The sequence below is a fragment of the Choloepus didactylus genome, chromosome 26 (assembly GCF_015220235.1).
Source record: "Choloepus didactylus isolate mChoDid1 chromosome 26, mChoDid1.pri, whole genome shotgun sequence".
NCBI classification, from domain to species: Eukaryota; Metazoa; Chordata; class Mammalia; order Pilosa; family Megalonychidae; genus Choloepus; species Choloepus didactylus.
The window spans coordinates 9,625,588-9,686,535 of record NC_051332.1 but is presented as its reverse complement, the minus strand read 5'-3'; the positions used below and the strand labels follow the sequence as shown (position 1 = coordinate 9,686,535).

General features: G+C 35.7%; 1 protein-coding gene and 2 pseudogenes across 1 annotated transcript; 2 read left to right on the top strand and 1 right to left on the bottom strand.

Moving 5' to 3' along the window:
• Positions 1-1,040: 1,040 nt before the first annotated feature.
• On the bottom strand, positions 1,041-37,724 carry LOC119520745 (heterogeneous nuclear ribonucleoprotein D-like). Its single transcript, XM_037818700.1, has 3 exons — positions 37,545-37,724; positions 24,465-24,534; positions 1,041-1,932 (listed from the first exon to the last, which is right to left on the bottom strand). The coding sequence occupies exons 1-3, from the start codon at positions 37,722-37,724 to the stop codon at positions 1,214-1,216; spliced, it is 969 nt and encodes a 322-aa protein (XP_037674628.1). The 3' UTR covers positions 1,041-1,213.
• Positions 37,725-42,721: 4,997 nt separating this feature from the next.
• Positions 42,722-43,672, top strand: LOC119520744 (annotated as a pseudogene).
• Positions 43,673-48,517: 4,845 nt separating this feature from the next.
• LOC119520894 lies at positions 48,518-48,931 on the top strand (annotated as a pseudogene).
• Positions 48,932-60,948: the final 12,017 nt, after the last annotated feature.

Below are 60,948 nucleotides of genomic sequence, written 5' to 3'. Positions count from 1 at the left end.
CCATTCATGTCCCTGCTCTCAGATCTTCCAAGTAAATGCCCCCTAAGGAGGTTGCAGGACCTTATGGCACCCACATACTTAGCTTTTTATGGAACCACAAAACTGTCCTCCAGAAATGCTACATGCACCATTCTGCCTCCTTACCAACAATAAACACATACATCCCTCTTTCCATGTCTTCTCCAGCGCTTTTATCCCTACTTACATTTTTTTCTACAATTTTATAAAGCTGAAGTCACATACCATACAATTATCCATAGTGTACAATCAGTTGTTCATGGTATCATCATATGGTTGCGCATTTATCACCAGTCAGCACTTGAACATATTGATTACTACGAAAAAAAAAGCTTTTTTAAAATGAATAATAAAATAGATAATAAAAAGAAAAATAAAATATCATACAATATAGTAGTAGGGTCAGACAACAATACCACTACCAAGAATCCCATATCCCTCCCTTATATTCCCCTCTCATACACATTTAGCTTTGGTATATTGCCTTTGTACATTTAATGGAAGCATATTACAATGTTACTGTTGACCATAGACTTTTTTCCCCAATACCATCCCTTTTTCAACACTCCATATGGTTGACATTCATTTGTTTTCCCACATGGAAGAACATTTTTATATTTGTACATTTAGTCACAATCATTGACCACTCCAGTTTTTGCTAAGTTAAACAGTCCCAGTCTTTATCTTCTATCTTTACTTCAGGTGTCATATATACTTCTAGCCCACCCCTTTCAGCTTTACTCACGGACATCTTTGTTCAGTGTACTTACAATATTGTGCTACCATCACATAGTATTATGCTAATGATAGTTTTTTAAAATATTGATTACATGTTGAAATGATAATCCTTTGGATTTATTGGGTTAAATGGAATATACGGTTAAAGTTTATTTCATCTATTTCTTCTTTTTTTTTTTTCATATAAGGAAGCATTTATTTGAGGTTTAACATGAAGTCATACAAATAAAATTTGTATAAACACAAATCCACACCAAGGCATAACACAGATAGCAAAGGACAAAGTAAAAACAAAGAAAGGTAATTGGCAGCTATATACAGTTGGACAGTTGTGTCTTGTACACTAGAAAGTCTTTTACAAGATAATCGTCTTAGATCAACAGAAGACCAATCTTCAACACTGTCCTGCAAGATGGGTTACTTTAGTATTTCCTCCTCTTTTCTCCAAGGTCCTCTTTTAGTGTGGCTGGTAATTGTTTTGGTGATTGCCACCCCCTCGAGATGCCTTGCCATATGTGCTCTGTTGGCCGCTGTAGTCTGTATATCCCTGTCCGTATCCATAGTTCCCATAGTTATACCCAGTATAATCATATCCGCCATAGCCACTATAGTTCTGATCATCACCATAGGCACTATTGTAATTTCCGCATCCTTGATCATAATAGTTATTAAATCCTTGGTTCCGGTTTTGGCCCTGACTTCGTCCTCGACTCCTTGTACCACCTCGTCCGGCAGCTGCAGCTCCTCTTCCTCCTTTCTGCTGTTGCTGTTGCTGCCTATATACCTCTTTGGGTTGTGCAACTTTGATTTCACACTTCCCAGAACCAATTTGATGGTATCTGCTTCCTAATAATTTCTTTACTGGCTCTTCATCTGTATCTGTGATAAAACAAAATCCTCTTCTTTCATTTGTTTTTGTATCCTTGGGAAGTTCAATATTTTCAATCTCTCCAAATGCTCCAAAATATTCTTTTATTTGCTCTTCAGAAGTATCTGAGCTCAGTCCACCCACAGAAACTTTTTTAGGGGGTTCTTTCCCTTTTAAAGCCTTCTCCCTTTTGGGGTCTATCAATTTGCCATCCAGTTTGTGTTCTTTCAGTTCCAAAACCTTATCAACACTAGCAGCATCTTTGAAAAGCACAAATCCAAATCCTCTTGATCTTCCAGTGACTGGATCTGTTTTTTTTTTTTTTTTTTTTTTTTTTTTTTTTTTTTTTTTAAATCATTTTATTGAGATATATTCACATACCACGCAGTCATACAAAACAAATTGTACTTTCGATTGTTTACAGTACCATTACATAGTTGTACATTCATCACCTAAATCAATCCCTGACACCTTCATTAGCACACACACAAAAATAACAAGAATAATAATTAGAGTGAAAAAGAGCAATTGAAGTAAAAAAGAACACTGGGTACCTTTGTCTTTCTGTTTCCCTCCCCTACTTTTCTACACATCCATCCATAAACTAGACAAAGTGGTGTTTGGTCCTTATGGCTTTCCCAATCCCATTGTCACCCCTCATAAGCTACATTTTTATACAACTGTCTTCGAGATTCATGGGTTCTGGGTTGTAGTTTGATAGTTTCAGGTATCCACCACCAGCTACCCCAATTCTTTAGAACCTAAAAAGGGTTGTCTAAAGTATGCATAAGAGTGCCCACCAGAGTGACCTCTCGGCTCCTTTTGGAATCTCTCTGCCACTGAAGCTTATTTCATTTCCTTTCACATCCCCCTTTTGGTCAAGAAGATGTTCTCCGTCCCACGGTGCCAGGTCTACATTCCTCCCTGGGAGTCATATTCCACGTTGCCAGGGAGATTCACTTCCCTGGGTGTCTGATCCCACGTAGGGGGGAGGGCAGTGATTTCACCTTTCAAGTTGGCTTAGCCAGAGAGAGAGGGCCACATCTGAGCAACAAAGAGGCATTCAGGAGGAGACTCTTAGGCACAAATACAGGGAGGCCTAGCCTCTCCTTTGCAGCAACCGTCTTCCCAAGGGTAAAACTTATGGTAGAGGGCTCAACCCATCAAACCACCAGTCCCCTATGTCTGTGGTCATGTTAGCAACCATGGAGGTGGGGTAGGCGAATACCCCTGCATTCTCCACAGGCTCCTCAAGGGGGCACTACATCATTTTTTTTTCCTTGTTTTTCTTTCTTTCTTTTTTTTTTTTTTTTTTTTTTTTTTTTTTAACTTTCCCTTCTTTTTTCAAATCACCTGTATGAAAAAAAAAGTTAAAAAGAAAACAAACATACAATAAAAGAGCATTTCAAAGAGACCATAGCAAGGGAGTAAGAAAAAGACAACTAACCTAAGATAACTGCTTAACTTCCAACATGTTCCTACTTTACCCCAAGAAAGTTACATAATATAGCAACATTTCAGTGAACTTGTTCCTACTACAACCATCAGAAATTAACAGATCATAGTCATTTCTGGGCATCCCCAGAACGTTAAATAGCTTATCTGTTCTTCCTGGATTATTGTTCCCCCTTCCTTAATTGCTCTCTACTGCTAGTTCCCCTACATTCTACATTATAAACCATTTGTTTTACATTTTTCAAAGTTCACATTAGTGGTAGCATATAATATTTCTCTTTTTGTGCCTGGCTTATTTCGCTCAGCATTATGTCTTCAAGGTTCATCCATGTTGTCATATGTTTCACCAGATCGTTCCTTCTTACTGCCACGTAGTATTCCATCGTGTGTATATACCACATTTTATTTATCCACTCATCTGTTGAAGGACATTTGGGTTGTTTCCATCTCTTGGCAATTGTGAATAATGCTGCTATGAACATTGGCGTGCAGATATCTGTTCGTGTCACTGCTTTCCGATCTTCCGGGTATATACCGAGGAGTGCAATCGCTGGATCGAATGGTAGCTCTATATCTAGTTTTCTAAGGAACTGCCAGACTGACTTCCAGAGTGGCTGAACCATTATACAGTCCCACCAACAATGAATAAGAGTTCCAATTTCTCCACATCCCCTCCAGCATTTGTAGTTTCCTGTTTGTTTAATGGCAGCCATTCTAACCGGTGTTAGATGGTATCTCATTGTGGTCTTAATTTGCATCTCTCTAATAGCTAGTGAAGCTGAACATTTTTTCATGTGTTTCTTGGTCATTTGTATTTCCTCTTCAGAGAACTGTCTTTTCATATCTTTTGCCCATTTTATAATTGGGCTGTCTGTACTATTGTCATTGAGTTGTAGGATTTCTTTGTATATGCAAGATATCAGTCTTTTGTCAGATACATGGTTTCCAAAAATTTTTTCCCATTGAGTTGGCTGCCTCTTTACCTTTTTGAGAAATTCCTTTGAGGTGCAGAAACTTCTAAGCTTGAGGAGTTCCCATTTATCTATTTTCTCTTTTGTTGCTTGTGCTTTGGGTGTAAAGTCTAGGAAGTGGCCTCCTAATACAAGGTCTTGAAGATGTTTTCCTACATTATCTTCTAGGAGTTTTATGGTACTTTCTTTTATATTGAGATCTTTGGTCCATTTTGAGTTAATTTTTGTGTAGGGGGTGAGGTAGGGGTCCTCTTTCATTCTTTTGGATATGGATATCCAACTCTCCCAGCCCCATTTGTTGAAAAGACCATTATGGCTCAGTTCGGTGACTTTGGGGGCCTTATCAAAGATCAGTCGGCCATAGATCTGAGGGTCTATCTCTGAATTCTCAATTCGATTCCATTGATCTATATGTCTATCTTTGTGCCAGTACCATGCTGTCTTGGCAACTGTGGCTTTATAATAAGCTTCAAAGTCAGGGAGTGTAAGTCCTCCCACTTCGTTTTTCTTTTTTAGAGTGTCTTTAGCAATTCGAGGCATCTTCCCTTTCCAAATAAATTTGATAACTAGCTTTTCCAAGTCTGCAAAGTAGGTTGTTGGAATTTTGATTGGGATTGCATTGAATCTGTAGATGAGTTTGGGTAGAATTGACATCTTAATGACATTTAGCCTTCCTATCCATGAACATGGAATATTTTTCCATCTTTTAAGGTCCCCTTCTATTTCTTTTAGTAGAGTTATGTAGTTTTCTTTGTATAGGTCTTTTACATCTTTGGTTAAGTTGATTCCTAGGTACTTGATTTTTTTAGTTGCTATTGAAAATGGTATCTTTTTCTTGAGTGTCTCTTCAGTTTGTTCATTTCTAGCATATAGAAACATTACTGACTTATGTGCATTAATCTTGTATCCCGCTACTTTGCTAAATTTGTTTATTAGCTCTAGTAGGTGTATCGTTGATTTCTCAGGGTTTTCTAGATATAAGATCATATCATCTGCAAACAATGACAGTTTTACTTCTTCTTTTCCAATTTGGATGCCTTTTATTTCTTTGTCTTGCCGGATTGCCCTGGCTAGCACTTCCAGCACAATGTTGAATAACAGTGGTGACAGCGGGCATCCTTGTCTTGTTCCTGATCTTAGAGGGAAGGCTTTCAGTCTCTCACCATTGAGTACTATGCTGGCTGTGGGTTTTTCATATATGCTCTTTATCATGTTGAGGAAGTTTCCTTCAATTCCTACCTTTTGAAGTGTTTTTATCAAAAAGGGATGTTGGATTTTGTCAAATGCTTTTTCAGCATCTATTGAGATGATCAATTGATTTTTCCCTTTCGAGTTTTTAATGTGTTGTAATACATTGATTGTTTTTCTTATGTTGAACCATCCTTGCATGCCTGGAATGAACCCCACTTGGTCATGGTGTATGATTTTTTTAATGTGTCTTTGGATTCGATTTGCAAGTATTTTGTTGAGGATTTTTGCATCTATATTCATTAGGGAGATTGGCCGGTAGTTTTCCTTTTTTGTAGCATCTTTGCCTGGTTTTGGTATTAGATTGATGTTAGCTTCATAAAATGAGTTAGGTATTGTTCCATTTTTTTCAATGTTTTGAAAGAGTTTGAGTAAGATTGGTGTCAGTTCTTTCTGGAAAGTTTGGTAGAATTCCCCTGTGAAGCCATCTGGCCCTGGGCATTTATTTGTGGGAAGATTTTTGATGACTGATTGGATCTCTTTGCTTGTGATGGGTTGGTTGAGGTCTTCTATTTCTTCTCTGGTCAGTCTAGGTTGTTCATATGTTTCCAGGAAATTGTCCATTTCTTCTACATTATCCAGTTTGTTGCCATACAGTTGTTCATAATATCCTCTTATAATTTTTTTAATTTCTTCAGGATCTGCAGTTATGTCACCTTTTTCATTCATTATTTTGTTTATATGGGTCTTCTCTCTTTTTGATTTTGTCAGTCTAGCTAGGGGCTTGTCAATCTTGTTGATCTTCTCAAAGAACCAACTTTTGGTGATATTTATCCTTTCTATTGTTTTTTTGTTCTCTATGTCATTTATTTCTGCTTTAATCCTTGTTATTTCTTTTCTTCTACTTGGTTTAGGATTGGTTTGCTGTTCATTTTCTAGCTTCTTCAGTTGATCCATTAGTTCTTTGATTTTGGCTCTTTCTTCCTTTTTAATATATGCGTTTAGTGCTATAAATTTCCCCCTTAGCACTGCTTTTGCTGCATCCCATAGGTTTTGGTATGTTGTGTTCTCATTTTCATTCGTCTCTATATATTTAGCAATTTCTCTTGCTATTTCTTCTTTAACCCACTGATTGTTTAGGAGTGTGTTGTTTAACCTCCAGGTATTTGTGAATTTTCTAAGTCTCTGATGGTTATTGACTTCTAATTGTATTCCATTGTGGTCAGAGAATGTGCTTTGAATGATTTCAATCTTTTTAAATTTATTGAGGCTTGTTTTATGTCCCAGCATATGATCTATTCTGGAGAAAGTTCCGTGAGCACTAGAAAAGTATGTGTATCCTGGTGATTTGGGATGTAATGTCCTGTAGATGTCTGTTAAATCTAATTCATTTATCAGATTGTTTAGGTTTTCAATTTCCTTATTGGTCTTCTGTCTGGTTGATCTATCTATAGGAGAGAGTGATGTGTTGAAGTCTCCCACAATTATTGTGGAAACATCAATTGCTTCCTTTAGTTTTGCCAATGTTTCTCTCATGTATTTTGTGGCACCTTGATTGGGTGCATAGACATTTACGATTGTTATTTCTTCTTGCTGAATTGCCCCTTTTATTAGTATGTAGTGGCCTTCTTTGTCTCTCAAAACATCCCTGCATTTGAAGTCTATTTTATCTGAGATTAATATTGCTACACCTGCTTTCTTTTGGCTGTGGCTTGCATGAAATATTTTTTTCCATCCTTTCACTTTCAATTTCTTTGTGTCCCTGTGTCTAAGATGAGTCTCTTGTATGCAACATATTGATGGTTCATTTTTTTTGATCCATTCTGCGAATCTATATCTTTTAATTGGGGAGTTTAATCCATTTACATTCAACGTTAAAACCGTGAAGGCATTTCTTGAATCGGCCATCTTATCCTTTGGATTATGTTTGCCATATTTTTCCCTCTCTCTATTAATATCCTTTATTGTACCCATACCGAATCTCTTTAGTACTGAACCTTTCTCCAAGTCTCTCTGTCCTGTCTTTGTTTCTCTGTCTGTAGGGCTCCCTTTAGTATCTCCAGTAGGGCAGGTCTCTTGTTAGCAAATTCTCTCAGCATTTGTTTGTCTGTGAAAAATTTAAGCTCTCCCTCAAATTTGAAGGAGAGCTTTGCTGGATAAAGTATTCTTGGCTGGAAATTCCTCTCACTCAGAATTTTAAATATATCGTGCCACTGCCTTCTTGCCTCCATGGTGGCTGCTGAGTAGTCACTACTTAGTCTTATGCTGTTTCCTTTGTATGTGGTGAATTGCTTTTCTCTTGCTGCTTTCAGAACTTGCTCCTTCTCTTCTATGTTTGACAGTGTGATCAGTATATGTCTTGGAGTGGGTTTTTTTGGATTTATTCTATTTGGAGTTCGCTGAGCATTTATGATTTGTGTATTTATGTTGTTTAGAAGATTTGGGAAGTTTTCCCCAACAATTTCTTTGAATACTCTTCCTAGACCTTTACCCTTTTCTTCCCCTTCTGGGACACCAATGAGTCTTATATTCGGACGCTTCATATTATCTATCATATCCCTGAGGTCCATTTCGAGTTTTTCAATTTTTTTCCCCATTGTTTCTTTTATGCTTTCATTTTCCATTCTGTCATCTTCCAGGTCACTGATTCGTTATTCAACTTCCTCTAGTCTTGTACTATGAGTGTCCAGAATCTTTTTAATTTGGTCAACAGTTTCTTTAATTTCCATAAGATCATCCATTTTTTTATTTAGTCTTGCAATGTCTTCTTTATGCTCTTCTAGGGTCTTCTTGATTTCCTTCATATCCCGTACTAGGGTCTCATTGTTCATCTTTAGTTCTTTGAGTAGCTGCTCTAGGTGTGTCTCTTCTGGTCTTTTGATTTGGGTGCTTGGGCTTGGATTATCCATATCGTCTGGTTTTTTCATATGCTTTATAATTTTCTGTTGTTTTTGGCCTCGTGGCATTTGCTGTCCTTGATAGGGTTCTTTTAGGGTTTGTAGACCAGTTGAAGTCCTTATCTCTAATTTATCAGATCTACAGCTTCGTGGAGTACACTTTCTCTAACTAACCAGCAGGTGGCGTCCACGAGCCACCTGTTCTCCACAAGCCAGATCTCCCCTGCTTAGCCTTTTTGGTGAGTGGGGGAGTGAGTCTTGTGGGGCCCAATTGGTGTCCCAAGCTTGCGTGTGTAGTTGGTGTTGCCTGCCCTGTATGTGGGGCGTGTTTCTGGGCAGTCGGGGAGGGGGGGTGGCCCTAACAATCAAATCTCCCTGATGATCCTAGAGTTTTAAAGCTACTGCAATAGTCTAATCCTTCAGTTCAGTCCTGCCACAGTTTGTCTCTGCCACTGACCCACAAGTCTTTGGTATTGGCGTATGGCTCCTGAGACTTGCAAGTGGGCCCCTCTTCCAGGCTGTGCACCCCGGGTCCTCTGTTGAGGGATGACTGTGCTATGTCACAGGTGAGTGCCGTCCCCCCAGGGCAGTTCTGGGCTGCTGGGCTGTGTTGGGAGGCTCCCAGTTTGCTCAAATGATGGCTGAATGGGGCTCTGTTAATTCACACTGCTCCCCCTTCCCAGCTCTGGGACAATCAGCTGAGGTTGCAGGGAAGGCTAATGTCCACGCCCAGTTTTGTGGTGTGTGCCTGTTATTTGAAGCACTTCCGTCACACTGGGTTGTCTGGGGCAGCTCTGGGCTATGGGGCTGGCGATGGGCAGGAGTGTTTCCTGTCCACCAGGATGGTGGCTGTGAGCGGACACCCCCCTTTTCTTGGGAAGTTGTGTTGTTTAGTGAATTTTCTCAGCCACTGGATTATTGCCTTTTGTCTCAGAGCTCTCTTATTTCTGCTCTTGACTTGACGTGCCCAAATTTCAATTCTTTGAAGCTTTCTGTATTGAGCTTCTTAGAGTAATTGTTTTAGAAAAAGCAAAAAGGATTTAAAAAAAAAAAAAAAAAAAAAAAAAAAACGGCCCTCCTCAGAGATCTAATGGGTTATTGAAATGCTAATAGACAAAGCAACCAGGGCCATTAAGGAAAGGTGCCCTGGGCAGAGAGATCAGCCTTGCTTCGGGATTTGCATATGCGCCTCAAGGCCTGATCTCCGCCCTTCCCCTTTCTGTGTTCACCAGAACTCCAAAAATCCTCTGCTTTTACTTTGGAGCTTCTCGTGTTGTTTTCCTTCTATGCCCGTCTCCTCTCTGCTGGGCTGGCTGCTCTCAGAGTCTCTGGTGTCTGGCCTCAGTCTATCTATGGTTGGAGTTTGAATCAGTAGAATGAGTTTCCGATGAGAGCAGCCACTGCAATTCTCCCTTCTCCTTCCTGGAGCTGACAGCCCCTCCTCCCCCGGGACTGAGCCTGGCAGGGAGGGGCGCGGGTCCCCTGGCCGCAAAAACTTACAGATTTCGGTGATCTCAGCAGTTCCACGTTTTCATGAGTGTTGTATGAAGTATGCCCAAAGACAGATTGCTCTGTGGTGTCCAGTCCACGCAGTTCCTGGCTTTTTACCTACTTTCCTGGAGGAGTAACTGCAAGTACAGTTTTATATTTGTACTTTTAGTCACAGTCATTGAACACTCCAGATTTTGCTACGTTAAACAGTCCCAGTCTTTGTCTTCTATCTTTACCTCAGGTGTCATACATGCTCCTAGCCCCACCCCTTTCAGCTTTACTCATGAACATCTTTGTTCAGTGTATTTAAAATATTGTGCTACCATCACACAGTATTACGCTATGGATTTCTCAGTCTAAACAATCAAGCCTGCTGAACATCCCATAGTCCTTCAGCATCAAATGCCTGATCTCTACCCTCTTTCTATATCCTGGGAGCCTTTGTTATCAGCTTTTAACTCTCAAAGTTTGCTCATTAATTTTAGCTCAAATTAGTGAGACCATAGAGTATTTGCCCTTTTGCTTCTGCCTAACTTTACTCAACATAATGTCCTCAGGATTCATCCATGTTATTATATGTTTCACATCTTTGTTCCATCTTATAGCTGCATAATATTCCATCATATGTAAGTACCACAGTTTGTTTATATACTCATCCATTGAAGGACATTTCTGCTGTTTCCATCTCTTGGCTATTGTGAATAATGCTGTGATAAACATCAGTATACAAAAGTCCATTAGTATATTAATTTTCAGTTCCTCTGAGTAGATACCTAATAATGGCATAGCTGGGTCATATGGCAAACCTATACTTAGATTCCTAAGGAACTGCCACAGTGTCTTCCAGAGTAGTTGCACCATTCCATATTCCCACCAACATTGAGTAAGTGTACCCCTTTCTGTTCAATTTCTTTTAGCAGTTTCTTAAAGTTTTCTTTGTATAGGTCTTTTGTGGCCTTTAAGATTATTCCTAAATAGTTCATTCTTTTGGTTGCTATTATAAAGGGAATTATTTTCTTGATTTCTTCCTCTTGTTGCACATTAATTTGGTATAAGAACAGTACAGAATTTTGAGTGTTGATATTGTAGGCTGCCACTTTGCTGTATTCTTTGATTAGTTCTAATAGCTTTGCTATAGATTTTTCTGGATTTTCAACATATAGAATCATGGCATCTGCAAAGAATGAAAGTTTTACTTCTTCCTCTCCAATTTGGATGACTTTTCTTTCTTGTTCTCACCTAATTAATCCATCTATAACTTCCAGCACAATGTTGAATAACAATAGTGACAGTGGGCATCTATGTCTTCTTCCTGATATTTCAGGGAAAGCTTTCATTTCTTCCAATTGAGTATGTTAGCTGTGGGTTTTTCATATATTCTTTATATTGAGAAAATTCCCTTCTAGTCCTATCTTTGAAGAGGTTTCATCAGTAAAGAATGTTGAATTTTGTCACATGCCTTTCTGCATCAATCGAGATGATCATGTGTTTCTTTCACTTTGATTTATTGCTGTCGTGTATTACGTTAATTGATTTAACTGTATTGAACCAGCCTTGCATACCTAGATTAAACCCCACTTGGTTGTGGTGTATAATCCTTTTAATGTGTTGTTGAATTTGGTTTGCAAGTATTTTGTTGAGGAATTTTGCATCTAAATTCATTAAAGGGATTGGTGTATAATTTTCTTTTTTGTAATATCTTTGTCTTATTCTGGTATTAGGGTGATGTTGACTTCATAGAATAAGTTGGGTTGCTTTCCTTCCTCTTCAATTTTTTTGAAGAGTTTGAGCAGGATTGGCATTAAACCTTTTTCAAATGTTTGGTAGAATTCTGGGAAGCCATCTGGTCCTGGGCTTTTCATTTTGGGGAGCTTTGTGATGGTTGACTCAATCTCTTTATTGTGATTGGTTTGTTGAGGTCATCTATTTCTTCTCAGGTCAATGTTGGTTGTTTATGTTTTCCTAGGAGGTTGTCCATTTTGTGTAAGTTGTCCAGTTTATTAGCATATAGTTGTTCATAGTATTTTCTCATTATCTCCTTTATTTCTGCATGGTCAGTAGTTATGCTTCCTTTCCCAATTGTGATTGCATTTGTTTGCATCCACTCTCTGTCTCTATCTCTCTCTCTCTCTCTTTTTTTTTTTTTTGGTTTGTTTGTTTGTTTTGGTCAGCCTAGCTAGGGATCCATCAATTTTGTTGATTTTCTCAAAGAACCAACTTCTGGCTCTATTAATTCTCTCTAGTGTTTTCCTTTTCTCAGTTTCATTTATTTCTGCTCTAATCTTTGGTATTTCTTTCCCTCTCTTTGCTTTGGGGTGAGTTTGCTGTTCTTTCTGTAGTTCCTCCAGGTGGACACTTAATTCCTCAATTTTTGCCCTCTCTTCTCTTTTGATTTAGGTATTTAGGGCAATAAATTTCCCTTTCAGCACCACTTTTTCTCCATCCCATAAGTTTAGATATGTTGTGTTTCCACTGTCACTTGCCTTGAATTATTTACTAATTTCTCTTGAAATTTCTTCCTTTACCCTCAGGTTTTCTAAGAGTGTTTTTTTAGGCTTCATATATTTGTGAATTTTACAGTCTCCTGCCTTTTATTTATTTCCAGCTTCATTCTGTTATGATCTGAGAAAGTGTGTTTTATAATATCAATATTTTTAAGTTTGTTGAGACTTGCTTTGTGATCCAACTTGTGGTCTATCCTAGAGAATATTCCATGAGCACTTGAGAGAAATATGGATCATGCTATTGTGGCGTGTAGTGTTCTATAAAAGTCTGTCAACTCTAGCTCATTTATCATACAATTCAACATCTCAACATCTCTGTTTTCTTATTGATTCTCTGTGTAGATGTTCTATCCTTTGATGTGATGGTGTATTGAATTCTCCAACTATTATTGTAGATTTGTCTATGTCTCCTTTCAGTTTTCTCAGTGTTTGCCCCATGAATTTCAGGTCACTCTATCTTTGTGTGCAAATACTTATGATTGCTACATTTTCTTTATGAATTGACCCTTTTATTAATATATAGCACACTTTTATGTCTCTTAATTGTTTTAATTTTAAAGTCTCATTTTTTGATAATAATATATGTTCTCCCTCTTTTTTCAGGTTACTGTTTGCATGAAATATCTTTTTCCAACCTTTCACTTTCAACCTGTTTTTGTCCTTGTGTCTAAAGTGAGTTTTTGTAGACAGCATATAGATGGGTCCTGTCTTTTAATCAATTCTGGAAGCTGGTGTCTTTTTATTGGAGAGCTTAATCCATTGACATTTAGTGTTATTACTGTAAGGACAGTACTTTCTTCTACTATTTTGTCTTCTTGATTTTAAATGTCATTTATTTTTTCCTGCTCTCTCCTTTTACTTTTCCTGATAATCTTCATTTGTACACTCATGTCCAAAGGTCTCTCTTCTGTCTTTTCCTATCAGCCTGTAGCACTCCCTTTAGTGTTTCTTGTAGTGCTGCCTCTTGTTCATAAACTCTCTTTGTCTGTTTTTCTGAAAATATTTTAAACTCTCCCTCATTTTTGAAGGACAGTCTTGCCAGATATAGAATTCTTGGTTGGCAGTTCTTTTCTTTCAGTATCATAAATATATCACACTACTGTCTTCTCACCTCCACTTTTTTCTGTGGAGAAATCTGTGCACTGACCTATCGAGTTCCCCTGTATATGATGGACTGCTTTTCTCTTGCTGTTTTCAGAATTCTCTCTTTATCTTTGACATTGGACAATCTGATCAATAAGTGTCTTGGAGTAGGCCTATTAGGATGTATTCTGTTCACTTTTCTTCCTGAATCTGTAATTTTCTGTCTTTCATAAGAGTTGGGGAGTTTTCAGTGATTATTTCTTCTATTATTCTTTCTACCTCTCCCCCCCCCTCTCTGGGACATGCTATAACACATATATTTGTGCCCTTCATATTGTCACTCAGCTCCCTAGGACCCTGTTCATATTTTTCCATTCTTATCACCATCTGTTCTTATATTTGTATAAATTCAACTGTCTAGTCTTCCAATTCACTGATGCTTTGTTCTGCTGTTTCAAATCTAATGTTGTATCCCTCCATTGTCTTTTTCATCTCCTCCATGATGCCCTTCATTCCCATAAGTTCTGCAATTGGTTTTATCAAGTTTATGACTTCTTTATGGTCATCCAGTTTCTTGCTTACATTGTTCATCTCTTTTGATGTATCTTCCCTCACTTCATTGACTTGAATTTTGAATTGATTTATATTTGTTTGAACCTCTTGAGTTCTTCCTTCAGTTCATTGAATTGATTTAGCATTAGTTGCTTCAACTCCTGCACCTTGGTTGAACTCTTAGTTTGTTCCATTGGTTGGTCCATTTTTTCATGTTTCCTAGTATGGCTTGTTTTCTTGAGTTTCTATGTATCTGACTTTTTTGATTATTTTATTCTGGAGCTCATTTTTGCTATTTTACCTAGGTTTTTCCTGTTGGCTAGTTTTGTTCTTTAACCTTTTGTGTTTAGTTCAGCTTATTCTAGGGCTCTAAGTTAGGTTCTCTTTATTTGATTAGTTTTTCACCTCTTGTTTCTCTGTATCTTGCCCTACCTTTATGTAGCCTTTTGTGAGAGTCTCCTAAGATAACAGCAACCCCAGTCTGCTTTTCCCAGTCCAGAGAGGCCCAAGCTTCAGGAGAATGATATGGAGTTTCCTTGAGAATGAGACCCTCCTGTGAGGCCTTTAGATTCTGTGCTTTTCATATATAGGAGTGAGGAGATTTTAACAATCTTGAGAAGCATGTATTGGAGAAACCTGGACAGAATGTCAGCCAGTCATTAAATACTGGAATTCATATCTGGTGGTAAAAGGATGCTTTGTGGTGAAATAATGTCAGGTGGAATGCTTTCCTTAGATCCTGTGTGCAAAGGAGAATGTTAAATAGAGTGAAAGCATGAGAAGCATAGATACAAAATGGCAAGAAAAAATGGAAATATTAGATTTTGAATCAAATGTAGTTTTACAGACATTGTAACAAAGAAGAAAGAAAGGACTGACACTTGTAAAATAATTAAACAACAAAAATTAAAGAATAGTGAGGGCTGATCTTGTGGTCTTAATTGGAATAAAACCCATCAGAATATCCTCAGAGCTATTCATTATCTCTGTTAACAAAAACATTTCTAGGACATTCCACCAGAAACAGGGAGATATCAGAAGTTGTCCTAGTTCCCTGGTCCATGAAATGTATTGGTAACAGATGTGCAGTGTTCTACACTACTGGATCCTATGGACAGACTTACAGAGCTGTATGGTAGATCATTTGACATTGAATAAGATAGGAAAATAATAACTGTATTGTTCAGGTGGATTTTTAATATATATTATATTGTATATTTTATATATGAGAAATATTTTAAATTTGGCTTAATGATTGAGAGGTTGTTGGATATTGATCCCATAATTAATATTTTAATTTGCTAAGATTACTGTATCCTGTAAATGCTGAAGTTCATATATCATGACAGTGTTGGAGTAAAATAAATATGTGTGTGGTTTTTTTAGTCCATTTTGTTTTAAAAACTACTTTATGTTGGATTTCTGTATCTTAATTTCTGGCTTAGAAGTTTATATTGATGCCAATGGTTACACATTACTTGTGAATTTTGTGGAGTATCTCCATTTTAATTTCTAGCACTTTCTTGATTCTAAGGAAACTGTGAGTAGACATGAGCAATCTCACTATCCTCACAGACTTTGTTCTCATGGATATCTCAAGCTCCCAGGGGATACAAGAAATGCAAAGTCTGTTGGTGATGATTAACCTCTAAGTCTTGAGTGGAAATCTTATACCTGTTATTGTCATTGTGACAAATTCATATCTACACTCTCCTTTTGTATTTCTGTATAGGCAATTTATTCCTCATAGACCTTCACTGCACTTCAGTTACTGTCCCCAAATTGATTGAGAATTTCCTGTCAGGCAATACATTGATTTCTTTCCCAGAAATCAGTGCTCAGGTTTTCATGATAATCTTCTTTGCAAGCTCAGAGTTTTCCTTCCTTGTGGCGATGTTCAATGACTGCTATGTAGCCATTTTCCACCTGCTGCACTATGGGCCCAACGTTACCTTGAATCTGTTTACATAGGCAGCTGGTGGCTCCTAGGTGAGTGGGTTAGTCCTTTCCACCATTCACATAGGCAATATGCTCAGGCTTCCCTTCACACAGTCCAATGTTATCTATCAATATTTCTGGGATACACCTCAAATTTTGAGGATCTCACCTTCAGAAATTTGGTTTTCTGTAGCCAGCTGTTAATACTTGTGTTTTCTTAGTATTTTCTGTTTTTGTTTAAGTGCTATACTGATACATTTTCAATGGTGCTTAGGATGCATTCTGTGGAAGCCTATAACAAAGCCTTATTCATCTGTACCCCACAGTTGGTAATTCTCATTTTGTTTGTGATTTCTGTGTTGATTGCTCTCTTAGTTCCCATTGTTAAGAAAATATCAGTTTAAAATTTTTTAATGGCCGTGTTAATGCTGTGGTGCTCCAATTTATGAATCCCATCATCTACAGATTGAGAAACAAGGAGATTAACACTGCTCTAGGGAAAATGTTAAAAAGATATTTTGAGTTCCCAAGAGGAATAATAAAATATTCTAAACAATATTTGAAAGAAGTTTAATTACATTTGTTATAGCTACACAAATTCAAATCTCTCCCTGAAAGTATCTTGTTTTATTATCCATATTTGTGTTTCTTTTGTACCTATGTGATAGTGATATATGTTTCCCTGTTTATCACCTTAAAGATAATATTTCTCTAACTTATGCATTATTCTTTAAAATATATCCAAATTTTCAAAGTGTTGTGGAAAATGTTTAGGATGACTTTGAACAAAAAAAAAAACACAAAGAATTATATCACAGGGATAAGGTCAAGCTTTATGTACTCATGTAATTCAATATGCCTATACAATTGAAAGAATTTCAGGGTACTGGTTACTGCCAACCTGGAAGAGAATATTGAGAAGTTTGGCTAGAGAAAACTAATGTTTAAAACACTTCTTGAGGGGCCCACTTGCAAGTCTCAGGAGCCATACGCCAATACCAAAGACTTGTGGGTCAGTGGCAGAGACAAACTGTGGCAGGACTGAACTGAAGGATTAGACTATTGCAGCAGCTTTAAAACTCTAGGATCATCAGGGAGATTTGATTGTTAGGGCCACCCCCCCTCCCCGACTGCCCAGAAACACGCCCCACATACAGGGCAGACAACACCAACTACACACGCAAGCTTGGTACACCAATTGGGCCCCACAAGACTCACTCCCCCACTCACCAAAAAGGCTAAGCAGGGGAGATCTCGCTTGTGGAGAACAGGTGGCTCGTGGACGCCACCTGCTGGTTAGTTAGAGAAAGTGTACTCCACGAAGCTGTAGATCTGATAAATTAGAGATAAGGAATTCAACTGGTCTACAAACCCTAAAAGAACCCTATCAAGTTCAGCAAATGCCACGAGGCCAAAAACAACAGAAAATTATAAAGCATATGAAAAAAACAGACAATATGGATAACCCAAGCCCAAGCACCCAAATCAAAAGACCAGAAGAGACACACCACCTAGAGCAGCTACTCAAAGAACTAAAGATGAACAATGAGACCATAGTACGGGATATGAAGGAAATCAAGAAGACCCTAGAAGAGCATAAAGAAGACATTGCAAGACTAAATAAAAAAATGGATGATCTTATGGAAATTAAAGAAACTGTTGACCAAATTAAAAAGATTCTGGACACTCATAGTACAAGACTAGAGGAAGTTGAACAACGAATCAGTGACCTGGAAGATGACAAAATGGAAAATGAAAGCATAAAAGAAAGAATGGGGAAAAAAATTGAAAAACTCGAAATGGACCTCAGGGATATGATAGATAATATGAAACGTCCGAATATAAGACTCATTGGTGTCCCAGAAGGGGAAGAAAAAGGGTAAAGGTCTAGGAAGAGTATTCAAAGAAATTGTTGGGGAAAACTTCCCAAATCTTCTAAACAACATAAATACACAAATCATAAATGCTCAGCGAACTCCAAATAGAATAAATCCAAAAAACCCACTCCGAGACATATACTGATCACACTGTCAAACATAGAAGAGAAGGAGCAAGTTCTGAAAGCAGCAAGAGAAAAGCAATTCACCACATACAAAGGAAACAGCATAAGACTAAGTAGTGACTACTCAGCAGCCACCATGGAGGCAAGAAGGCAGTGGCACGATATATTTAAAATTCTGAGTGAGAGGAATTTCCAGCCAAGAATACTTTATCCAGCAAAGCTCTCCTTCAAATTTGAGGGAGAGCTTAAATTTTTCACAGACAAAGAAATGCTGAGAGAATTTGCTAACAAGAGACCTGCCCTACTGGAGATACTAAAGGGAGCCCTACAGACAGAGAAACAAAGACAGGACAGAGAGACTTGGAGAAAGGTTCAGTACTAAAGAGATTCGGTATGGGTACAATAAAGGATATTAATAGAGAGAGGGAAAAATATGGCAAACATAATCCAAAGGATAAGATGGCCGATTCAAGAAATGCCTTCACGGTTTTAACATTGAATGTAAATGGATTAAACTCCCCAATTAAAAGATATAGATTCGCAGAATGGATCAAAAAAAAATGAACCATCAATATGTTGCATACAAGAGACTCATCTTAGACACAGGGACACAAAGAAACTGAAAGTGAAAGGATGGAAAAAAATATTTCATGCAAGCTACAGCCAAAAGAAAGCAGGTGTAGCAATATTAATCTCAGATAAAATAGACTTCAAATGCAGGGATGTTTTGAGAGACAAAGAAGGCCACTACATACTAATAAAAGGGGCAATTCAGCAAGAAGAAATAACAATCGTAAATGTCTATGCATCCAATCAAGGTGCCACAAAATACATGAGAGAAACATTGGCAAAACTAAAGGAAGCAATTGATGTTTCCACAATAATTGTGGGAGACTTCAACACATCACTCTCTCCTATAGATAGATCAACCAGACAGAAGACCAATAAGGAAATTGAAAACCTAAACAATCTGATAAATGAATTAGATTTAACAGACATCTACAGGACATTACATCCCAAATCACCAGGATACACATACTTTTCTAGTGCTCACGGAACTTTCTCCAGAATAGATCATATGCTGGGACATAAAACAAGCCTCAATAAATTTAAAAAGATTGAAATTATTCAAAGCACATTCTCTGACCACAATGGAATACAATTAGAAGTCAATAACCATCAGAGACTTAGAAAATTCACAAATACCTGGAGGTTAAACAACACACTCCTAAACAATCAGTGGGTTAAAGAAGAAATAGCAAGAGAAATTGCTAAATATATAGAGACGAATGAAAATGAGAACACAACATACCAAAACCTATGGGATGCAGCAAAAGCAGTGCTAAGGGGGAAATTTATAGCACTAAACGCATATATTAAAAAGGAAGAAAGAGCCAAAATCAAAGAACTAATGGATCAACTGAAGAAGCTAGAAAATGAACAGCAAACCAATCCTAAACCAAGTACAAGAAAAGAAATAACAAGGATTAAAGCAGAAATAAATGACATAGAGAACAAAAAAACAATAGAAAGGATAAATATCACCAAAAGTTGGTTCTTTGAGAAGATCAACAAGATTGACAAGCCGCTAGCTAGACTGACAAAATCAAAAAGAGAGAAGACCCATATAAACAAAAAAATGAATGAAAAAGGTAACATAACTGCAGATCCTGAAGAAATTAAAAAAAGTATAAGAGGATATTATGAACAACTGTATGGCAACAAACTGGATAATGTAGAAGAAATGGACAATTTCCTGGAAACATATGAACAACCTAGCCTGACCAGAGAAGAAATAGAAGACCTCAACCAACCCATCACAAGCAAAGAGATCCAATCAGTCATCAAAAATCTTCCCACAAATAAATGCCCAGGGCCAGATGGCTTCACAGGGGAATTCTACCAAACTTTCCAGAAAGAACTGACACCAATCTTACTCAAACTCTTTCAAAACATTGAAAAAAATGGAACACTACCTAACTCATTTTATGAAGCTAACATCAATCTAATACCCAAACCAGGCAAAGATGCTACAAAAAAGGAAAACTACCGGCCAATCTCCCTAATGAATATAGATGCAAAAATCCTCAACAAAATACTTGCAAATCGAATCCAAAGACACATTAAAAAAATCATACACCATGACCAAGTGGGGTTCATTCCAGGCATGCAAGGATGGTTCAACATAAGAAAAACAATCAATGTATTACAACACATTAAAAACTCGAAAGGGAAAAATCAATTGATCATCTCAATAGATGCTGAAAAAGCATTTGACAAAATCCAACATCCCTTTTTGATAAAAACACTTCAAAAGGTAGGAATTGAAGGAAACTTCCTCAACATGATAAAGAGCATATATGAAAAACCCACAGCCAGCATAGTACTCAATGGTGAGAGACTGAAAGCCTTCCCTCTAAGATCAGGAACAAGACAAGGATGCCCGCTGTCACCACTGTTATTCAACATTGTGCTGGAAGTGCTAGCCAGGGCAATCCGGCAAGACAAAGAAATAAAAGGCATCCAAATTGGAAAAGAAGAAGTAAAACTGTCATTGTTTGCAGATGATATGATCTTATATCTAGAAAACCCTGAGAAATCGACGATACACCTACTAGAGCTAATAAACAAATTTAGCAAAGTAGCAGGATACAAGATTAATGCACATAAGTCAGTAATGTTTCTATATGCTAGAAATGAACAAACTGAAGAGACACTCAAGAAAAAGATACCATTTTCAATAGCAACTAAAAAAATCAAGTACCTAGGAATAAACTTAACCAAAGATGTAAAAGACCTATACAAAGAAAACTACATAACTCTACTAAAAGAAATAGAAGGGGACCTTAAAAGATGGAAAAATATTCCATGTTCATGGATAGGAAGGCTAAATGTCATTAAGATGTCAATTCTACCCAAACTCATCTACAGATTCAATGCAATCCCAATCAAAATTCCAACAACCTACTTTGCAAACTTGGAAAAGCTAGTTATCAAATTTATTTGGAAAGGGAAGATGCCTCGAATTGCTAAAGACACTCTAAAAAAGAAAAACGAAGTGGGAGGACTTACACTCCCTGACTTTGAAGCTTATTATAAAGTCACAGTTGCCAAAACAGCATGGTACTGGCACAAAGATAGACATATAGATCAATGGAATCGAATTGAGAATTCAGAGATAGACCCTCAGATCTATGGCCGACTGATCTTTGATAAGGCCCCCAAAGTCACCGAACTGAGCCATAATGGTCTTTTCAACAAATGGGGCTGGGAGAGTTGGATATCCATATCCAAAAGAATGAAAGAGGACCCCTACCTCACCCCCTACACAAAAATTAACTCAAATGGACCAAAGATCTCAATATAAAAGAAAGTACCATAAAACTCCTAGAAGATAATGTAGGAAAACATCTTCAAGACCTTGTATTAGGAGGCCACTTCCTAGACTTTACACCCAAAGCACAAGCAACAAAAGAGAAATAGATAAATGGGAACTCCTCAAGCTTAGAAGTTTCTGCACCTCAAAGGAATTTCTCAAAAAGGTAAAGAGGCAGCCAACTCAATGGGAAAAAATTTTTGGAAACCATGTATCTGACAAAAGACTGATATCTTGTATATGCAAGAAATCCTACAACTCAATGACAATAGTACAGACAGCCCAATTATAAAATGGGCAAAAGATATGAAAAGACAGTTCTCTGAAGAGGAAATACAAATGGCCAAGAAACACATGAAAAAATGTTCAGCTTCACTAGCTATTAGAGAGATGCAAATTAAGACCACAATGAGATACCATCTACACCGGTTAGAATGGCTGCCATTAAACAAACAGGAAACTACAAATGCTGGAGGGGATGTGGAGAAATTGGAACTCTTATTCATTGTTGGTGGGACTGTATAATGGTTCAGCCACTCTGGAAGTCAGTCTGGCAGTTCCTTAGAAAACTAGATATAGAGCTACCATTCGATCCAGCGATTGCACTTCTCGGTATATACCCGGAAGATCGGAAAGCAGTGACACGAACAGATATCTGCACGCCAATGTTCATAGCAGCATTATTCACAATTGCCAAGAGATGGAAACAACCCAAATGTCCTTCAACAGATGAGTGGATAAATAAAATGTGGTATATACACACGATGGAATACTACGCGGCAGTAAGAAGGAACGATCTGGTGAAACATATGACAACATGGATGAACCTTGAAGACATAATGCTGAGCGAAATAAGCCACGCACAAAAAGAGAAATATTATATGCTACCACTAATGTGAACTTTGAAAAATGTAAAACAAATGGTTTATAATGTAGAATGTAGGGGAACTAGCAGTAGAGAGCAATTAAGGAAGGGGGATCAATAATCCAAGAAGAACAGATAAGCTATTTAATGTTCTGGGGATGCCCAGAAATGACTATGGTCTGTTAATTTCTGATGGATGTAGTAGGAACAAGTTCACTGAAATGTTGCTATATTATGTAACTTTCTTGGGGTAAAGTAGGAACATGTTGGAAGTTAAGCAGTTATCTTAGGTTAGTTGTCTTTTTCTTACTCCCTTGTTATGGTCTCTTTGAAATGTTCTTTTATTGTATGTTTGTTTTCTTTTTAACTTTTTTTTTTCATACAGTTGATTTAAAAAAGAAGGGAAAGTTAAAAAAAAAAAAGAAAAAAAGACAAACAAGGAAAAAAAAAAAAAAAGATGTAGTGCCCCCTTGAGGAGCCTGTGGAGAATGCAGGGGTATTTGCCTACCCCACCTCCATGGTTGCTAACATGACCACAGACATTGGGGACTGGTGGTTTGATGGGTTGAGCCCTCTACCATAAGTTTTACCCTTGGGAAGACGGTTGCTGCAAAGGAGAGGCTAGGCCTCCCTGTATTTGTGCCTAAGAGTCTCCTCCTGAATGCCTCTTTGTTGCTCAGATGTGGCCCTCTCTCTCTGGCTAAGCCAACTTGAAAGGTAAAATCACTGCCCTCCCCCCTACGTGGGATCAGACACCCAGGGAAGTGAATCTCCCTGGCAACGTGGAATATGACTCCCGGGGAGGAATGTAGACCCGGCATCGTGGGATGGAGAACATCTTCTTGACCAAAAGGGGGATGTGAAAGGAAATGAAATAAGCTTCAGTGGCAGAGAGATTCCAAAACGAGCCAAGAGATCACTCTGGTGGGCACTCTTACGCACACTTTAGACAACCTTTTTTAGGTTCTAAAGAATTGGGGTAGCTGGTGGTGGATACCTGAAACTATTAAACTACAACCCAGAACCCATGAATCTCGAAGACAGTTGTATAAAAATGTAGCTTATGAGGGGTGACAGTGGGATTGGGAAAGCCATAAGGACCAAACTCCACTTTGTCTAGTTTATGGATGGATGTGTAGAAAAGTAGGGGAAGCAAACAAACAGACAAAGGTACCCAGTGTTCTTTTTTACTTCAATTGCTCTTTTTCACTCTAGTTATTATTCTTGTTATTTTTGTGTGTGTGCTAATGAAGGTGTCAGGGATTGATTTAGGTGATGAATGTACAACTATGTAATGGTACTGTAAACAATCGAAAGTACAATTTGTTTTGTATGACTGCGTGGTATGTGAATATATCTCAATAAAATGATGATTAAAAAAAAAAACACTTCTTGCATTCACTCTGATAAAGTGTACGGGGTTTAGGAATAAAGCTATAAGAAACAGAGATCTCAGAAATGGAGGACACAATAAAGATTAAGCACTGAGAACTCTGCTAATGTTGGAAATCTTGAAGAGTTTCTAACTACATTGAAAATATGTATTGCCTTCATTGCTTACATTGTATAGAAGCTTTAGTCTTTCCATGTGCTATGGATGAAAAATATCTGTCATGCTTAATTTATTCAAGCTTTCCGTACCATGAAGAACAAGTGGTTATAAAGTGGAGTGAAATATAACAGTGATTGGTAATGGATTTTTCATGCAGAACACCAGATATTGCTTATGCTATGCAATGCAGTTTTCCCACCAAATAAGATTCAGAAATTCATCCTCTGCAGATAAAAATTAATTACCATTCTGATTCTCAAATGCTGAACCAGCATTTTGATTAATAAAGAATATATTAATATTTCAATACCTCACAATTTAATAACATGAAGGTTATCATTCAATTTTAAAATCCATATCTAGGAGAAGTTCAGCCTTAAGGAATGTCACCTCATTTAACTTCATTCTTCAACATGCAAAAGGTACAATGTACCCACCCAGGTCATTATGGCTCAGTATATTTTATTCAACATGGAAGCAAGTGTTTCATCAATAGCACATTCCTTATATCATCCAAAATTAAAAATCCCAGTTACAGCCTGAAATGTGTTCATATTTCCCCAAAGACTGAAAAACAGCATATATTATATTTCAATAATTGAGGACTGCATAGTGCAGCTTTTAAAATGATTTTTTCCTAACTGTGTTATCTTTACAGTTGATTCTTGGGAAAAGAAATCACAGCTAATTTTATATTCAAGTAGCACTCTTACTAAGGGTGTGAGCTGTATTGCTGGTACTTTGCCTCTGTTATTATGCCCTTATTTGCTACATATCTTGATTTATATTTAGATTTATACTTGTACATACAATTACATTCCAAGATATTCTCCATGTATTTAAATATATTTATCCACTGGTTTCTTATCCTTAGGGGTTTTCAAAATCTAACACTGTATGATTTCTTCCTTTTTATTTTCTTTGTACACTTTCATCTTGAATTTTATGTATTTTTTTACATTTTACATTGGTATTTCTGAGTTTGTATTTCTGTTAATGTGCTGGCCTGATAGGTGCTATTATAGTCTTGAAATACCTTTTCGTGAGGAATTTATCATAAAGATTAAAAAGCTAATCACAAATTTGTTTTCTACCTCAGGTGAGGATGACAATTTTTGTCTATATATTCAACATTTATATTTGAGTTCTATATGATAAGTTCCTCAAATCTTTTAAAGCACTTTCTGTTTATATTAGTACTCTATCTCTATTTAATCTATTTATGTTTTATCCTTAGCAAAACACATATTCTGAATAAATTAACCAGAGATTTTAAAATGTTCCCACTGTCCCCTTAATATTTTCAGTATATTTTCTGATTTAATAATATTTGTGTTCTTTCCTATTCAAAATCTGCAGTTCCTCCAGTCCTGAGTAGTCCATCAACATATGTGAAAAATTGAGAATAAGACATTTGATAGCCATTTAGCATCTCTATTCCTAAGAGTTCCTTGGCCTCTGAGTTTTCTTTCCTTATCTGTGCATGTGGAGCTGGCAGGGGTCCTTCTATGCCATAAGGCAAGACTCTTCCTGTCAGATTCAATCCACAAATGTTGCCCTTTTATATTTCAGTTGAGAAACACACTCAAATATATTTAAGGCTGATATAGCTTGTAGAAGAAAGTGAAAGGAAAATTAAAACTAGATATTCTGATTAGAGTGATAGTGAAAATACAACACATAAAATTGTCAAACAGAAATAAAGCTGCGCATAGGTAAAATTTTAAAACTGTAACTTCTTAAACCAGGAAAGGTGGAAGATCTAAATAGACGGACCCTCATTTCCAAATCAAGCAAGTAGGATAAAATGAAGAATGTGTTCCTCCAGTAAGTGAAGGAAGAAAAAAAACAAAGTAAATGGAAGAAAAGAGTAGAAATCAATGAAAACCATTTGCAAAAACAAGAGGAAGAAGTGGAAAAATAAGATGTGCTTCAAAACAACCAAATTGATTAACACCTACATAGATTTATTAGTAATGTAAGAGGATATAAACATGTTACTAACAACAGGAATGAAATATGGGTCAATTACAATTACACAAACTACAGCTAATAAAATATTCTCTCAAAATTCAGTATTACTTAAACAACTAACAAAATTAGTTGCTAAACATAAAATTTGAGGTAAGTGAGAATTATAATTCTAGACTATTTCCCTTCTCCGTGTAAGCATGACACTTTCCCCACATTTAAAACTTTCTCCATTGTATTGCTAGTGATATTAATATATGTGATTTATTGTCCTCTCAAAATATGAAATATGTCATATTTGTAGGATTTGCAACACTCTTTGAAACAATATAGTCCTGAAAAACAATGCATGCTGTTACAAAATCAGTCACAGTTAAGAGAACAATTCCAAGTGCTAAATAGATCAATGGATTTAAAATTCAAAATAATATGTAAAGTGCATTAATATGATTCCATGTTCCAAATTTAAGAAATCACAACTGGTTTAGTTTTGGTGTAGTGTAATAGAAAAATATTAATGATTATCTGAACATACTAATAAAACACTATCTAATAGTTAGGGTTCTCCAAAGAAACAGAGTGAACACGATATTCATATACATATATACATATACATGTGTATGTATATATAGGTTAGTATGTACATATGTTTACATACGTATGCAAATATTATGAGATTTAGTATAGGATTTTGCCCATGTGGCCATGGTGGTTCCTAAGTGCTACTTACATAGGACAGGCTACAAGTTGGATAGTCTGATAAACATGAAGCTCTGTTACCCAGGAGTAGAAGGTTGCGTGAAGTAATAATAGAAGTAACTTCTTATAACTGCTAAAATCCTTGGTTCTCAGGCCTTCATCTGATTGAGTGAGGAGACTTCTCTCATTGCTGAAGGTAATCTCTCTTTTGTTGGTTGTAGGTGAAATCAGTCTTCAGGCAGTGAACTCATTCATGCATTAAATCTATGAAACACACTCACAGTAAAAATCCACTGTTAAAAGTCCACTGCTTCTTAGCTAATCTAGCCAATTTGAAAGGTGCATTAACTAATCACCTACTCCACTTTTAAATCACATATCTGTATAAGGCCATATTTTCTTCGTATTTTTCAACCAAAATATTGCTTGAAGAAGCATTTGGAAATTCTATCTCCCAGGAAACCAGTATTAAAAGATTTTCAAATATGTGGAACAAGGCTTTTCTTCTCAGTAATAATATTCTGTGTTCAGGAGTGAAATTACTCATAAGACATGTTCTTACATCAATATTTAAGCAATTTATTATTTTAATATGTTATAGTATTTCTCAAATATCAGTTCTAATTTCAATATTTTTTAAATGCAAAAGATTCCTAAAGTAAAAACATAGGTTATGTAAATTGTTTTAAATTATGTTCTTCAGTTCAAGGAATCTAAGGAAATATACTTTTGTACATATTTTTGTGTCATTATCTTCTTTTAAGTGCTATGTGCCCATGAAAATAAAATTACTATGTCTTTATTAAATGCCTGGCCATCATTTTCTTCTTACTCATCAATGTTGGCAAATCTATACAAGTCATCTCTTTATTTGGATATAGTATGAATAATCCTTACCATATCAGGAACAGCATACAGCTTCTATCAATTTGAGCAGTTCTTTATAATGTTGCTTTCTGCCCACTGTAGATGAACAAATGTTGAAAACAAGGAACAGTGATGAAGAGTAGATAAAGATCTGTAGCTCTGCAAATATGTTGTAGAGGATTTCCAGCTCCTGTAAAGGTAGAATTTTTTTTACTGAGTAAAGGGGGATTTCTGCTTCCACAGATTGCACTTATTTCTACTCAACCCTTTCCCTAAAAAATTTACTAACAATGTTGACATCCAGTAGACTTCTACATTTTAATTTCAATTTTTTAAGATGTATGCACATATCATACAGTCATCAAAAGTGTGAAATCAATTCCTCACACTATCATATAGTTGTGCATTTATAACCACTATCAGTTTTTGAACATTTTTGTTACTCCAAAAAAATTAAACTAAAATAAATGCAAAATACCTCCCAAAATATCTCATTGTTCCCATCCTCCCTTAATGTTCATTGAATTTTTGTCCCATTTTTCTACTCATCTGTTCATACAATGGATAAAGGGAGTGTGAGCTACAAGGTTTTCACAATCACAAAGTCAATCCATTTAAGCTATATAGTTATACAATCATCTTCATGAACAAAGGCTACTGGGTTGCACTTCAACAGTTTCAGGTATTTCTTTCTACCTATTCCAACACACTAAAAACTAAAAAAGGATACCTAGAAAATTAATAAAAATAACTTCAAGAATGACCTCTAGACTCCACTTGAAATCTCTCAGCCACTGAAATTTATTTTGTTTCATTTCTCTTCTCCCTTTTCATCCAAGAATATTTTCTCAATCCCACAATACTGGGTCCAGGCTCATCCTCAGAAGTAATGTCTCATGTTTCCAGGGATAACTTCACCCTTGGGAGTCATGACCCACATAGAGGGTAGGGCATTGAGTTTAGTTGTAGAGTTGGCTTACAGAGAGAGACCAAATCTAAGCAACAGAAAAATTTCTCTGGGGGTGACCCTTATGCATAATGATAATTAAGCTGAGCATCTCATTTGCAGTAAAAAGTTTCACAAGAGCCAGCCTCAGTAGCTATTAGGGACATGCAAATAAAACCATAATAATATATCATTTCATACCCTCTAGTATGGCTAGTATTAAAGAATGGTATATTGTTGTGGTTTGATTTGAATTTCCCTAATAGCTAGTGATGTAGATTATCTCTTTATGTGATTTTTAGCTATTTGTATATTCTCTTTGGAGAAATGTCTATTCAAGACTTTTGCCCATTTTTAAATTGGGTTGTTTGCTTTTTATGTTGAGTTGTAGGATTTATTTATGTATTCTGGATATTAAGCCCCTTTCATATCTGTCATTTACAAATATTTTCTCCCATTGATTAGGTGGTCTTTTCATTTATATGAGGAAGTCTTTTGATGTGTAAAAGTTTCATTTTTGAGTAGGTACCATTTATCTATTTTTTCCATTGCTTGTGTTTGGGTGTACAATATAAGAAACTGTTTCCTAATGCAAGATACTGAAGATGCTTCCCTAAATTCCAAATATTTTCTCCCATTGAATAGGTTATCTTTTCCATGGTTTCAAATTTTGGGTAGGTCCCATTTATCTAAACTTTTCATTCCTTGTGCATGGGTGTACAATCAAAGAAAATATTTTCTAACACAAGATCCTGAAGATGCTTCCATTTATTTTCTTCAAGGAATGTTATAGTCCTGGCCCTTATATTTAGGTCTTTATCTATGTTGAGTTAATGTTTGTATATGATGTGTGATTGTGATCCTCTTTCATTATTTTGCATATGGATATCCATTTTCCCCAGTACCATTTGTTGAACAGACTGTTTCACAGTTGACTTGACTTGACAGCCTTACCAAAAATCAATTAGCTAGTGAAATTCTGGGTAGGATAACACAGTAGGGAGCTTCATGTCTGACTCCTCCTCTGAAGAATCTAGAGTACAGGAAGGAACCATTTGAAGTAACTGTTCTTGGGCTTCAGAGGACAAGGGAACATTGTACAACATACAGAAATACCAGGATGAAGAGGCTGATAAACTGCAGTAAAGTACCATGAGTAACTCACTCAATAGCAGCTGCTGAAACCTATCCTCCACTCTTGAGGTGAGCTGCCTTGGGGCCCAGTCTCTGACTAGATGTAGCAGATGGAGAGTTTGTGGAAATTCTCTTCCCCAAGAGCATGGTGTGAGCATGGCTAAACACTGATCATGGCTTTTGATTGGCAAATTTGGATTGCTCTTTCCCCTCTCAGTGTTTCAATCCAACCCTGGAAAGTGTGGGGTCAATGGAGATTTACAGACTCAGGACCTCCTTAATATTTTTGGGAACAGTTTCCTGAAAAGAGCACCATCTGCTGGGCAGGTGAGGAAAGTGAAGCTTCAGGGAGTCATCAAAACAGTTTATCATATCTTTCCTGACAATCTCCTCAGGGCACTTTGGAGTTGGTTGGTGACACTTTCATGGGTCCCTGGCCATGAATCACTAGCCATGGGTCTCCTGGTTGGGAAATATTGACTTGAGGAAGTCCTCTCTGTGGTCACCCTCTTTGCAGAGTTTTCTTTCCAGGCAAAGGTAACAAGAAACCATTAAAGGAATGTAAAAAATACAGTAGTGGCAAAACAACAGCAGCAACAACAGCAACAAAAGATCAAGATTTCCAGGAAGGAAATGAGTTAAGGAAGCTCTTTCCTGGGGGTGAAATGGTTGCACAAATAGTGCAATCTTTAAAATTGTATCAGATATACAGCCCAGGAATCAGATGAAGAAGATCTGGAAAATTTTATCGGTTAAACATGGGCAATTAAAGATCTAGAATGAGTTGAAACAAGTGTCAAACAAGAACCTTAATGCAAATCAAATCAACAATAAAACCTTAGGCAAAAGAGAGAAACTGTCCTTCAGAATAAACTCATCAAGATAATTAGATGCCGAGACACTAGCAAAAACAAACAAACAAAAAAAAGCCATACTAAGAAACAGGAAGACATGGCATAATACAAAGTATCATGTTAAAACTTTGGATGAAACACACAGTTGGAAACAACTAATCAATGATGTTTAAGCAAATCCCCTAATTAATTTCAGGGTGAAGAAGGGAAATATGGTTAAGGAGATTAAGAATATTAAGAGGCCACTGAGTCAGAAGGAAGAAGAATCTGAAAGCAGGCAAATAAAGAGTAATAGAACTTATGGAAATGAAAAGCACATTAGAAGAGATTAAAAATGCACTAGAGTCATACAACAGCAGGTTTGAACAGGCAGAAGAAAGAATAAGCAAAGCAGAAGACAGTGTAATCAAAATCTTGCAGACATATAAGGACAGATAATGAAAAGAATGGAAAGAAAATTGAGGGTATTTCAGGGAGTTGAGTGGCAGAACAAAGTTTATAAATATGTACTTTGTTTCCAAGAAGAAGAGAAGGAAAAGGGGGCAGAAAATATATATGGGGAAATAATGACTGAAAACTTCCCAAATCTTATGAAATCCATAAATACACATGTCCAGGAAGCATAATTTACTCCAAACAGAATAAATCTTAATAGACATACTTTGAGACACATATTAATGAGAAAGTCAATTGCCAAAGATAATGAGAAAATTATGAAAGTATCAAGAAGAAGTTATTTGTCATATAAAAGAGACCAACAATAGCTTAATTGCTAATTTCTCATCAGAAACAATGGAGGAATGAGGCATATATTAAGATATATTTAAGATACTGGAAGAGGAAATATGCAAGGCAATAATTCTTTATCCAGCAAAACCATCCTTGAAAAATGAAGGAGGTTTAAAATATTCACAGATAAACAGAATCTGAGAGAGTTTGTCAACAAGAGACCTCCCCTACAAGGAATATGAAAGTGAGTTTTGCATCTGAAAGAAAAGGATAGGAGAGAGAGGATTGAAGTAGAGTATATATATGAAAAGTATCAGTAAGGGTAATTAAAAGGGTAAAATGAGAGATAAAAATAAGATACAGCATATAAAGACCTAAGGATAAAATTTTTCTGGTACTACGTTTACAGTAATAGAATAGAATGTTAAGGGATTAACCTCCCAAATCAAAGGACATGAACTGGCAGAATATACACAGAAGTTTGAATCCAACAATAAGCTGTCTATGGGAGACTCACCTTTGTTGCAACAGAGAAGTGAAAAATTCACTATTAATTTAAATAACACACTCTTCATCAGTGAGACAAAGAGGAAATTGCAGAAGAAACCAGTAAATATCTGAAGACATGAAAACAACACACCATACCAAAATTTATGGCTGCAGTGAAGGCAGTGTTAGGAGGTAAATTTATAACCATAAGTGTTCACCTTAAAAGGGAAGAGCTAAATTCAAAGACCTAACTGCATACCTGGGAGAACAAGAGAAAGAACCTTAAACTATTCCCCCCAAAAACAGAAGGGATAAATGAAACTGAGAAAAACAGCAAAAAGAATAGAATTAATAAAATGAAAATTTGGTTCTTTGAAAAGATCAATAAATTAACAAACAATTAGCTATCCTGGTAAAGAAAAACAAGAGAGAAGACATAAATAGATAAAATCAGAAATGAAAGCAGTGACATTACTATTGGCTGCATGGAAATAAAACAACCTTCTATGAGAACACTATGAAGAACAGTATGTCAACAAATTAGGAAACTTAGATGAAATGGACTGATTCCTGGAAACATATGAATAACTTACACTAACTCTACAAGAAATAGAAGACCGCAACAGACCAATTACTAGTAAAAAGATTGAATCAATCAAGAACTTCAGTCATCAAAAAACTCAAAAAATATAAATGTCCAAGACCAGATGGCTTCACAGGTAAACTCTACCAATCATTCCAAGAAGAATTAATACCATGTGTAAGGATCTGTTCAATTCATTTTTGATGAGTCCCACTATGTGTCACGATCTCTTCCTAAAATGAACTCCCTTTTTCTTTAATTATTAGCTACTCATAAATTGTTTTTGTTGTTAATATGAAATGGTACATGATTACTCATCATGCCATGATATTAGGCCAAGCCCTAAAAAACATAGTTTTATTTTGGATACATGATGTTATAGGTATGTTAAAATGTCAATAATATCTTTATATTCAGACATAAAATTGAAAATTCATTGAATTACAATTCACCTATGAGACTTTTTTGAGTACCTCAATTTTTGAGTGTGAGAAAATAGTATCTGCTAAGTTTATTGCTAATAAGCAATATTACACATATGATGACTATCAAGAGCATAGCTAAAGGCTTTTTACCAATTAGAATTTGAAAGAAAAGTGGCCTCTCTGGAGGGTGAAATCAGCAGTTGCCCAGGATTCTTGAGAGTTATGATCAATATGTATCCTTCATAAAGACTAACCATGTTTGCAAAGAATCCAAAAGTATAATTGTTCATATGATTAAGGATAAATGTAAAACTTCTTGAAAAGTGACTACTTGAATTTTACAGAATGAAGAAATATGAAGGATATGGAATTTGTAAGGGCATAAATTGTGCAAAAATATTCATGTTACATAAAATAAAATTGTTCCCTCATTCCTCAATTATATTTATACATTTAGGTTTTAGTTGAATATGACTTCTGAAATATTCACTGAAGTATGTGTTATGTTTCAAGATAATTAGCATAGTTAATTATTTTATCCCATATTATAAATTTATACCCATAGAAAAGACAAAATATTTTTGATTCCAGTGTTAATTACAGGTGGTTATTTTAAAATGGCATCTGAAAATATATGAATGATTCATAGATTATATTCAAAATTTTGAAAATATTTTGAAAAATATTACTTAGAAAATGAAGTCACAAAATCTCTATGAATGATATATTTCTTGAGATAGATTATAAATCTTAACCAATAAATTTGGAGTCAAACGTGTTCCATGGCATTTCATGGGAATCAGTCAACAAAAGGAAAAATAATCCTTCAAATATCAGTGTATCAGAGGAAATGTTCAGATATCCAGTGTTTCTCTGATTGATTTTTATTACAATCTCTGAGATTTATTTATTTCCTGAATTTTTTAGGAATAAAGCAACAGAAAAGTGGAATTGATTAGACTCTGAATAAAATCAAACACTTTATGCATAATTAGGTAAAGGAGGAAACAAAGGGCTCACAGATGTGTTATAGAACACATAAAATTGTAGACTAGAAAGGCGTAATTGATCTGGTCATACTGCATCAAAATCATTCTCAAAAGAACCTAAGTAACATTCCTTAACTTTTTGACAGGAACAGTTTCTAAATCAGCCAGCCTCAGGATGGGAGATGGCATATGTCAAGCTAGTTGCCTAATACATGGAGCAAATCAGTTATTACTGACTGTTAAAACTAATGGGCTGATAGAGATACTCTCTTACAAAATAAAACACAGTTCTTAGTGATTTATTTGAAATTCCTGACTGGGAATCTTCTGTCACTGTCATTGCAACAGACCCACAATTGCACTTTCCAATGAATGTCTTTACAGACACTTTTTTTCCTAATAGATCATTGCTGCATTTGAGTTGCTATTCCCAAATTGACAGGATTCTCTGACAGGTAGGAATTTACTAATTGTTTAAAAATGTGGTAATCATTTTTAATGTAATTTTATTGAGATAATTCATACAACATACAATCTATCCAAAGTATACGATCAATTGTTCACTGTATCATCACATGGTTCTGAATTCATCACCAATATCAAACTTAGAATATTTGTATAACTCCAGAAAAGGAAATAAAAAATAAAAGCTCAAACACCCCATACCCCTTATAATCCCTACTATTGCATCCACCAAAGTTTAGAGACATAAAATAAAGTTAACCAAGTGTAGTATTGTCAGAGATAGATGTGTAGATCAGTGGAACAGAATAAAACACCTAGAAGTAGGTACATACAAATGGTCAACTGGCTTTTATTTTTGCTATATAGCTATATAGTCATTATCTAATATCAGGACTACTGGATTACAACTCAACAATTTCCAGTATTTCCTTCTAGCTATTTTAATAAACTAGAAACTAAAATGAAATATCTATATAATGAGTCAGCAGTCAAAATCATTTGTTAAATCTGAAAAAGAATGTATAGGTATGGAGTCAAGGACTCTGGGTCCCCAAAAGGGATCAGAAATCCTATGCTCCATTAAGGTGGATGGGGGAAGAGGAGATACAAACCTTCATTGGTTTCTTAAATAAAGTTGCTCAGGCCAGGCCTCTGCAGAGAAATCAATACAATAGATGACAAAAAAATACTCCTACTGATGGTATGGCTTAGTTCATGGAAACACTGTAAACTCAATGGAGATAAGTTTGATAATAGGAAAAAAACTTTTTATACACATACTATGGATAATGGACAGTGGACTTAAGGCATATTGTGGCAGTGGGAAACTGCTTTAGCTCTGGAGAAACACCTCTTCAAAGTGTTCAGATATATATCTAGACTCCAATCAAATCTAGATACCTTATTAAAAGGACAAGTGATCCAACAATAAGCACACTTCCACACTATAGTTATTGGGTGAGAAGATACTGGAATGGACAACTCAAATAACAGCTATAAAAAGGCCATCAGTAAAAACAATTATCTGGGTGGTGATTTCACCTAAATGTATTTAGGCACTGAGCACTGCAGTGTAAGGAAAACAAGGCACTGTAATGTATGCTGGAAAATATTGAGTTTGAGGGAATAGAGAGTCAGAGCAATCCCTACTTAGGCCAAAAATGTGAATCCCAATATCAATATATTCTACTATTCTATTTTGCCACTGGAATACATTCATGACAGGTGGGCTGCAGTGAAAAAGACAAAAAGACCCCTATTCCAAATTGGAGGTGATCCAATTTGAAATTTCCTTCTGAAATTTGGACACTGAACATTGGCATTCAGAAAATGGGACACTCTCTATTCCTACAAGATATATTATTTATCTTGTTTGGTGTGATCTCCAGGTTATTGTTGGCAAAAGCCTTTTTTTGCAACAAAATATGAATGTATGGAATGACACACTAATGAAATCTGGATTCTTGGAAATTTTCTGGCCAATGAACCCACAAATTTCCATGACAGGTTTTGTGTTATTTAAATAGCTTTGCTTTTAATTTCTTTCTTAATTAATATTAAATGGCACTTTAAAAGAGGAAAATTTACATTTTATAAGACTATACTGCCAAAGTGTTTATATCCACCTATGTTTGTGTCCATCCTTGCCATGAACCTGTTATACTACTAAGACAATAGTTAATAATCATAATTTTGCATTCTAGATGTTTGTGTTAGCATTCAAAGTTATTTTCTGATTGATTTAAATATTTGTGCTTAGAACAGCCTAAAAATTTTACTAGATTGTGTCCAACATACTAGATTTTCAGCAAAAATATTTGTTGCTTACATATATGGAAGTTCTTATCTATTGAATTTATCATAGTTCATATTACTTTTTACAAAATTCTTTATTCAGTTTACCAATGTCACTTCACACTTCTACATTGTTATCCTTCGTAATTTCAATAGTTTGTCTTGTTCAAAATGTTGACTCTGCTGAATTTTTTGCCAAAGGGTCCATATTAATTATTTCATTTTTCCATTATGAATTTTCTGATGTGAAATCAAGCTGAAGAATTTTATAAATTGATTTTACAATGGTTTCATCAGCATAAGTATGTTAATGCTAAAGGAATGAGTGATTACTGAAGATATGTCTTCTTTCATGACACCAACAAGTTTTATAAAGTGTGAAATCTCACTTGTCCTACAAGTGTTGCTTTATGATTAAAGGATTTTGTGTATGTTTTCATGAATAATATCTCCAGCATGGATTATCTGACACTTCCTCAAATGGCTTCATTCTCCAGTAAGACCTATCACTTGGGGAAATGTGCGAAGTTTCTTCCACTTTCATTAAATGCATATCATGAGTTCTCTCACATTGTATATCATCAGATATTCTTACTAAAGGCTTTATTACATAGGTGATATTGATATTTCTTTTCTCCAGTATGAATTGGCTTACATTGATGAATTAGGATGACCGGAAGCTCTAACAGATTTATTACAGATGGTGTTCCTTCAGTGTGTGCATTCTATAGTATGTCTAAGGGAAAAACACAAGGGCTGAAATCTCTTCCATATCCAAAACATATATAGTATACGAGCATATTCTCTCATGTAGTCTAATGTCTGAATTTTGAAGCCTTTCACATATATGGCATTCATTGGGTTTCCCTCCAATTTGACTTATCTAATATCTAAGTTTACAAAACTAAACTATCATTTTCCCACATAGATGATATTCTTATGGCATCTCTCCCCTCAAGTTTTCTCATATTTTTAAAAACCAGAACACCAGTTGAAGGTTTTCCACCCACGTGACATTCATAAAGTTTCTCTCCAGTGTGAGATCTCTCATGTTCTCTAAAGCTAGAATAATCGGTGAATGCTTTCCCATGTAAGTGACATCTACATGATTTTTAAACATTGTGACTTCTCTCATCTACACTAAGTTTAGAAATTCTATTTCTCTTCAGTGGGAGTCCTCTCATGCCTTCTAAGGTTAGAATAATGGGTGAACGCTTTCCAACATAGGTGACATTGGTATAGTTTCTCTCCATTGTCAGTTCTCTCATGTTCTTTCAGGACAGAACCCTTAGTGAAGGTTTCCTTACAGAGATGGCATTCATGCAGTTTCTCTCCAATGTGAGTCCTCTCATATCTTCTAAGGTTAAGATAATGGGTAAAGATTTTCCCACATAGGTGACATTGGTTAGGTTTCTCTCCAGAGTGAATTCACTCATGTATTCTAAGATAACAATAAGGAGTGAAAGCTTTCCTGCATAGATGATATTCACAAGGTTTTTCTCCAGTTTGAGTTCTCTAAAGTTGCCTCAGATGAACACATTGAGTGAAGGGCTTCCCACGTGGAAGACATTCATAGTGTTTCCCTCCAATTTGAGTCCTCTCATGCCTTCTAAGGTTAGAATAGTGGAAGAAGACTTTTCCACATAGCTGACATTGATGAGGTTTCTTTCCAGTGTGTGTTCTTTCATGTTCTCTGAGGGCAGAATATTGAGTGAAGGCTTTCCCACATAGATAATATTCATAGGGTTTCTGTCCAATGTGAGATCCTTTGTAATGTGTAATGCCACAGATTTGTATAATTTGTTTGCCAAATAGATGACATTCACATGCCTACTTCTAGTGTGAAGATGCTTTGTTTAATTAAAAGATGACTGGTCACTGAGGGCTTTGTCAAATAGCTTGCTCAAGTAGGGTTTCTTTCCACTGTTAGTTAACATTTGTTGAGTAACTCTGGAACAGTGAATAAAATCTTCTGGTAATTCACTACATACAATGCCATTCTTTTCAGTATGAGAATTCAGCTTCAATGACATGATGGTAGATATATCTTTCCTGCAGATATGTTGCATGGATAGAATTTCATTTTCTAAGACCACTTTACCTGCCTGAATTCTGGGTTTGGAAAAATCCAATTCCTTCTTTCCACAGTTCCTCTTCTTGAACCAATTTGGAGATACATCTGATTTGCAGACCTGATGTCCCACTGAGAGCAGATGGTGGGATATCCTCCAGCATCAAATCTCTGAACAGCTTCCTCAGGGGAGTTGCTGGCAGGAACCATTCTTCCTATGTAAAGTCTGCAACTACATCTTTCAAGGTCACTAACTCCAGAGGATGCATTGTCAAAAGCTCAGCTGACAACTGTCTTCTTCTGGGTTTTCAATCCCTGGACAGGGTCCAGCAGGTGGGAGAGATTTTTCATTCTGTTCCAGATTTTCTGATTACAAAGACAGTCATGCATGCAGGCTCAGGTTGGTACCATGTCTGAATCACATGGGTGTCCTCTTGTGGGTCCAGAAGATGATAGATTGTTCATCTACTTGTACATCAACTTGCTCTAGGGTGGATGGCAATTCTGACTCTGTATTTATCTGAGAAGAATAGGCTGTTAAGTCAGTTGTATTCCCCTCCTCAGCATAGTATCTTTTCTTTTGAGTATTCACATGGGTAATTAAAAGTTTATTAAAGAGAAAACTTACTTTCATCCATATGTTTCCTGCCAATAGGGGACCCTGTTTTTTTCTATGCCAATCAGAGTTCTTGCCAGTGGGCTGAAAAAATAGGTAGGCTGGAATCACTACCCATGAGTCAGTAAAAACTGCTGGGTAAGTTCACAGCCTTTCTTTTGTCCACTAAAATGGCTCCACCTGCAGCAATTCTTTAGGGATTTTAGGCAAAATCCAGCAGGGAAGCACATGGATAATACATCAATACCAATTTTACATTAAGTCATAGGAGCAATATAAATAGAGATTTGTAGGGACCCAAAAGGTACCACTGATAGTTGAGCTCAGGCAAGGCTTCCAAACCTGAAAAAAGAGTTTCAACTCCCCCTGCCATGCTGCTAAGGTTGGGATCATGGTCACTTGTGATGAGTATCACAAAGACCTAAGAAAGTCTAATCACTCCTCATTTCCTCATCAAATTCTAACCTTAGCACACAACCTTCATTACACTTGGACACAGTCATTACAAGTTTCCTGCGAGTAGTGGTATTTATAAGGAACTCATGTGTTCAGAAATGTTTCATATGGAACAAGTACACAGAACAGACTTGATTTTAGGAGTGGAGAGAGCATCTGAGAGTTCCATAAATTCCATTAATTTATGGGAAAGAATCATAAATACCTCACCATTCTATTTTCCTTTTCTTTTTCTTTAGGTTTATTGCTGGCTATCTTTAGATCAGGAATACATGACTGATATCCACATGCAGGTATGAGTAGCTGTACTCTAATGGAATGTTCCATTTATTCAATAGCTATGCTTAGCCTCATTTAGGGTCTATATCTTATGACAAACTTTTGAGTTTCTCACCAATACATTTTTAAAATTATACATCTTAAGAATATGGCTAGCCGTTTTCTCTGCTGTAACATGCATGATTACTATAAAATTTCAAATAAGAGAGAATAAATGAAATGCATCCATTAAAATACCTGTAACCAAAGATGCACACACAGAAACATTTCTAGGTGCAATAGATAAGTAGATAGATATAGATGTATGAAAGATAAAAAGGTAGGTGGGATCAGTATAAGATAAATGCAGGTGTCATTGTGGGTAATTATGATATCTGGTTGTCTAGTCAAGCAAACACTCTCCTGAGTCTTACTCTGAGGATATTTTGTGGATTCATTTCATCAGTAAGCAATTGCACCTATGGCATCTACAATCACTTAACTATGTTCAAATCAAAGGGAATTTGGTTGACATATCACTATACTGAAATATAATTGTTAAAAATGTGTACATTTATGAGGTCTATCTCCCACTTACAATGTAAAATTCATAAGCATTTTGTAGTAAAGTGGGATTTCTATATTTCCTTTCCTTATAGCTGTGGCTGGAGCCCAACAGATGCTCAAAATTCCTCTATTGAAAGGGAAAGGATAAAAAGAAAAGGCAAAGTTTGTCTGAAATTGCAAATTGTTGAAACGTCACTCCAATATGCCATATGAATTTGTAGAAAGAGTAAAATGGTCATTAACAGAGCCAAAGCTTCAATTTCAGTGACTATTAAACTATCCAAGTTCTGTAAAGGCCACTGTCATCTCCAGGATATATTATTTTGGGGGACATGTGTACACAGACAGAATTAACTTTTGAGATCTAATTGTCTCTAACTGCCAATGTACTTAACTTTCAATATCATATATTTTTTTACAAAATAATTACAAAACTTATAATGTATAATGAAGTAATCTTAGAAAACACACCCACTACTTCATGACCAGAAATTCCCAAAGAAGTGAGAGCATGGTATAAAATTTTGTTTGGAAAATCCATGAAAGTCATCATTTGATTTGAAGAAGTATGCTGTAGTACTATTCCAAGCACAAATATGTGGGTACAAAACACACAAAAATTCATTTTACCAGTGTGAATTTTCTTTTACAAAAGAGTAATAATTTATTTATACATAGGCAGATTAAGATAAACCTCACTTTTTTCTTATCAGAATGAATATTATATCTTCTAATTGAGTGAGTATAAGCAGACAACTGTGAATAATGAGGCTCAATTCAACTAATTTTCCAAAATTTCAGTTAAGAAAATTTATATCTAATAAAAAATATGATGCTAATAATATATTACTTTGAAAACTTCCAATTTGAGTTGTTTCTACCGTAGAAGTGAGTTAACAATTATCAAAATAAATAGGAAATGATAGATGGTGTTAATGAATTGGTTGCCACTAGCAATATAAGGAATGTGAGGAAAGGAATAACAAGAATGCTGGTAAATTATAAACTCTAATTAATCATGTAAAATCAGGGTAACAGGTTTTTCTTGTCTTTGGCCATAGCTGTGTCATTCTTTTCAACATAACTTCATGGAGTTCAGGAGCACATTCCCAAGATAATTGTGTTCAATATGTTGAGTTCTAGTGAATGTCAAGCAAGCATGGCTCTTATGCTATCTATTTCTAACTGGATATTTGACAGTTTGATTCTTCTAGAAAATCCACTTATCAGTAACCAGTATCAACAAGAATATGGATAAAGATGTTTCCTATCTACTGGGTAATATGTAAAATTTTCTTCTCTTCCTAAATACTCTTCTTTCCTTCCTCAATCACCAAGTTTACCTTTTCTATTCTCTTACATTTTTTTTCACTCTCTATTCCTTTGGCTTGTAAATCATATAGCATTTTCACCTTGTGCTTTGGGAGTACAAGCATAAAAGCAAGGATTATGTAGAATCAGTAATTCATATGTTTGTGGAGTAGGATGTATAAAAATCCTTTCCATATATGACAGTGTATAGATGACACAAAAAGAGAAATGTCAGGCAGTACAAACTGGAATGAGTGGAAAAGAAAAAAAGAGAAAAGATATGTTATGGGGAGTGTGCCAGTTTGAATGTATTGTGTCCCCCAAATGCCATTATCTTTGATGTAATCTTGTGGAGGCAGATGTTATCAGTGTTGATTAGACTGTAATTCTTTGAGTGTTTCTTTGGAATGCACCCCACCCAGCTGTGGGTGATGACTCTGGATAATTTCCATGGCGGTGTTGCTCTGCCCATTCTAGGTGAGACTAAGTTGATCAGTAGAGCCATATAAATGAGCTGATATAACAGAAGGAACTCAGTGCAGTGTAGTGCAGCTGTGAGTGACATTTTGAAGAGGAGCTACAGCTAAGAGGGACACTTTGAAGAAAGCACAGGAGCTGCAGATGAGAGACAGTTTGAAGATGGCTGTTGAAAGCAGACTCTTGCTCCAGAGAAGCTGAGAGAGGACAAATATCCCAAGTGCAACTAAGAGTGATATTTTTGAGGAACTGCAGTCTAGAGAGGAACGTCCTGGGAGGAAGCCATTTTGAAACCAGAACTTTGGAGCAGATGCCAGCCACTTGCCTTCCCAGCTAACAGAGGTTTTCTGGACACCATTGGCCATCCTTCAGTGAAGGTACCCAATTGCTGATGTGTTACCTTGGACACTTTATGGCCTTGAGACTGTAACTGTGTAACCAAATAAACCCCCTTTTATAAAAGCCAATCCATCTCTGGTGTTTTGCATTCCAGCAGCATTAGCAAACTAGAACAGGGAGTTTAATTGACTTCATGAAAACATAAAACTCTATGTTTTCATTTATTTCCTTCATGTTTCTATAATCTCATATATATTACTTCATTTTATTTTTTGTTTACTTACTGTTACTTTGTTAATAATTGCAGACTTTAGCATATGTGTGTTGTGTAATTTATTCTGCAATTTAGATAACAAAAGACTTTTTCTCCTAATTAAATTTAAGCTAGTGAGTTTAAATAAAAAATTTTGTCATATCAAACTTAAAATGGATCACTGTATGTATTCTCCACATATGAGACATAAACTGGTAAAGGCAATTTCATGATACACTTAAAATTGACAAAATGTTGGTTTTAAAACAACTGAATCATATTATTTATGAAGTTTAAAAGTTTGTTTGGTATGTTACTCATATTTTTCTAATTAATATTAAGGTCGTGGAAAAATAGTCAAAGTATTTAAATTTTGCACATTATTCCATTCTTAAGATATGAATAGTTTTGTTCCTTAGGAACCAGGAATGGCAAAAAAGTCAATGTTTTCACTTACTTAAATATTAAATATAGTGTTTTGATTTTCAGTGTATTGCAAGGCAATATAAGTTATTTTCAACCAACATTTTCTCTTCCTGTAATGTTGAGCAAGTCAGTTTATCTTTTTGAGCCAATAAAAATGATGTGATTAAATATGGAAGAGTATTCTGTAATATTTTGAAATAATGCATAGAAATTGGTATAATTCTCAGCTTTGAATTCAAAAGTTATTATGTATATTTTTTCAAAAACATGTAATTGAATAATACATACCTTAATTTGTAGGAGTATATAGTACTTCTCCAATGTATTATTTGCTTAAGTCAAATATTTGCCCAATGAAAACTTACCAACAATTTTTCAATGCAATAATCATTTGATATCAGAGTTGTAGTTCATGTGAAAGGGAATTCATTTAAATTCATAAACTTCATGTAAAAATATTTTTGTTTATCCACTTAATTAATTTAGCAAATTTCAATGGCCAGAATGGGACATGAGAATTCTGGCACTATCACTGAGTTAACCTGGTGGGATTTTCCACTATCCCTCAGGCTGTTATCCCCCTCTTGTTCCTCTTCTCACTGACCTACCTGGCGAATATCTTTGGAAACACAGCTGCCATCTTCTTTGTTCTTGATTTCTCTCTCTGGATACCTATGAATTACTTCGTCTCTCACCTGGCCTTTTTCCAAATGTATTTTAGCACACTTCTTTTCCCCAAATTTCTCCTTAACTATTTGTCAACCAGGAAAGTTATGTCTTATAACTTCTGGCTTGCCCAAATCTACATCACCACATTCCTCAAGTCAACTGAGTGTTTTCTGTTGCAGTGATGGCTGTGGATTGCTATGTAGCCATTTGCTACCCACTAAGATACCTGCTCATCATGAAATCTTCTGTGTGTCCAACACTGGTTCTGGGGACCTGGACTGTTGGCCTTTTTGACTCAGTAATGCCTCTTTAATTCATAAACATTCCACCCTGTGGGTTTATTGTTTTTGATTTTATTTTTGTCTGTGAATTTCCCATCACTCCTCATAAATTCTGTGGTGACACCTCCCTGCAGGAGACTGTAAAGATGGTAGGAGTGGCTGTAATGGTTTTATTCCATTTTGTCCTCATTATCCTCTCATACATTCACATCCTGGTGGCTGTTATAAGAACAGACAAAATGGAAGGAAGGAGAAAATATTCTTCCACCTGTACTCCCCACCTGATTGTCATGACCATATATTATGAGACAGAATTGATCAGGTTCTGTCTCTCTACTCAGTAGAGGGAGACAAACTTACCTCCTTGTTCTATGCTGTTATCATCCCAGTGCTGAATCCTTTCATTTACAGCCTGAGGAATAAGAAAGTGAAAAGTGCCATATGAAGGGTCATGGGGAGATACCAAAAAGCCAACAAATCTCACAGTAGAATCTTTAAAGATTAAAGACAATGTTTCTTACATTGGATTTACATCCAAATCATGTGAGCCCAAGATCTAAGACTAGAATTTATGATTCTGCATATTTAAAGATGAAGATGGCCTTCACATGTTTAAAAATTTCCCCATATGTTTCCCATTTAGTTTTCTATTCTCAATAGATGAATATTTATGGATATCAGTTTACTAAGTAATAAATTTTTGCCACATAATCTCAATCATATTTTATAACTTATCCATGCTAATATCATTTTAATATACAGTAATCATTACCTTTACAATATGTTAATACTTATTTCTTAATTCTTTTTAAAGCCCTTAAATTTTGTTGGTGCCCTCCCCTTGTCCACCAGTCATCTCTGACTTTTAGGTGATGTCAACTTAATGATGTCAGATTCAGCATTTTCCAGGGGTAATGAGGTAGAAATGCAATGGACAATCTGAAATTTATACAGTTTATAGAAAGAAAATATCTTTGGTTTTGCTAGTGAGCATGCTGCAAAGATGTAGAATCAAGTTCTATTTTTTTTCATTTGTTGTATCCTATTTTTCCCTTTGTGATGAATAATTTTTGTAAAGGGATAAGATTTTCTTTAAGAACATTCTTCAGAGTTATTTAAACATCAACTATATTCTTATGGAAAATAAGTTAAGTGAATGAATGTTAACTATAAATTCATGTAAAAAACTATACTTATTTAAATATATTAGTTACAATGTATTTGCAGTTGTGATTCAAGGAGCTCATATAGAAATGTTTAATATTGATGAATTTGAAGGTAAGCTACATATTTAATTACACATTAAACCATATAGTAGGCATATTTCTTTAAGTAAATATATTCACCTTTCTGCACTCCAAGTTTTCCATCTGAAAAAATAAAAAAAAAATGTGTTACTGAGAAGCTGAAACAAATGTAGCAGAATTGTAACATAACAAAGTCTTAATAAACAAATATGCTATCATTTTCCAGACACTAATTGAGGATTAAGAATTTTGTGATAGATTTTATAATTTATATACAGAAAAGAAATGTGTAGCAATTCAACTAAGTGGACAACTTCTCAAAACTGTCTTTGCTAGTATCTATTGGTTTTAATTTGCCAATGGAAGCAGAAATTCCTTTTTCCAAGGTATTCTGGCATATTCCTAGAAAAATTTAAAGTATCTACCCACATATTTAGGAAATATGGTTTCCAAGAAAGTTAATATCTTCAGATACCCCAGTGTCTACCTGTGCTTGGATGGATGACTACAGCACATTTCTGTTTTCAAGACCTGTGATATTATTTGAAAAAGATGCAATGCCAAATATCCAAGGAAAACAATATGTCCCTCTGTCTTATAAATTTATCATATTCTGACTTTGTTTCATGTTAGAAAAAAAGAATGTAACAAAACCTCTTATTGTGGAGTGATGCAAATGAGGCCTGATTTGAAATACATCTTTAAGTACTAGGTCTCCATTTTAACTTTGTTCAAACATGCAGGATTTGATTTCTACACCAGGTATTGTGTGTTAATATTTCAGATTCTGTGTCCTTATGGCTTTTTGTAAAGCTACAGAATCATTGTGATCCAAAGTGTTGCTGTATTACAAATATAATCTTATAACATTACCACATTCTGCTTTCTTTATCACTCCTCTAGCCATATAATCATCCTGACAGTAGTTTGTAGGGGAAGCACTGCACGTGACATAGAAATCATGAATCAAATTTTAATTCAACCATAAGTATGTAACCATTTAGGGCTTCATTTATTTACAGTGAACCTGAGGACTAGACTATCTTACTGCAAATTAATCTTCTGTTATTCTAATGAATACTTGTCTCATGAAAAACAGCCAAAAACAATGCAACAATATTGTGGGGAGATTGTAGTGGCAACAAGTGAATCTAGAAACATCTATGCTATAAAAGCAGTGTGTTTTTTCAAATACTGTGTAAAATTAGCAATGTATTCACAAAAAATGTTTTTAAATAGCCTCTGATAAATTACTTGTAAATGAAGAACGATGGTTAAATGTAAATTAGTAGTAAACCAGAATAAAATTTACTGTTTCAGACAGAGCTTCCAGGACTCCAGTTTCTTACATTTTCAACATATGTGCAATGTTTTCAACTTCTAAATGAAAACATTTCTAGAGTAAAACTGTGTCTATTTTCCCAAAATCCTCATTATTTTTCATGGTTCCAGCCTCATATAGGAAACTAAAAATATTTTGGTTTAATTTATTGAATTATATAATCTGTTAAAAACCTTTGGGAAACAAGAAGGACTTTGATTAAAGCTGACCACTCAATTTAGTATATATCTGATTATTTCACTCTCACTTTTGTTTGAACAATTTTTTTGTCCCATATTAGAAATAAATGTTGACTGGTTGTTGACAATACATGGATGCAGATTGTCTAAATAATTTTGCAAGCAAATATATTATTAGAAACTATAGGAAAGAATACCAATGGCCATAGAAGCATAATTAATTAAAAACAAAGCTGAGAGAAGTCAAATTCCCTAAGTATTAATTATGACAAACTCTGCTAATGTAAAGACTGATAGTCTTCCCAGCAGTCCATTGAGATTATGGTAGCAAAGAAGTTTCTTCATTTCTTTCTCAACAAACTCTCACATGTACAAAAAGAGATAACATATTTAGAGATTTAAATTTGTTGCCAGGTCTTTAATACAGTTTGACTCTTTGAAATGAGTTAAAAGGGTAAATAAGTTACGTAAATAGTAGGCCCCAGGAGAGGTTCTGCTAAAACGTAGAAAAAGGCCAGCCTTGTGTGAACACATATATGCTTGCTTTTGTGTGTGCTTATGTGTGTATTTGTGTATGAATGATTATGTGTGTGAATATGTTTGTTTATGAAAGAAAAGACCCTAATTATTAAATCTTTTTTGTAGACTCTAATCAAGTTGAAATTTAATACACTACCAACTACTTGGAAGCAACATATATTTTGATCTCTTTCAACATAGCAGTCCAAATTAGAATTTCTGGGTCTCAGGAAGTAATACTGCTTACTCACTAAAACGTGTGGATTATATATATTCCTTTCTTTCTGTACTCACTCTTTCTTTCAGTGTCATTTTGAAATAACATTACCCGAATTATTTCTCTCTACTGGGGCATCTTTCCTCTTGAATGCCATTCCTTTTTGAATTTGTTTCTCTTATTAAGTGTAATAAAATGTTAATAAAATCTGATGTAATTGCATTAGCATTTCCTGGACTTGAGGGGGCTACAAACATATATGTAGGTCCTTTCAGTCAAAAAAAATGATAGTTGAAATCAGATATGCTAGGGTGCTGCAGCCCCATAGAATCATTGAACACATAGCAAAAACAGTTAAAGCATTGTAGTAACTGGGTGGGAATTCACACTGACTCCTCCCTCAACAGAATGTCATGGTGTGGAGCCACCCTATATTCCAAAGATGGGTCCCTGGACATGTTCCACATGGAGCAGGGTAAGTCCTATGCATATACTGAGGTTTCAGTATGTCAGTAGCAATCTATAAGGTGGAGCCTAAATGACTGAAAAAGGAAACTCCTCTAAGTCACCTCCCAGAAACTGCCATTCAGGCAAAAGATGCTGAAAAGAAACAATTACCTAAAAGTGGCCTGGAACAATGGATTACCAGCTTTAAGTCATGCAATAGAACATCCAAGAGGAAGAGAAAGTCTATTTGATAGGTATTAGAGAGGGCATTCATGTTACCATAAAACAAGGAATTCCTAGTGCCACAAGGTAGCATAAGACCCTGACAGGACACAGACTTAGAGTAGAAAAAGTGGGCCCTGAAATTCACTACTTGCTAGGAGGGCTAATCTCTGAAGGAAGGCACCAGTCAGAGCCTTATTGCAAAGACTGGGAAAGTGATTTCTGATAATTGGGTTGGTGTTTTATTTAGTTCCTGTCTCATGTTACCTCATGACTGAGGCCCAATAGCTGAAACACATTCTTGAGAATGGCTGCCTTTGGAATTGTGGTGCCAGCAATAGCAGGTGGGACTCATGTTTCTCTGTGGAAGTGGATGCTGATGTGGCAGGGGCAGGTGTCCTAGGAAACTAAAGATGGAGATTCACCAAACCCTCCAGCAAGTATGCCATGGGGTCTTGTGTTTTATTTTCTTCTGGTTTCCTCATGTATTGTCTGGTGAAATAAGGGGAATTTTCTAGTCATGTAGCCAAGGGAACAGCACCACTTTGTCTCTATATAGCACATTGTTTTTCATTCTCCTGTTTATTTAAAATACTTCAACATTACAGACTAGATTTTAGAAGCCTTGTCAGATTTTACTAATTGGCATCACCAGATCTTTTTTTCCCTCCTCAGAAATAAAATGTGACTGAAACAGTTAAAAACAATCTCAATCATATCACTAACTGGATACAAACTTAAAGAATAGATAAGCCAGGGACAAAAACCCAGAGAAAACTCTGAAAATATTAAACAGTACATTGTGGTGATTGTACAGACAGATGCTGGGGTGGTCAGCAGGTAATTCATCAGTGCTCTTGGGCTTTGTTTGTTCTATGCCTCATCTCTCCCTGGAAGGTAGGGAGGCTTCAAGGTCAAGTAGGATCCACTGAAGTCACAGTTCTGAGCTTGAAGTTGCTAGGACATACCTAAAATTTCTGTGCTGAGGAAACTCAGATGTTGGCTTCAGCTTCCAGACTGAACTCAGCAGATTGGCCCATGAAAAGTTGTGTATTTAAAGGAAAGGATATGTTAGAAAGCAAAACCTATTATCCCAGATTTGGCAACAAGGAAGAGTGTGGGTAATGGAAATCGTAAAATCTGAGAAGCAGAGTGAAAGATGACAAAGAACCTGAAGATGGATGATGAAGAGAAGTAGAACATTCCAGTTCCCCAATCTAGAAATGTTGGTAATATCCAACAACAGCTTAATAGACAAAAGACTGAGGACCAGAATTCTCAGATGAAGATTGCTCGTAAGCAGAATGAAAGAAGACATGGTTATTACTCATCAACATCTGCCAGATAGGCCATGCACAATACAGGGAAGAAAAAATATCTATTTTCAATTAATCAAAATTGGAATACTAACTTGCCAAATTCTAACTTACTTTTTAAGTCTCAAACTAGCCAGAAGTATGCTGAAGCCAAATTTACTGAGGCACCATCACCAAGTGTTCTTCCTAAGCCACAAAGCCATTAGGTTCTTGTTTCCTTTAATCCTTCTGATAAGGAAATATTGACATATCAACTTAAAACCTCACTTAAATGACAGGCATAAATTAAGAAAGTACTAATGTTTAAATTTAGGCATCACTCTTAAGACTAGTCAGATGGTCAGAAACAAATTCATTAGGGAATTAATCTATTTGTGTAAAACTGCTAATATAGAAAATGAGATTAGGATTCCTCACACTTGTACGTTTTATGGGTACATACAATGTTGTACATTTCATCTAAGTTGTCTAGATTGTTAGCATACAGTTGCCCATAGTTTCCTCTCATTATTTCCTTTGTCTCTTTGAGGTCAGAAGTTACATCCTCCCTCCCATTTTTGATTTTCATTATTTGCTTCCTCTCTCTTTTTATCTTTAACAACCTAGCTAAGGGTCCATCGATGTTATTGATTTTCTCAAAAATTAACAGTTGGTTTTGATGATTCTGTTGTTTTCCTGTTCTGAATTTCATTTATTTCTGTTTTAATCTTTGTATTTATTTCTTTTGTTTGCTTTGGGGTTAGTTTGTTGTTCTTTCTCTAGCTCTTCTAGGTGAGCAGATAACTCCTCAATTTTTAATCTTTCTTCATTTTTATTATAGGAGTTTAAGGTAATAAATTTCCCTCTTAGCACAGCCTTCTGTGCATTCCATAAGTTTTTATATGTTGTGTTTGTGTTCATTTTCATTTACTTCAAGATGTTTATTGATTTCTCTTGTAAATCCTTCCTTGACCCACTGTTTAAGTGTGGTTTCACCTCCATATATGTGTGAATTATCCACTCTTCCACCTATTTTTGATTTCCAAATTCATTCAATTAAGTCTGAGAGAGTGTTTCATATAATTTCATTATTTTTAAATTTATTGACACTTGCTTTGTGTCCCAACATTTGCTCTATCCTTGAGACTAGTCCATGAGCCCTTAAGAAAAATATGTATCCTGCTGCTTTGATGTGAAATGTTCTGCAAATGTCTAAGTCTAGTTCATTTATCACACTATTAAAAATCTCTGTTTTCTTATTGATCATTTTTCTAGATGTTCTATCTGTTAAGAGTGGTGTATTAAATTCAAGTACTATTGCAGAAGTGTCTACTTCTTTCATTGTTGTTGGTGTTTGCCTGATGTATTTTGTGGTACTGTGACTTTGTGCATACAATTAATGATTGCTATGTTTTCTTGATGAATTGCCCCTTTTATTATTACCTATTGCCCTTCTTTGTCTCTTTAAATTGCTTTACATTTGCAGCCTCATTAGTCTGATATTAGTGTAGCTATCTCCACTCATTTCTGTATGATTTTTGGTGAAATATCATTTTTCAGCCTTTCACATTCAACCTATTTTTGTCCTTGGGTTTAAAGTGTGTCTCCTGTAGACAGCATATAGATGGAACCTGTTTTGAATCCATTCTGCCAGTCTATGTCTTTTTTTTGGGGGGGGGGGTTTCTCTATTAACATTTGCTGTTAATACTGTAAAGACAGTACTTTCTTCTACTATTTTGTCTTTTCAATTTTGTATGTCATATCATTTTTTTCTCCTTTTACATCCACTGATAATATTCATTTCCATGCTCTTCTCCAAACCTCTCTCTCATGTTTTTTCCTATCTTCCTCTAGTGCTCCATTTAGAGTTTCATATAGAGTCAGTCTCTTATTCACAAATGATCTCAATGTCTGTTTGTCTCAAAATATTTTAAGCTTTCTCTCATTTTGAGGGACAGTTTTGCCAGATATAGAATTCATGGTTGGCAGTTTTTCTCTTTCATTGTCTGAAATATATACCATTGCCTTCACATCTCCATGGTTTCCACTGATCAATCTACATATAATCTTATCAAGCTTCCCTTGTATATGATGAATCAATTTTCTCTCTGCTATCAGAAGTCTTTCTTTGTATTTGAAATTCCACAATCTATTTTGTGTATCTGAGTATGTCTATTTGGATATGTTTTGCTTGGGCGATGCTGCACTTCTTGGATATGTAATTTTATGTCTTTCCTAAGAGTTGGGAAATTTGCAGTGATTATTTTTTCCATCATTCTTTCTGCTTCTATTCCCCTTTTTTCTCACTCAGGGACACACATAACACATCTGTTTGCTCCAAGTTTTCATTCAGTTTCCTGAGAATCTGTTTATATATTTCCAATCTTTTCCCTCTTTTCTTTCATAGGTAGGATTTCTGATGTCATCTACTCAAGTTGATGAATCTTTTCTTCTGCCTCTTCAAATATGTTGTTGTAGGTCTTCATTGCATTTTTCATTTCTTGTATTTTTCCTTTCATTCCCATAAATTCTGCCAATTTCTTTTTGAAGCATACAAGTTCTTCTGTATGTCCTTCATCTTTGAAGTTTCTTCTTGATAGCCTTATCCTTTTGCCACATTTTCATTCAATTTGTTGATTTGATTTGAAACTTTTTTTGAACATCTCTAATTTTGTTTCAACTCCAGTATCTTATTTAGAGTGTCAGTTTATTCATTCAACTGAGCCTGGTGTGACTCATGATTTTTTGTGCATGTCTAGGCAACTTATTGTCTTGATTTATTTATTCCAGAGGTCACTTTATTTCTTTTAACCAGGGTTTTCTTGTTGAATGGCTTTGTTCTCTCTCTCTTCTTTGTCATTCAGTTCAAGTTATTCTAGACTTCTAGCATAGACTCTGTTTAATGGATCATAATTTTTCAGGCATTTTTCTGTTTTTTGCCCTGCCTATATGGGAGATTTTTTTGAGGAGGGTCTCCACAGATATGATCATCACCTCAGACAGGGCATGACCATTAAACATGAAGAGGTATCAAGGTTTTCTGAGGTTGACATCCAGCAAGATGCCAGTTTTTCTTCTGAAACCTTTTGGTACTGTGTTTTTTCCTACCCTTTCCAGGAGGTGGCTATTGTCAACCTTCAGCTCCCTACAATTGTAGTGTTATGGTGTCTTTAATTCTTTGACCTTGTCTGTTAGATTGTGGTTGCGAGAGAGGCTGAGGCAGAGAGTGGGCTTAAACTGTTTCTGTTTTCCAGGCCCTGGGTCTAGAATCCTTTAAATGAGAGTCACCACTTTTGCTGGGCCCTTCCATCTTTCTTGGAGGAAGATATGCTCTTCAGGGAAATTCCTTCACCTGACTAGTTACTTTGCCTCTCAAATATTCCTTAATTCTGCCCTTGCCAAAGGCAATGCTGACAACTAAAAAAGCCTGCTGATTTCTTTATTCTAAAACGTAAAAAATAAGTACTTTTCAAAGCTGGTCCCCACTTTCCTGGTTTGCCAATAAAGAGCTGGTATTGTTACCCAGTTCTATGTGACTCTTTTCTTGGGGCACAAGTTTTTTCTAGTATAATGCACTTGCCATCTCCAAACAACTGGAATTTTTTGTCTTTTTCCCCATCTTTCCTGCCTCCTCTCTACCCCAGAGAGATATCCAGATTCCTTTCATGATTTCTCCATATTCATCTGTGCCCACAACTTCTATTCAGCAGTCTGATTTTTAATTAAATCTGCAATTGGAGCTTGGTTAGCTAACTTCCATTGCTCCTGGAAGAGATTTTCCCCATGGGGACAGGATTCTAGGCCAGCCTGCTGTCCTAGTGGAGGAGGGCCACCATTCTCCACAAATTGAGGGAATTTTCTTACAGTTCATCACCATGATCTCAGCCATTCTGTGTATTCCTGACTGGTGTACAATACGTGTCTAGTCAAGGAAGGACCCCAAACCATTGTTCCAGAGAGTACCTGGCTATTTACCAGCTGCCCTAGAGGACAATTGAAATTTCACACCTCCCTATGCTGTCATCTTGCTGCTGTCTACTTTCTATCTCCTGATAACCTAAGCTGTTAAATTTAATTCTCAGAGTTTGCTTCAAATAGTTTATATTAGTGAGACTATACAATATTTGTCCTTTTGATTCTGGCTTATTTTGCTCAACATTATGTCTGAAAGCTTCATTCATCTCATTGCATGCTTCATTAGCTCATTCATTTCTGCAGCTGCACAATATTCCATCATATGTCATATGTATACACCTCAGTTTGCCTTCTGTTCCTTCATCAATGGTCCCTCTGGCCACCTCCACCCATTTGCAATCATGAATAATTCTGTCATAAACATCATTATTCAAATATTTATTCATTTTTCTGCTTTCAGTTCTTCTAAATGTATACCTAGCAGTGAGATTGTGGTATCAAATGGCATCCCTAAACTTACCTACCTCTGGAATCACCACATTTTCTTCCAGAGGGGCCTAACCATTCTATTTTCCTACCAACAGTGAATAGGTGTACCTCTTTCTTAACCTACTCAAGCAGTTGAAATTTTCTGTTTATTTTTTAATCTGTTTTATTCAAATGCCATATAATCCATCCAAATATACAATCAATGGCTCCTGGTATAATCACAGAATTAGACATTAACCACCACAATCTCTATGATAACATTTCTATTTCTCCACAAATAAAGGGGAAAAGAAGAAAAAAAAAAGAAAAAATAAGAAAGAAAAATGAAAGGAAAAAAGAGAACTATATCCAATACCCTTCCCTTATATCCAATCTTATTGATATTTAGCTTTGGTATATTGCCTTTTTTACAATTAATGAAAGAGTATCACAATGTTGCTCTTACCTATAGACCCTACTTTGTATTAATTATATATTTACATACACCATCTGATTTTTTACATCTTGCAATGGTTGCATATATTTGTTCTCACTAATGGGAAAACTCATATTTGTACAATTATTCACCATCCTTGTCAAATCTGGGTTTTTCTAAGTTATATGGTCCCTGTTTTGAACCTCTATCTTTCCTTCTGATGCCAAACATGCCTCTAGACTTCCTCTTTCAACCATACTCAGACTCAAGTTTGTTCATTATATTTACAATATTGTGGTACCATCACACATATTTGTGCTATCCATTTATCAATACTCACAATCTTATTAAACATTCTTTACACCTTCAGCATCAAATGTCCAATCTCTACCATCTTTCTAGCTCCTGATAATCTGTGTTCTCAAATCTAACTTTCAGTGTTTGCTCATTATAGTTCATTTATGTTTGTGAGACCATATAGTAATTGTCCTTTTTTTTCTGGCTTATTTCATTCAATGTATTGTCCTCATGGTTATCCACATTGTTGCATACATCATGATTTTATTCCCTCTTACAGCTGCCTAATATTTCATCATATGTGTATATCACAGTTTGACCATTAATCTGTTGATGGACATTTGGGCTGTTTCCTTCTTTTGACAATTATGACTGACACTATAAACATCAGTATGAAAATGTCCATTCATGTCCATGCTTTCAGTTCTTCCTAGTAATAGGATTGCTGGATCATATAACAATTCCATATGTGACTTCCTGAGGAACTGCCAAACTGCTTCCAGGGTGGCTGTGCCATTCTACACTCTAATCAACAGTGAATAAGTGTAACTATTTCTCCAAAGCATCTCCATCACTTACAGTTTTCTGGTGTTTTTCCGAAAATGGCCATTCTACTAGGTGTGAGATAATATCACATGGTGCTTTTCATTTCCCTTTTCCCTAATAGCTAGTGAAGTTGAGCATATTTTCATATGTCTTTGAGATATTTACTTTCCTCTTTGGAAAAGTGTCTCTCCATATTTCTGCCAATTTTATTGGCTTGTTTGTTTTTTTGTTGTTGAGTTTTAGGATCTCTTTATATATTTTGGTTATTAAACCCTTATCTGATATGTGTTTTCCAAATATTGTCTCCCATTGCATAGGCTGCCTTTTTACTTTCTTGATATAGTAATTTAACTCACAAAACTATTCAAATTTGAGGATAATCCATTTTATCTACTTATTTTTAATGGATTGCACTTTGGGTATAAAGTCTAGGAAACAAGCACCTACCAGAAGATAATTAAGATATTTCTCTACATTTTCTTCTAAAAGATATATGTTCTTAACTCTAATGTTTAGTTCTTTGAACGATTTTTAGTTTATTTTGGTATAAGGTGTGAGATATGGGTCTTCTTTCCTGTGGATATGAATATCCAGTTCTCAAGCACCATTTGTTGAAGAGGATGCTCTTTCCAAGTTGAGTGGATGTGGTCACCTTATTAAAAATCAATTGTCTGTCAATGAGAAGTTCTATTTCTGAACTCTAAATTCAATTACTTTGGTCAGTATGTCTATCTTTATGTGAGTCCCATTCTGTTATGACCATGATAATTTCATAATATATTTTATGACAGGTAGTGTATGACCTCCAACTGCATTTATTTTTCTCAAGATGTTTTTAGCTATTCAGGGCATCCTGCCATTCCAAATATACTTGATTAATCACTTTTCTATCTCTCCAATGTGAGTTTTTAGGATTTTCATTTTATTGCATTGCATCTATAGGTCATTTTGTGTAGAACTCACATCTTAATTATTTTTAGTCTTCCATTTCATGAAAATGGTATGTCCTTCCATTTATTTAGGACTTCCTTAATTTCTTTTAGAAATATTTTTCAGTTTTGTGTGTATAGGTCTTTTATTCCTTTATTAAATTTATTCTTAAATATTTGATTCTTTTGGTTGGTATTTTCAATGGTATTTCTTCTAGATTTCCTCCTTAGATTGCCCATTACTAGTATATAGAAACTGAATTACTAGTGTATAGAAACACTACTGAATTTTGTTCATTTTGTATCCTGTCACATTGCTTTAATTGTTTATTAGCTATATTAGTGTTGCTATAGATTTTTCAGGATTTTCTACATATAGGATCATATCATCTGTAAACAGTGAAAGTTTTATTCTTCTTTTCCAAATTGGATGCATTTTATTTCTTTATCCTGCCTAACTGTTCTAGCTTGAACTTCCAGCACAATGTTAAATAACAGCAGTGTTCTAATTTTCTAATTCTTCCAGAATGCAAAACACCAGAAATGGACTGGCTTTTATGAAGGGGGTTTATTTGGATTCATAGTTACAGTCTTAAGGCCATAAAGTGTCCATCAACAATCAGGTACATTCACTGGAGGATGGCCAATGGTGTCCTGAAAGCCTTTGTTAGCTGGGAAGGCACATGAATGGCATCTGCTCAACAGTCCTGGTTTCAAATTGGCTTTCTCCCAGGATGTTCCTATCTAGGCTTCAGCTCCTCAAAAATGTCACTCTTAGTTGTTCTTGGGGCATTTGTCCTGTCTTAGCTTCTCTGGAGCAAGAGTCAGCCTTCAATGGCCATCTTCAAACTGTCTCTCATCTACAGCTCATCTCTCATTTCCTGTGCATTCTTCAATGTGTCCTTTGAAGGGATGCTTGCTACAGCCAGAGAAGTGGGCTGCTGCTGAGCTTGCAAATACCAAACATGTTTGAATGCTTTTTAAATGGCTAAGGGGAAGATTCTGGAAGAATTGTGAAGAGATTGTAAGAAAAGGCCTAAACAGTTTTCATCAGACTGTTTGTGGAAATAGGGACTCTAAAGATACTTCTTATGAGGACTTGAGCATAAATAATGTGTTTTGCAGACTGGAAGAAAGGTTATCTTTGCTTTAAAATGGCAGAGAATTTGGCAGAAGTGAGTCCTGCTGTCAGATGGAAGGAAGAATTTGAGAGCAATGAGCTGGGATACTTGGCTGATGAGATTTTGAAACTAAAAGTTGTGGACATAACATGGCTTCTCCTTGCAGCTTATAGCAAATTGTGAGCTGAGAGAGATAAACTTAGAACTGAACCCTTACGTTCAAAGAAACCAGAAACAGATGACTTGGAAAAATCTGGGCTTACAGGGGATGGAACAACAGAAGCTATAGTCCCACATGAGGATTTAACCAAACATGGAACTCAGCTGCCATTTCAGTACAAGCCAGGATTGGAGACTGAGTTAAGCAGAAAGGATTTGTGTAAAGTCTTACTGTCTGATAGCTTTGACACATGTGTTCTTCATGTGAAGCCAACAGAATTTTTGCAAGATCTTTATATATGGAGCCACTGCTGGTATGGACTGGAGGAGACAGACAAGGAACAAATTGAAGGAAAAATTTCTTCAGACAGAGCCATGGAAGTTGAGGTCTGGGGTCAAGAGGTCTTGGGCTGGGAGAGTGGAGTGGCCTACATGCATGGAAAGGGTGAGTGTGTCCCAGAGGTCAAGGGTGGGCCTTCCATCTCATTGGTGAAGAAAAGTGTTGGCACCTCAGGCCTCAGAGAGGGTTGAGCACATTCCCAGGAATTTGGGGAAAGCCTGGCCTCCATCCCACTGTTCTGAAAGGGTTGAATGTGTGCTCCAGAGATGGAGGGGAATCCAGGTGCCACCATGACATTTGAAGAGTGTGGGGCTGAGAAGGTGGTCTCCCCAATGTGTGGATGTGTTGGAGCACTCACCCCCGAGTTTTGAGAGGTAAGGGCTGTTGAAGAAGCCCTTAGGAAGGGTTAGATTCCCACTCTCTCAAGCCCCAAGGATGCTACATTGTTCTGTAAATGACTCCCATACTTTGGAATCTAATGGAGCTTGCCCTGCAGGCTTTGGGGACAGTTTTGTTCCCTTAAACCATTCTTTCCTTACTGTTTCTCCTTATGGCAATGGGAATATTCATCCTATGACTGTCCCTCCTTTGTATATTGAAAGCAGATAACTTGTTCTGTTTCACATGTCCACAGCTAGAGGGGATTTTTGCATTAGGATAGATCACACCTGTAACTGACTGATGGGTTCCTGTACTTACCTGATGTTACAGAAATGATTTAAGTTTTTATGGTATTGCTATGGGATGAATGTATTTTGTATATGGAAAGATCACATCATTTTGTGGTCCAGGGGTAGAATGTGTTGGTTTGGATGTATTATGTCCCCAAAATGTCATTATCTTTGATGCAGTATTGTGTGGGCAGGAAATGTATTGGTGTTGATTGGGTTGGAGACCTTTGCTTGGATGTTTCCATGGAGACATGGAGCACTGTATAAGCTGAGACAGCAGGAGCAATCTTGCTACAGCCAAGGGGAACACTTTGAAGAATGCACAGAAGCTGAGAGAGTATCTGCAGATGAGAGACAGTTTGAAGATGGCCATTGAAGGTAGACTCTTGCTCCAAAGAAGCTAAGAGAGAACAAACACCCCCAGAGCAACAAAGAGTTACATTTTTGAGGAACTGAAGCCTAGAGAGGAACATCCTGGGAGAAAGCCATTTTGAATTTTGCAGCAGACACCAGCTATGTACCTTCCCAGCTAACAGAGGTTTTCCAGACATCATTGGTCATACTCTAGTTAACTTACCCAATTGCTGATGTGTTACCTTGGACACTTTATGGCCTTAAGACTTTAACTGTGTAACCAAATAAACCCTCTTTCATAAAAGCCAATCCATCTCTGGTGTTTTGCATTCTGGCAGCATTAGCAAACCATAACACATTTAAGCTTGCTCCCACTTTTTGAGCTTATATAGTGCTCTAGTAAACTAATCAAGGCCCATGCTGGGTGGGTAGGGCCACAGATTCATGGAAATTATCCAGTGAAAGAACTCATCTACAGTTGAGTGATCACATCTTCATGGAAACTTCCAATCAAAAGTCTCAAACCCAATCAACATCAATATGTTACCTGCCCACACAAGACTGCATCAAAGATAATGGAGTTTTGTGGGACATAATACATCCAAAGCATCACAAGTAATGACAGTGGGTATCCTTATCTTGTTCCTGATCTTATTGAAAAGGTCTTCAGTCTTTCCCTATGGAGTATAAGGATAGTTGTGGGTTTTCATATATTCCCTTTATCATATTGAGGGAGTTTCCTTCTATTCCAAACTTTGAAGTGTTTTCAAAAAGGATATTGAATTTTGTTGAATTTTCTTTATCTGTTGAGGTACTCATGTGCTTTTCCACTTTAAGTTACTGACTTGGTCTATTGCATTAATTTTCTTGTGTTGAATCACCCTTGCATACCTGGAATTAAAACCATGTGTTCATGTTTCCTTTAATTTGCTTTGAACATATTTTCTTGAGGATTTTGGCATCTATATTCATTAGAGAGATTGGTCTATAATTTTCTTTCCTTTTAGTGTCTATGTCTGGCTTTCATATTAGAGTTACGTTGTCTTCCTAGAATGAGTTAGTAGGTTTACCTCCTCTTCAATTTTTTATGATTTTCATCAGGATAGGTACTAATTCTTCCTGAGATGCTTGGTAGAATTCACATCTCAACTCATCTGGTCATGGACATTTATTTATTGGGAGCTTTTGATGACTGATTCAATCTCTTTCCTTGCAATTCATTTATTGAGGTCTTCTATTTATTCTTGAGTCAATATTGATTTTTAAAGCTTTTCTAAAAAGCTCTCCAATTCATCAAAGTTTTGTAGTTTTTTAGCACATAGTTGTTTATAATATTATCTCATTATCACCTTTATTTCTATGGGGTCAGTTGTTATGTCCCATTCCCATCTCTGATATTTATTTCTATCACTCATCTTTTTTTTTTTTCGACAGCCTAGCCAAAGACCCACCAAATTTATTTACTTTCTCAAACCACCCATTTCTGTTTTTATTGATTCCTTCTATTGTTTTCATGTTCTCAATTTCATTTATTTCTGCTCTAGTCTAAGTTATTTATTCCCATTTTTTGCTTTGGGTTTAGTTCATTGTTATTTGTCTAGTTCTCCAAGGTGAGCAGATAAGTCTTCAATTTTAGAAGTTTTTCATTTTCATAATAGACATTTAGGGCAATAAATTTCCCTCTCAGCACTTCTTCTGTTGTATCCCATAAGCTTTGATATGTTGTGCTCTCATTTTCATATGCCTCAAGGTATTTATTGATTTGTGTTGTAATTTCTTCCTTCACCCACTGATTACTTATTAGTGTGCTGTTTAGACTCCATATGTTTCTGAATTTTCAGCTCTTGTTGATTATTAATTTTCAGCTTCATTCCATTATGATTTGAGAAATGGTATGGTTTAACTTCAGTCTCTTTAAATTTATTGAGACCTGCTATATTACTGATCATATGGTTTATCTTGGAGACTGATCCATGTGCACTTGAGAAAAATGTATATCCTTCTTTTATGGAATGAATAATATGTAAATATTTGATAATTCTAGTTTATTTATATAATTCATGATCTCTATTTCCTTATTGATGATCTTCTTAGATGTATCCATAGATAATGGTAGTGTATTGAAAATTCCAACTATCATTGTAGTTATGTCTATTTCTTCCCTGAGTGTTTTCATTTTTTGCCTCATGTATTTTGGAAAACTCTGGCTAGTTGCATAAATATTTATGATTGCTATTTCTTCTGGATGAATTGTCCCTTTTATTAATGCATGTGCTATTCTTTGTCTTTTTTAACTGTTCCACACATGAAGTCCAATTTGTCTGATATTAATATAGCTAACTCCATTGTTTTCTTCATTTTGATTGCATAGAATACCTTTTTCCAGCATTTTACTTTCAAAACATTTTTATCCTTGGGTCTTAAGTTAGTTTCTTGTAGATAGCATATACATGAAAACTGTTTTATTTTTAATCCATTTTGCCAGTATATGACTTTTGATTGGGGAGTTAGTCCATTCAAATATAATGTTATTACTCAAAAGGCAATGCTTTCTTCACCAATTTAGTCCTTTGGAGTGTAAAGGGCATATCTTAATTTTTTCTCTCTTTTTACCCTTTTAGTTACCCTTACTAATAATCTTCATTTCTACAGTCTCCTATAAACCTCTCTCTTCTGGCTTTTCCTATCCATGTAGCACTCACTTTATATTTCTTGTAAAGCTACTCTCTTATTCATGAATGCTTTTATTGTCTGTTTATCTGCTTATATTTCAAACTCTCCCTTAATTTTAAATGAAATTTTACTTAGATATGTTAAAGACCATAAAATCTATCCAAATTATAAAATTGATGGCTAACAGTATCATCATATAGTAGTGCTTTCATCACCACAGTCAATTTTAGAACATTTTCATTACTTCAAAATAAAGACCAAAATAAAAAGAACACCCAAAATATCTCCTTAACCCCTAATATTTATATGTATTTTTGTCTTCATTTTATTACCCATGCACTGGATAAGGGGATTGTTAGTCACAAGGTTTTTGCAATCACACAGTCCCAAGATAAAAATTGTT

What these genes read in the sequence shown, in the direction of transcription:
- LOC119520745 (XM_037818700.1), bottom strand. Translation starts at nt 37,724, where the DNA reads ATGGTTCCTGCCAGCAACTCCCCTGAGGAAGCTGTTCAGAGATTTGAT. An exon ending in CAAACCCAGAATTCAGGCAG is followed by an intron (nt 24,535 to 37,544) that starts GTAAAGTGGTCT and finishes CCTCACGAAAAG; the next exon opens with GTATTTCAAGACTATAATAG. An exon ending in ACAAACTCAGAAATACCAAT is followed by an intron (nt 1,933 to 24,464) that starts GTAAAATGTAAA and finishes AAAAAAAAACAG; the next exon opens with ATCCAGTCACTGGAAGATCA.